This window comes from Arachis hypogaea, chromosome 6 (assembly GCF_003086295.3).
Source record: "Arachis hypogaea cultivar Tifrunner chromosome 6, arahy.Tifrunner.gnm2.J5K5, whole genome shotgun sequence".
In the NCBI taxonomy this organism is placed as follows: domain Eukaryota; kingdom Viridiplantae; phylum Streptophyta; class Magnoliopsida; order Fabales; family Fabaceae; genus Arachis; species Arachis hypogaea.
Genome location: NC_092041.1, coordinates 93,425,579 through 93,497,667, shown reverse-complemented (window position 1 = coordinate 93,497,667; position 72,089 = coordinate 93,425,579). Strand labels below are relative to the sequence as shown.

General features: G+C 34.1%; 6 protein-coding genes across 11 annotated transcripts; 4 read left to right on the top strand and 2 right to left on the bottom strand.

The window, feature by feature from the left end:
* Positions 1-16,831: 16,831 nt before the first annotated feature.
* On the bottom strand, positions 16,832-17,287 carry LOC112805747 (protein FAR1-RELATED SEQUENCE 2-like). The gene has a single exon (XM_025848082.1). The coding sequence runs from the start codon at positions 17,285-17,287 to the stop codon at positions 16,832-16,834; it is 456 nt and encodes a 151-aa protein (XP_025703867.1).
* A 1,705-nt stretch (positions 17,288-18,992) lies between these two features.
* On the top strand, positions 18,993-25,037 carry LOC140173715 (uncharacterized). Its single transcript, XM_072198247.1, has 8 exons — positions 18,993-19,003; positions 19,302-19,374; positions 19,470-19,587; positions 19,666-19,745; positions 19,924-20,207; positions 21,172-22,885; positions 23,250-23,387; positions 23,568-25,037. Exons 1-8 carry the CDS (start codon positions 18,993-18,995, stop codon positions 25,035-25,037), a joined length of 3,888 nt encoding a protein of 1,295 aa, XP_072054348.1.
* A 3,460-nt stretch (positions 25,038-28,497) lies between these two features.
* Positions 28,498-31,517, top strand: LOC112696974 (uncharacterized). The gene is made up of 10 exons (XM_072197320.1): positions 28,498-28,529; positions 28,912-28,983; positions 29,817-29,900; positions 30,013-30,081; positions 30,185-30,250; positions 30,364-30,454; positions 30,545-30,749; positions 30,838-30,931; positions 31,011-31,070; positions 31,185-31,517. The coding sequence occupies exons 2-10, from the start codon at positions 28,952-28,954 to the stop codon at positions 31,315-31,317; spliced, it is 834 nt and encodes a 277-aa protein (XP_072053421.1). The 5' UTR covers positions 28,498-28,529; positions 28,912-28,951; the 3' UTR covers positions 31,318-31,517.
* Positions 31,518-31,715: 198 nt separating this feature from the next.
* On the top strand, positions 31,716-35,741 carry LOC112696975 (uncharacterized). 5 transcript variants are annotated; one of them, XR_011862495.1, is made up of 6 exons: positions 31,716-32,404; positions 33,298-33,385; positions 33,496-33,617; positions 33,819-33,935; positions 34,088-34,306; positions 34,412-34,759. XR_011862495.1 is itself a non-coding variant. In XM_025749940.3 (5 exons), the coding sequence occupies exons 1-4, from the start codon at positions 32,396-32,398 to the stop codon at positions 33,888-33,890; spliced, it is 291 nt and encodes a 96-aa protein (XP_025605725.1). In that variant the 5' UTR covers positions 31,746-32,395; the 3' UTR covers positions 33,891-33,935; positions 34,935-35,741. The 5 variants fall into 5 exon arrangements, 1 of the variants encoding a protein (XP_025605725.1); XR_003151015.3 differs by having other exon boundaries at positions 31,746-32,404; positions 33,814-34,306; XM_025749940.3 differs by lacking the exons at positions 34,088-34,306; positions 34,412-34,759 and adding an exon at positions 34,935-35,741 and having other exon boundaries at positions 31,746-32,404.
* A 9,096-nt stretch (positions 35,742-44,837) lies between these two features.
* LOC112696973 (uncharacterized) lies at positions 44,838-47,203 on the top strand. The gene is made up of 2 exons (XM_025749936.3): positions 44,838-45,154; positions 45,940-47,203. The coding sequence occupies exon 2, from the start codon at positions 45,957-45,959 to the stop codon at positions 46,860-46,862; it is 906 nt and encodes a 301-aa protein (XP_025605721.1). The 5' UTR covers positions 44,838-45,154; positions 45,940-45,956; the 3' UTR covers positions 46,863-47,203.
* An 877-nt stretch (positions 47,204-48,080) lies between these two features.
* Positions 48,081-57,913, bottom strand: LOC112696971 (purine permease 21). Of its 2 annotated transcripts, XM_029287619.2 has the most exons (5): positions 57,687-57,913; positions 54,758-55,476; positions 54,593-54,683; positions 53,853-54,471; positions 48,081-49,348 (listed from the first exon to the last, which is right to left on the bottom strand). In XM_029287619.2, the coding sequence occupies exons 2-5, from the start codon at positions 55,465-55,467 to the stop codon at positions 48,171-48,173; spliced, it is 2,598 nt and encodes an 865-aa protein (XP_029143452.1). In that variant the 5' UTR covers positions 55,468-55,476; positions 57,687-57,913; the 3' UTR covers positions 48,081-48,170. The 2 variants fall into 2 exon arrangements, with proteins under 2 accessions (XP_029143452.1, XP_025605719.1); XM_025749934.3 differs by lacking the exons at positions 53,853-54,471; positions 54,593-54,683; positions 54,758-55,476 and having other exon boundaries at positions 57,687-57,831.
* Between the last annotated feature and the right edge of the window lie 14,176 nt (positions 57,914-72,089).

The window sequence follows — 72,089 nt, the reverse complement described above, 5'->3', positions numbered from 1 at the left end:
TAATAGTCCCTATAATTGATTGTCGTGACCCATACAAATCCCTAACGTTTATCTAACGTGCACATAATGATCCAGTAAGTATATAACATGCTTAATAGGACATCCAGATTAATCAGACAACCAATAATTACAAGTTCTCCATATAATGCATACAAGCATAATGAAAGCACAATTCTTCAAGTAAGCATAACAGCACAATGGTTTTCCTAATAACTAACCATCAATATCCAATCATCTCACAATTAATGCAGATAAGCATAATAGTAAAATTCTTTCCATAATAAATAACCATCAATTTCAAATAAAAGCACAATTCTTCAAGTAAGCATAATAGCAGAATTCTTTCCCTAATAACTAACCATCAATATCCAATGATCTCACAATTAATTCAGATAAGCATAACATCAAAATTCTTTTCCTAAAAAGTAACCATCAAAATCCAATGAAAGCACAATTGTTCACAGTAAGCATAACAACACAATTCTTAATATAAGATCAAATAAAATCAAAGCAAGACAATAAAAAAAATCACACCTTTTGCATATTTGATATGAAGCACCAGTCATAATCTTTATAATACCCCAAGTCCTGATGAAGTAGCTCAAGAAACCATGTCCATGAGTGCATGAGTCTGTGTTAGTGGTGGATCTCCACCATTATCATCCAAGTACACAATTGTGTTATCTCCCTCTAACACCTCCGGCACTGACATTATATGCTCGAAATATATATCAATCAATCCCTCATTTGTCCTAGCACAATTCACCATCTCTTTTATCTCTTTATCACTGTTTACATTTCTCAACCCATTATCCAACCTTTTCCAGGAACATGCCACCAGCACTGTTTTATGTCATCGTACCCAAGCTCCCTATGGTAGTTCCGTATGTAGAAGACATCTAGAGTATTAGTGTCTAGATAACCTAAACATGCCTTGTTGTCCGGAGAATATATCATAATCACTTCTGTATTTTTTTTGAAGTCACCCCATGATGAAACATGATGTCCAACTTCTCCTCCATCTGCAAGAAATTTAAAATTTTTACAATATACAGGGAGAATTTGAAAGCCTACTCATACATTAAAAAGGAAAGACAATCACCACAAGAAAACATATTTTTTCAAACCTCCATACATCTCCCTGTTTCATCCCTGTTTCATTCGGGTATTACAACAACCCCACAAACCCCAGCCAAGATTCAAATCCTAGACACTACAATGACACCAAAACTCTAGAACCTCAACTACATTGACCAATGCTATGATCAACCAACACTGTATTCAAAATGCAAAGTAAAAAAAATGAAGGTTACCTTGAGCTTGATCACAATGTCAGAACCTCGTGTTCGTGGTGAAGGAAGGGAAGGGAAGAGCGATAGCAACTTCTGATCAGATGACTTCTTCTCTCAAATTTTTGTAAACCCAGCAAATACAACTCTACGGCTACGCTATTGATGGGGAGATGAAGAAAAAGTCAGAGGGTGGAAGAAAAAGAGACGAAGTGTTTGTGTTGGGGGGGAGAAAACTATTTTTCATACTAAGTAACAACTATACGGCGTTGTTTTTGGCTTTTAAGGGCGCCAAATCCAAAACGACGTCGTTTTGGACACGTCCCACGTGGCAATTTGAGGCCACGTCAGCGTTCCGGTGATGAGTCATCACCTGAAATATGGCCAGGGACTAGTTTGAGTGCTCGGAGCTCTATCTGGAGGACTACAATAGGGAAATCGGGATCTTAGGGATTACTATGAGTAATTGCGTGAATCTCAGGGACTACTATGGGTATTTACTCGTTAGACATGAGCTAGTCTTTTTTTCTTTCTTTATTTTCTGTTTTTTTTTCCTTTCTTATGTTCACAAAAAATACTATAAGCTCAGTTTTTTTATTTTAATTTTAAAAATTTTGTCATATCTACAATAGAATGTAATTTAACACATTATTAGTGTAAAATAATTTTAACTTGTATCTAATCACGTACTACTACATTAACAAACATAATTATTTTGTACAGTGATCACATGAATGTTCAACCAAAATAATATATGTGATTATCTAACTGTAAAAAATATTTTACACTACATCAAAAATTCAAAATTAAACTCATTGGCATATAATTTAGTTTTGATGCATTGTCATTGTAAAACAGTTTTAGAAATGCATTCAATAATACAATACTACGTCAGTAAAAATAACTACTTTTATATGGAGACCACTTTAATAAAGACATTAAAATGTCTTTTTTTAAAGACGATTGCACTTGTCGTATTATGATTGGATGTCTTAAATAAACTGGTTAATAATGTATTTTTTGATAAACCATAACAAAATTGATTTATTATAATAACAATAACATAATTATTAGACTCGGTTTGATCCAATCAATTTACACAATTTGAATCGAATCATATTTAAAAATTTTTATAGAAAGACAAATATATCCCTAATTTTTTATTTTGCAGACATTTAAATTCTTAAAAGTTTTAAAATAGGTCCTTTTTTTGGGTTAGATCTAGGCCCAGAACCAAGGAAACACGGGTCAAACCCGGGTCCGGACCCAGATTTCAAACTTCTTCCTCCTTCTCTAGGCTGCTGCATGTGTGCTTCGCGCCGCTCGAACACCTCCAAACTTCCAGGAAGACCTTTATCCACCGCGAACATGCCACTGTCACCCGCTTCACCGGCTAGGCCGGTTCCTTCTCGTGCTCGCATGGCCGTCACGACCATCGTTGGTTCCGCAATTCTTCATATTTGTTTGGTGCTTTTCTCAAAAAATAATTCTTCCTTGTCTTATGAGCTTTGGTGCAATGTTAGTTTAAAACTGTTTTATATAGAAGGTGTATCAAAATTAAATTATTTTTGTTTTATATAAAGAAAGATCAACATTGTTGTTTTGAGAAATCTATCCATGCTTATATTATTATTTCACCATTGGCAATCAAAGATATAGCATACAGTATTTTCTCAGGCTCCTTTGACTATCATGGTTACCTTAGATCAAACTAATTTAGTATTTTCGATTTGCTTTTTCATGTGAAGTTGTCTTACCTCTTCCCTTAACTTACAAGTTTTACTATATTCACAAGAGTAAGTAGCTAATAAGTATCTCTGCAACTAAGTACTATCAAGACCATTATTAGTCCTTTTTATTGCAACTGTTTTTACAGACGAATCACAACGTAGTGATGTGACACTAGAGTATATTACTGATCCCTATGATTTAGAAGTATTTGCAAATCTGTCTTCAGTCGCAGCCAATTCAAGTATAGGGTATACGATTTGGATCACTAATATGTATTTTATATTTAAGAATTGTGCTAATCGGTGCTATTTAACCCCGTTTCATGGCTGCATTGCTAATATATGTTTTTTCCATTTAAGAATTATGATGAGTGGATATATTTGCTCATTGACTTATTATTAACTATTTGGCTTATTCTTGCTAGAGGGTTATCAAACTTAGATGTTGGTATTTACTATTTACTTAGAAGATGTATGGTTCTCTGACATTAATCTGTTGGGAAATTGATAAATTGCAGGTTTTTTTTGTACCTTCACAAATAAGTTATACGAAAACCAAGCTAACTCTTGGAGGCACTTCTGATTAACCAGCTATGCCATGCTACTTCTATTTCTCTCTTCTCAATGTTATACATTTCGTTTCTTGAGCACTTAAGTTGTTAGTTTTTCATCATTTTACAGTCATAGCGAGAGCGATCTTGAAATTTTAGAATATGATAAATGCTTGACTCAGCTCAAGCAAGAGTTGGAAATTTAAGGAATAAGTTTGCCAGAAAGGTATTTGATGATTACTATGATGTGCGTAGTTCCAACAATATGTCAAGATGTTTCTATAATTCCATTTCAAACCTGGTTATTGGATGTTCATGCAGTTACAGTCATTCTGTGATTTATTGTGACAGAGTAGATTTGCCCCTTTCTCCTGTCTTGGGGAAAAAAAGTAGGACAAAGTATTAATTTCTCAGTAGTTGTATTTTGTCTCTTTTCAAAGTGTTATGTTAAAAAAATATAGAGAAAATTAAGTCTGGTGTACTCAGTTTTGATATTCATCACTGACTTTTGAAGTTCATACTTATAAAATAGTGAAGTATTAGATATTCCATTTATATAGTTGGTAGCTTTAAGGCAATTGTGAGTTGTCATTTTGGTTTTAAATTGATTTTCTTTACACAAGTTCTGAAATCCTGGGCGGAGTTGCCTTAATAGCAATAGCATACTTACTTGCATATTTCTTGGTGTCTCATGTTGCAGCAGACCATGATTTAGTAGTGTTTATGCATAATTAATGACGATGAGCTCCACAGATTTTATTCAGCTTGTAGCAATGACGTTTCAAGCTTCTTTATAGCAATCAAGAAGACAATTCAACAGTAGGAGAGTTACAAAATTTTGTTAGAAGAAGAGCTAAAGAGTTGGTCAAGTTTGGTGTTCTGGCATGGGTTTGATGTGATGCAAAGACCTTGCCTTATTGTAAGGCTTGGCCTAACTTGTAGATCATTAGTGTCTCGTGATAGACCTCATTTGATTTTTTAATTTAAAAACAAATAATTTGTATAATTATAATATAATTTGTATAATCTAAAGAAGGTATAATTAGTAATAAATAAAAATATTATCTTTCTCCTAATAATATAATCATATCAAATGTTACCATTAATTAATTTGAAATTCACGCTCTTTCCATAAGTATAATATTGTTTAAGATTAAAAAAATTATTGATTAATGCTATAATAAAGAATATCAAAATAAAATATTTCCCAACACATTAAGAAACAAAATATTAACATAGCCTAATATAACTATCTAAAACTAACCAGTTACAAGATTTAAATTCTTTAAATTAATTTTAAAATGTTCTATTCTCAAAATTCAAAAAAAATTCACTTTATTATATTAATTTTTGTAATTAGAGTATATTTATTTAACCATAACACTTTTAAAATTAGAGAATATATTATTATTTAATGATATCATAATTTGATTCTTTAAGCTAAGAACAAATAATTAAGTATAATTGTAGTATAACTAGTATAATTTATGTGTAGTATAACTAGTATTAAATTAGAACAATTTTTTGGAGATTAAACTAATCAAATCCTAATATTAGCATTCAGTTATTTGAATAATATTTATGGTATTGAATTCTAGACCTTAGATATTTATACATTAGCATTGTTTTCGCAAATACAACCAATGAAAATACCCTGACCAAATTGAATGTACAAAAATCACGCAAATTCAGACCATCTTCTTGATTACGATAGAAAATTAACAATTGTAATATGTTTATAGAAAAAAATAAATAAAAAAGAATCTAAGGATATATTTGTGTACTTACACAAAAATATTACTAGTTATAAAAAGATAAAGATAAAAAATCTAAGATATTATAAATTGTTATAATATTATATTATTTTACAAAATATTAATAGAATATTATAAAATACTTTCATTTAAGTAAAAAGGTTTTTGGAAGAAAAAAATATTAATAGTATATTAATTGTAAGACCCAAAACTTTCGAAAAAAATTACTATGAGTTAATTCTAATTTATATATTTATTAAAAAATTTATTTTTAGAAATTATTTTATTAAAAGTAATTAAATAAAGTTTTGATAATTAAATTAGAAATTTTACTTAATCTTATAATTATTGAATAATTTTACATATTTAAATTATACAACTTAACAGTTGTAAAAGAATAAGAATTTCATACGATTTAGTTAAATAATTGAGATTTTGGAATTTAATACTCTAATTTTTATAAATTAAAAATTAATTATATTATTTCTAATTTTAAAATTAGAATATTTGATTAAAAGCTAATTAGTAAATTGATAATTAAGTAGTATTTTTAAAGTAGTTTTAAGAGAGCAAATTAGATTTCAATTTTTTATAATATACTTTAATTTTATTAAAATTGACCAAACCCCAATTTACCCAAAATTCTTAATTTTACTTTTGTCCCAAATTAAACCCTAATTTCCAAATTAATCCCCAAAGCTAAAAACCCTAACCCCTTCTAATATAACCCTAACCACCGCCAATGTTTCCCTTCTCTGACCAAACCCAACAGTAGTAAAAAAAGAAAGAAAGAAATAGTGAGGGTAGAGAGGGGAGAACAGGAAAGTTGAGAAGAAGAGGGGGAAGGAAAGGGGACGGCACCGGCAGGGCTGGGAGCCACTGTCGCCATCGAGTCACTGAGAGAGAGAGAGAGAGAGAGAGAGAGAGAGAGAGAGAGAGAGAGAGAGAGAGAGAGAGAGAGAGAGAGAGAGAGAGAGAGAGAGAGAGAGAGAGAGAGAGAGAGAGAGAAGCCGCCTCGCATCTTGCTGTCGCCACCACCGTCGCCCTCATCCCGAATCGCCATCGTTGCCGTTGCGGGGGAAGACCGGAGCTTCTGGTAGCCACCGTCGAGGCAGAGTCGCGGAGAGAAAGAGCTCGCGGGTGAGAGAGCGAGCGTCGCACTAGCCACCCTCATCAACGTCCATGCATCGCCACTGCTGCTCCTGTCCGCGACGCCAGCTTCCACCACCGTCGCATATCTCTTCACTGCCACCAACGAGAATCCGTGCGAGGAGCAAACGCGCCGAAGGAGGAAGACGGAGGGAGAAGAAGGCAGCGCTGCTCGCGTTGTTATGCCCAATCATCGTTTGTGGAGCCGCCGCTGTCGTTTAGACTATCGGAGATTGTTACTGAGTTCCTCGCCACTGGAAGTTACCGTCAGAGATGCCGCTGCTCTGTCCTAGCATTCTTTATGAGTGCGGGCTGAGTTCTGGTGTTTGTACGTCGAAATTAAGGTTGCTATTGAACTACCGGGGCTTCTGGCCGCTATTGAATCTGCTACCGAGTCAGTTCGAGATTGCGGCTGCTTCGTTTTGCTATTACCGATTGAGTTGTTGGGATTTTCTGTCGCAATTAAAGTCGTTTCTGCTATTGCAGAAGTGAGCGAACCTGTGGTTGAAGCTGTAATTGATTTTGGGCCGAGAGAAAGGGTTCTTGTGACGCATTTAGCTTATTGGTTCAACTTTTCGAGGTAAGGGTTTTTCTTAAAATCTATTTTATATTATAGAGTTGTTATAAATAGATATTGATGCAAAAAGATATGTTTTTGTGATTATATCTGTCTTGTGGATGTGATGGTTTGTTAGACTAAATTATTGATTGCTTGATTGCGTGAGTGGGGTATGGTTGTTGATAAGAAATCAGTTTGAAATGTTATTTTACTTGATTATTATGAAAAGTGGATTTCTTGGTTTTGGAATTTATTTGGTAATGTAAATGAGTCGATTTTTTGGAAATAGTTGAGAAAAGGTTTGAGAAATATTTGGATGGGACCCGAAAAGGGTGGCAGTGTCCAAGTTTTAGAGGAGATGCTGCCAAAATTTTATAAAATTGGAAGTTTTGCTTAAAGTATTATCTAAAAAGATTTGTTTTTAAACATTATATGTTTTAAGATTGAATTATTTATCAAAGAAAGAATTATGTTTTGAATTGGGATTGTTAATGAACGGAATGGAAAGAAGGATGATGAGGATTTTCTTTGAAATATGGTTTTTGAATGAATTTGAAAACGAGATATGGATTGATGAATGGTGATGATGTTGAGAATGCTGAGAATGTTGATATATAGATTGAGAATGTTGAGATATAATCTTTGAATTATTCATGTGGCTTATGAATTTGAATTATCTAAGACACGAATTTTTCTGGGTAGATGCTCTGGCTTGCCACCACTTGCTCCAGGTTGATATTCGATACTTTGTTGACCCTACGTCGTAAGGGTGACCGGGCACGTATAAATTTCCGGGAATGGTACTCCCATTGAGCAATTGATATTTGAATATGAGAAAAAGCTATGCATAGACTCATGGGGATACATGACGGAGGACAGTCTAAGGTTTTCGGACTTGTTGGGTTGGCTAGATAACCGACAGATGAGCTCATTAGCCATAGGACAGGCATGCATCATATGTATTTGTATGCTTTGCTTGTGTTTGAATTCTGTTTTGGTTTGCCTAATTGTTAAAACTGTTCTAAACTGCTACCTAAACATGTGCTTTCTTTGTCTGTCTTGCCTGTGTTTGTCCTGGTGTGCTACATTTGAGAATGAACTTTGGTGCTGAATTGATAATTGTGTTGATTGATTGCGTGGTTGGTTTCTGATTGAGATTTTCTTATAAAAAAAGAAACGTTTTGGATTTCTGAAAGGTTAAACATTGTTTCATTAAAAAGGTTTTGAACGATTAGCTATTGATTTTTAAAATGATTCATAAGGCAATGATAATCACTGAGCTTGAAAACAGTTTTCTTATTAAATATCTTCTTATGACAATTCTGAAACTCCGTAGTGAGACCGTGTGGTTAGGTTCTCATCCCCTACAGCTTTACCTTTTTAGGAACCGGATGAAGAAGCATTATGAAGAATTATAATGTGTTTGGTTTAAATGTTGTTGTATTAATTAGATTATTTTCTTCCCTCGTCTTTGTTATTACAATTTCGTAAGAGGGATAGGAGTTATATGTTTTATATGTATATTATACTATAAGATATTATGTAAGAAGTCTTGTACATGAATCTATGCCTGCTTGTTTTTTTTTTCTTAAGATAAAGTATTTATTTTCAGTTTTCTAAGAAATCAACGATACGGTGTCGAGTCACAGGCTTTTATTTTAATATTAAGTATATAAAGTCGTCATAATATTTGTTGCTATCAGAGTGGCGCATCCGGAAGCGTGACATTCTGGTAGTAAATTTGTTACATTAATACTTACAAAAAATTTGTTACACCAACTATTAATCCAAGTAGCAGAAGAAAATTAATTTCTTTAATTTATTATTTTTTTGCTTAATGTTATTAGTTAGGATACTTATGATACAATATTATATTGTTAAATAAATTTAGATAATATTTTTAATCAGGAACAAGTCTAAAATAAAATACTAACGATTTAATGCAACTTTAATTTAGTATTAATATAGTAGTGACAACTTGAATTTGATTCGTTTACAGATTTGTAACTGAGTCAAGATAAAACGTTATTGTAACTTGGTCCGTTAACAGTTTAATAAGTTAAGGTTATGATCTTTGGGATAGATTTTGAACTATAATTTGAACTCATTTATTAATGTGAACTTAATATGGTACTAAAAGAAAATAAAGATCTTTTTTATGACATAAAATAAAGTTAAAGTAAGAAAAGAATAAATTAAAAAATAATATGAGCTAACTAAAAAATAAAAATTAAATATAACATGGTATATAACAATTTGTATTGAAAATTCAATATTAAATATAATAAAAATAAAAGAATAAAAAAATGCCCATAAATATGATTAAATCTAACAAAAAAATAAAAGGATAAATTGGAAACAAAAAATAACGTTCTTCAAAATAACAAAAAATATGAGTATAATCTAGCGTATATGTATTCTATCGAATTTTGTTCGGTTTCACTTTTATTTTATTTTATTCTATACTTTTGTGTGGATTAAAAAATAATGTTCCTAATATATGAATAATGTTAAAACATATTAAACTAATTTTGTAAAGAAAAAAATTTCAGTTGCTTTAAAAGACGGGTGTATAAATAAATACTAATGTACCTGTATATTAATCCAATTTTCAAAAATATGTATAATAATAAATGAGATGTTAACTATTATGATGATTATTTCATATTTTGATCAATAGGTTTTGGAATTGAGTCTTAGAAACAAAAAATTGTACCTTTTCATAAGTTATATAATTAAGGTTATTTAAAAAAAAATTATTTTGGAATAGTAAAAATATTTGGGATAAATCATAGACTAATTTAATATATATACAATAGTTGTATACTAAATATTAAAATTTTTCAATAAGCATTTGAAATTTGTTTGAAAACTGATGCACTTTCAAACGGAATTTACAAATAATGTTATTTTTGTATCAAATCTGCAGGCAAAAATTTTAGCTACTTCGAAAGATTAGCTATAGTAAAAGAATTTTAGACTAATTATAGATAAATTTGGGATACAATTAACATTTTTCAAAATACGTCCCAAATTCGTCTGAAGTTATTGTGCATATTCAGATGGAATACGGATGAATTATAGTTTTTTAGGACAGAACATATTATTTCAATGCCTCCACTAAAAGTTGTTCGACATTTGTCTTAAATTTGTCCAAAATTAAAAAGTCATTCAGACGGAATGAATTTCGTCTGAAATTTGGCGAAAATCATTGTAGCTCTTTTACATTTATTTAAGTGACATTAATTTCTCTATACCAAAGATAGTGGTATTTTGAGAGATTTTATTTTTTTAATATACATAATAGTTAAAGAAGTGTAGATAAATACTTTTGGAATTGGACCATCTTCATAAATATTTTTTTGATGTATCTTCCAATTTGGTATAAAAAGTCATTGGCTCTTCCTCAAAGTATTTTTGACTTAGAGTCAATGTATAATCGTAGGCTCCAATAATTTTATTATGCAAAATTTGCAAAGTTGCTAAGTTTTCTATAGAGATATTTTCGGTAAAAAATTTTTAACTAACTTTCATAAAATAATTGCATAATATTTATATTAATAGGAAAAAACTATTCATTAATAATACAATAATATGAATTTATAATTTAAAAATAAATAATTTATAAAATTATAGTATGATTTGTATAATTTAAAAAAGTATAATAGTAATAAATGAGAATATTTACTTTCTCCTAATAATATAATCATATACTCCAACAACAATGCTAAGAAAAACTTTTTATTTTTTAATCTTTTACTAAGAAAATAACAAGAAGTGAATGTCCATACGTTTTTTATTCCAATGATAAACAATTTAGAAAAATAAAATTGATGTGAAATACGCTTTCATGTCATGAAATAGACATGCATAAGTCCATTTGTATTTATATTAATAAAAAATTCGTTTGTTTTGTATTATTTTGAAGTTATAGAGAATTTGGAGGATTTGACCCAAAAAAAAAAGAAAATATAATAAATGAATAAAAAAAAGAAAGGAAATAAGAAACCACAATAGCAAATATAAAAACTACTGACCATCATGACATAATCTTTACATCTAAAAGTTTCCAAGTTTGAATTATTTTAAAATCAAAGACCAACAACAATTTATTCCAAGTTTGGATTAACGTAATTATAAAGTAAAATATCTTGATAAAAAAATACTAGTTTGAACTTAAATTTAAATTTGAATATCAAATGAAAAAAAAATAAAATATCCTAGTTATTTGTTACGATATCTTTACAAAAAATTGGATTTAATTTGAATATTAATAGATTTTTTGTTATCTTTGTTAGTTATCTCTATAAATAACTGTGTTTATCATAAATTTTTGTCTGACAAGAATTTTGGTCTGACAAGAATTTTGGTGAAACACCTTCCTTTAGAAACATTCAATTTTCAAAGTATAAATTTAATGAACCAGCCGTCCCGCAATAATCTGCCAAATCGTAAGTTTATATTTACCATTTTTCAAAGTATACATTCAATTTTCTGTCTGTTTGTTATTTTGTTATATTCCTTTGTTAATATGTGTATTGAATTGTGGCAAAGGAATGACTGTGGTATTTGGGTCGCTCAATGGATGCAGCTCAATCGCTATTGGAGCCTCAGTAATAAGACATGGGTAAGAAAAATAACATTGTTAATGAAGTTATGTTTATTCCATTATGTGATATCGTTGTTACTGTCTGTAGGTTGTTACTGATTACACAAGGATGCGCCTGGTTGTGGATTTGGTGAATGACGAAAATAACTCAAAGCGGGATATCATAGTGGAGCTTGCTGTCACTGACTGGAATAAAAAAAATGCAGTAGTCTATCATGCAAACTTAGGACTTTATTACCTTTTTTATTAGGAGTTATGGATTGAATTAGACTATTTTATTTTTCTTTAAAATACAAACTATCTTTATATCTTGCAATTATTTCTTTTAGACTATTTAAATATATATGGATCTTTTTATTATTTATAATGATTTATATCTTGCACTTAGGATTTTTGTTTTATTATCTTAAAAATTTGGGGCGTGAGATGATATTTATAGACAATAATTTAGGATTCATGGAACAGTTCACTTTGGTATGTTAGTAACATTTACCTGAACACAGAGCAACCCAAGGTGTATACACCTCATTATTGGCGGATTCACTGATAAAAGTAGAAAAATATATGTGAAAGTAATATGATATAATTTGGTTAATATAAGGTGATATTTTAGTTAAAAAATATTAAAATACACACAAAAAAACATTGGTTAATGACAAAGCAATAGCTGTAATATGGTTTGAACTCAACTCCGCTGCTTGAGTTTGATCCTACTGAGATCCATGCTCAATGTATCTATCAGACAGAGTCATGACTCGCCACATCATCAACACAAACATGTAGGTTAGTACTGAATATATATATAATTAAGTAAAGGTGTGGTGCTAAATATACATGGTGTGGTGCTGCAACTATAAAATGCTAAACTGGATTATAGTACAGTGATTCTGCTGACCAAAACATCCTTGTGTAGGTATCAAGAAATATAAAAAGTAACTACGCTCCCATTTCGATCAAAATGAACTTTATAATAAAGCGGCCAATAACGACCATGACGAGAGAGAAGGCCACCAACCAATTAAAATGCCTTTGGTTATAATCCTTTACTATTTCATCCAGTGGTGTATGAACAATTCTTGGTAATATATGCTACACAAAGCTCATATAATTAAAGCTTTCAAGTATGATAGTGGTGGCACATATTACAATAGTGATTTATCACCACTGTTTTCTGACTTGATAAAATTAGTCACTACCTATTTGTGTGTCTTATATATATCTTCACGTACTCCACTTAGGAACTACTTCCTTTTGGTATTGTAATCAATCTTGTAGTTGAATCATACACTAATGCGGTACCACAGCTGAGCATAATGTTAATTTCGATTGTCAGACTAATTATCTATCATGAACAAATATTATTATATAAAATGAGTAAGTGAAGTAGTGTTATACTTACTTTTCACATTTGACTTTATTGGTGGAATCGCCACTTGAAATAGAAAGTATAGTCCCAAAGAATTAAGTATTTTCAGTACCACAGTTAGGATAGGGACCCTTCAAAAAACAAATTACTTTAGTTTATGGTATGGTATGGTATGGTATAACCTCAAAATATAAATAGTGTTACAGAAATTCTTGTCTCTCTAAAATCAAGGACTCCTTTATAATAGCACTTGTAAGTAACTGAGCCAACCACACAAGGAGGGGAATAGTGGCAAACCATGTGAAAATGAAACTAAACGGCTTTGGAAGCTGCATTCAACAATTAACAGTGTATTCATATAAAAGGAATCACTCTCAAAGTCTCAATTGTCTTAGCTTTGTTTATATTTTACTACAAAACCAATTCAGATGCTATTACAACCAACAATAAAAATCTAACAGAAACAAATTAGTAGTTGTTATTAGTCGATTGGAATATCGAATTTCTAGAATTCGATTATTTAATCTATTTAGAATTCTATCTAATTTTGAAATTTTTCATTATTCTATCTAATATTAACATAACCTATTCTATGAGAGATTCTTTTATATTTCAAAATCCAAGGTATAATATTATTATGTATAGTATTCTAAATCTAGAATACTAATAAATGCGATATATTAGAGGTATGTGATCATAAAATTCTTGCTACTTACTGACTTTTGAACCAGAATGCCTCAAAACAAAAATCTTAAAAGAGGAATAGTTCTACTATCTTTGGCTATGATTTTTACCTGCTAGTTAAGTCACACAATTTTTATTCAAAGCACATGATATTTTAGAGAGAATTTCACCCTCAACCAAGACGAGAAATTGGAAAGTTTTGCTCTTTAATGTCTTCTTTCATTGGTTTCCTTTTACATGAGGATCTCTTGTCCTCCATTCTCTTTTCTTGTTCAGAAAATTAATCTTTTATCTAAAAATAATTCCAATAAGTCAATTTCATTTTTCAAATATACTATAAATATTCAAGAAATACCTTCTGTATTTCTTCTTCCAGTTGTATCACTAATTTCTTAGCATGGTGACGACGCAAATATTGCTGATCAAAGGATTGCATGGCTTCACCTCTGGAGATATCATGGGACTGTTGCAGAGATCCCTCTGGAAGAGGTAGTTGCAATACCCTCTTTTTATAAGGAAGAGAACACAGGTTCCAAATCGTCTTTTTCTTTAGCACACAGATTGATACTTGTCGAGACATCAACCATGGAAGGTATATTATAGTTTTAATAATTTTTCCATGCATTTCGTAAATCAAACAGAATTTTAGCATGCATTTTAGCATGAATAAGAAACAACAAGAGACCCTTTTGAATTTTAGCATGAATAAGAATCAATAAGATTTTAACTATATAAATCAAAACTATTGAATCCTTCTGCACATTTCAGCCGAGTGTAACGAAGACAAGTTATGATAAATATCTAAAAATTTAATTATTATAAATTTATATCAACCTCAAAGCACTATTATTTAAAATCCAAGAATTTAACTAACATCTTAAACTATACTCTCATGAGTATATACAAGTACATGCTACTGCATCCCATTGAACTTCGAATAATGTGCTTGTTGTACAACCTTTTCTCCACATCACAAACAAATTTGAGAGAAATAAAAAGGACTTCAATGAATCATAATGTGATTTCAAATAGTTTAAAACTTACCAAAACACTAAGTTTCAATAATGCAATTATTCATCTCTTAAAATTTATACCTGTAATAGCCACTAATGACTTTCATACGGTGGGATGGGAGTCTCATGGCCATTAATCAATCCTGAATCACCTAGCCCAAACTATTGCTGCACAGGTGCATTTACTTTTGTATTTGGCACTGCTAATATCTACTGAGAAGCTATAGGGTCCTTGGAAAGCTCCTATGAAAAAATAATACATGGAGTCAAAAATTCTATCAAGTATAACTACAACATAGAGGTCACCGGTTTATTTTAATTCAAGTAACAACTAATGCAATATTGTATCTCATTGACCTCCTCGGTACCAAAGCTAGCTTACGCACCACTACCAGTCTTATCCCCCAAATCGTCACCGTCATTCCTCACATGACATTTATTCTTTACATGACCAGCACTGTTGCATTTAGTGCACCTCTGTTTACCCCCTCTCCTTTTTTCTCTTGGGTGCTCCTTTTGTCTTGACCACCGAAAGGTCACCAACAAAGTTTGGCGTGGTAGAATCTCTTGTTTGTCTTTTCAAGCCAGACTTTTTTTCTAGTGTTTGGGTCCAATGATAGACTTCATTCATAGTGTCATGGAAAGAAGGACCATCTTGAGCTCCTAAGAATACTATCCACGTAGCTGCCACTGACAATGCGCCATAGCGCATTAAAAATTCTCTTTCTCTGTCTTGCGTAATGCCTCCAGCAGAACTTTCATCCAGATACTTCTTGGCATCCTTCGACCATCTTCTCAAAAGAAGACTATCTGGCAACTTCTGTAAACCTACACTTTTCATTGCACAAAACATGTGGCTGCAAGGAATGCCTTCACTACTCCACTGACTACATTCACACTCCATATGCTCAGTATGCGATCATAAAGTACGTTATAAATATGTTACCTCCTGTCACACTCCTTAACTTTTGACACAACAGTGGTTGATATCTTTTTCTCATTTATTACATCTAATGCGACTACTCCTTAAATCTCATTTTTTACTTCTCCAAGAATCTCCCTTGTGTAAAAATTGGCAGCAGAAAGCTCCAATGCTTCTAGCCCAGTAGTTAGAACGGGCTCCCCATACAACGTCTTAAATTGAGAAACTAATTCATTGTTTCTATAGTCACTAAGAGCATGTTCAAGATTTTGGACCAACTCTAGAAGACTTTGGTGAATGCAAATAAACATCTTGATGAAGTTGTTTATCGCCTCACACCTTGATGTTGTTCTAAATTTAGCACAGAATTTATTCCTCAAGTAAGCGCTTGCCCAACTTTTCCTCTTCTCTAATATTCATTTAGAACCCATTCATTTTCCTCCAACCCATATTTTTTTTATCATATTCTCCCAATATTCTTCAAATTCATCCGGATGCCATGGAGCATACAAACATCTTCTGAAGTCGTTGGAAAAATTTTTGTTTTTTATGTTCGTCGTTACATTCTTCTGAATGTGCCAACCACATAATCAGTGAGTTACATCTGGGAAGATTTCTCGAATTGCTGCCTTCATTGCTTTGTCACCGTCTGTGACCACAACACTGGGAGACTTGTTCAGCATGACTTCTAGAAAGTTTTGCAACAACCACGTATATGTTGCCATTTGTTCGTCCTTTACCAAGGAAAAACCAAATATATATGTTTGGCAGTGATGGTTACAACCTGAGAAGATTACCAATGGCCTTCTGTACTTATTCTTCCGATAGGTTGTATTGAATGCAAGCACATCTCCAAAGCACTGATAATCGGACCTACAAATGCCATCTGCTCAAACTAAATTTGCCAGCCGACCTTCATCAGTAGCACTGTACCTTGCCATGGCCATCGAGTCGACATCTGCTTTCCCAAGAAGATAGCTAATCGTCGCATTGGAATCCCCACCAATGAGCTTTACACGACGAGTTCTTTGAAAGTGATTATCTAGGTCCTTCTTTGTGAACCCAACATTGGCATAGCCACTGGCTTGGCCTACTATTAGTCCCATTATTATAGAGATTGGAAGACCATGATCATGCATGGTATTCGCCTGAGCTTTTTGTGGCTCAATCAACCCTCGGTAGTTTGGAATTAGGTGTACCAAGCATTATGGGCCAAGATCATGGTTGTGCTTCTCAACTAATTTTTTAACCCTCCAAGTTGAAGTTTTAGTGTCAAGATACACAGCAAGCATGACTTCACAACCAGTGCGAGTCAGCGCTCTATGCTCCCTCTTCCTACTCAAACTAGATATGTATTTTTCGGCTCTCTTTCCTTCCTTGCTACAAAAAAACATCCTTCTACACTGTGTTCCATCTTTTCCACGTGTTGTATCACCCTTGTGAACTCCAAACCCGAGACACCTCACATAACGTACATACAACTTATAAGCTGCATCCGATGTTTCAAAGGTCTGGTTTATAATATCATCGGCTGTTACAGACGCACACTTACTACTGGTGCCACCGCAATCACAAGTGCAGTTAACATTTTCTTTCACACCAGTCATCATGCAATCTTCGACATTGTCTTGTGAATTGAGTGGTTCCGAGTCAACATCCATTGCACCCTAATGAGATGAATTAATCAAAAGGCAATAAATAACAGTTTTCCGAGTAAATGCTATTAGTATTAATTAATTAAAACCTTTGAAAGTGACTCACTAATGTTCGTTGTTATAATTATAAGTAATCCCTGATCACACTAAACCTGAAATCAATAAAGCTAAACAAAAATTTCAATAATGATTTATAAAATTTCAATTATGGTCTATTAGATACATGAGCAATATAGATTTATAAAATTTACTAAAATTAGCTTTAAATGAAAGATTATAAATCTAGTAAAGCTAATTTTATGAAAAAGAGAAAAAAAAAGAAAACTAAACAATGAAAAGAGAAAAATACATTTTAGTAATAGCCATCAAATTTTGATGGCGGAAGAAGAGAAAGATTAGTAACCTCATGTTACGGATGGTTTACCTAACATAAGTTCGCCTGTAAATTAAGCTTTCTCATTTTATTTTTCATCAATTCAATTCAACAAGAACAACAGAAACATTTTAGTTTCTTTGAGATTTTTCCTTTTGAGAGGTATTCCATTGTGTATTTAGAAAGAAGTGTATTCTCTCTTTGTCAAGAGAAAATGTTATTATATCTTTTTGTGATAGAAAAGAAATTATAATTCTCAATATAACTATTCAATTCTTTTCATATTTTATACAAATTTTTTTATTTTTCATATCTATATTTTAGTTGTGTCATTTATCATACCTAGCATAGACTGCCTTTTGCCATGTCAAATTCCAAGAGGTTGGGCCAAATGCATTAATATTTTATCCGTCTTAAATAAATAAATGTTAAAAAAGTTTAACCATTTAACATATTAACTCATTAAAACTCACCATGGCTTATTCTATGGTCATATATGCTATGACAAAATAGCCCTTTGTGGAAATCAAGCTCATATAAGGACTAAATGATTATTTGAAAAAGAAAAAAAAAAGTTCTCATCCCAAAATATGTATAGCTTTCAGCGCCATATCTAATTGATATGTCAAGACTCAGGATTTGGTTATTTTCGATGCTTATTTTCAAATTTCATGACAAGTTTTGGTAGGAAGTTCTATGACATCACAAGTTAATATAATTGGAAGGAACAAATCTAGAAACAACCTTGCCACTAGAACTAACCATCTATGTGCTAATTTATTCAGCACAAGACCGAAAATTTATTCCCTGTTCATGACCTACAAACCTAAGATTTTCAATTCAACATAATGTCATAAATTTCAATGTTACTAGTTCACTTCAATCTCAACGAATACCATTTCACTAAGCTACTTGACTATTTAAAAGTTAAAACTAACTTCTTTTTTTCTTCTTTCTTCTTTCTTCTTTCTTCTTTTTGGGGAGTTGTTGGATACTTAACTACATTTATATTGCTAAAATTTTTAAAGGGGAGAAATGAAATCCACAGCTAAAAACTACTCACTAATCTTTGGCTATATTGTATGTAGATGTAGTAATTCTCAGTCAAAATAACAGAACTTAAAATATGACCTTCCACGACTTTCTCCTATTGATCATTTTGTGAGATACAAATCTTGATTAACAACCAAAACAACTAACATCCTATTTTCTAGGACTGATTCCAAACTTCTTCCTCTCAACTTCATAATTGCTTAAAACAATATACATAAATAAGGAAAAACTTGAACAAAAACTATTAGAAACTAGAAGTATAACATAGGAAGATACAACAATAGCATGGCAATTAGGCAACAAAAAAACTCAGCTAAATTAATAACAGCAACAAAATTAATACTACCAACAGTATTCAACATTAAGCAAGAAAAATTATCCTTCAGCAACAAGTATTTTTTTCATTCTAAGCTCCTCTTTCCTTTTTTATTTTGCAAATTGAAGGTATAAACAACAAGGTTTCCTCTGGAGGAGCACTGCAAATTGCATTGTTTCATTATGCATATAACTAGTATATTTTATCACTAATTAATCTCTTTGACTGTTTTAATTACCAATTCATATGTAAACTACTCTTGACTCTAACAACAGCAGGTTGAGAAATCTAGAGAAGGGTCTTCCACAACACAAAGCAGCACGTTTGTTTGATAAGCTTGTGTTTGATAAGGTATGTTTTAAACTTAATCAATACTTTACTAGCAAGAAAACTCATGATAGATTGAATTAAAAATCTAATACATTATTGGTTTGAATAATTGGTAGACAAAACAAGCATTAGGTGGACGAGTTCGAATCTTGTTATCAGGAGCTACTCCTTTGCCTAGACATGTTGAGGAGTTTATGAGGGTCACTAGTGGATCTACATTATCACAAGGATATGGTATGAACTTTGATCTTTCAGTGTCTTTGAGTAGAGATGAAATTGTTGATTGATTGTGTATTCATTTTCATATGACAGGTCTTACTGAAAGCTGTGCTGGGTGTTTCACAGCAATAGATGATGTGTATTCAATGACAGTAAACAATCGTTACAAAACAGTAACAAATAATCGCTAATCACACTAAACCTTAAATCAATAAAGCTAAACAAAAATTTTAATAATGATTTGATTTCTATTTTTAGCAGCAGCAAGAAAATTTCAACAAAAATTTCAGGAATTAAAAAAGAGCAACAACACAAAATCAATTATTTGATTTTCCATTAATCCATTCACAGTTTCACATTCAAAAATCAACAACAGGGCATAAAAGGAAGAGAAGAACCGAAGAAGTGAAGGCAGTGCTGCTAACCTTCGACGGAGACATGGACGGCGCCCGACGAGACGACAGCGAGTGGCGACACAGCAACGCGCTGCTCCAAGTTCAAGAGAAGTCAGGGAGAATGAGGACAGGGGAAAGGAGGACGCCGAACTACAAGAGAGGAAGTAGAGGTGCCGATAGCACGGATAGCGGCGGCACCGCAGTAGAACTGTTGCAGGGAGAACTTAGGGTTTTGGTAGGGTGAGTTTGACCTTGAGTTTAGAGTGGATAGTGATATGAATTCACGAATTGGGGGGTGGGGTGGGTGCTAGGGGGAATGGGTGGGTGTTAGGGGAAAGGGGTGGGTTTAAAAAGTGGACCGAACTATTTTTCACGCCGGTTCATGGTTGAACTGGTTAGACCGGTCAATTTGATCGATTTTTAGAATATTGATTTATTATTATAAAAGATCGGTTTTATTTTGGTTAGTTAAAAAATTTTAAAAAAATCAGTTCACTTAAAACGTCCAATAATATAACAACACGTATACATCTTTACAAAAAGACATTTTCTGTAACTTTATGAGAGTATCCTCCTTTTATTTTATATTGATCATATGAATGTTCATTAAAAGAAAATAAATATAATTATATAATTGTATAAAATATTTATAATATCAATATATCAAAATTAAACTTATCCCCGATCTGATATGAAAATGGTCGAATAGAACTTATTTTTTGGGCAAAAATTAATGACTGAAAAGTTGGGCACTCTCTCTTTGACACTGCAAATATTTTATTGATTAATGAATCAGCCCATTTTTTGTTTTATCAGTGAATCAGCCTTTCCTTTTGGTCAAGACTCAAGAGTGAATTAGCCTTGAGAATTGGTATTTGGGACCTTGGAATGAGCTCTTTGTTTGCTTTCCTAGTCTTCTAGAATTTGGGCTTAGACCCATACCGAGAGTGAGAGTCCATTCTGATAGATTCCTGTACTTTTAATACAAGGAAAAAAAAACAGTTGCTGCCATCACCAGCTTCAGAAGGAAGCTCTTCTTCTCTCAATAGGAGAGTCAACCGAGAACTTCAGGTTCTTCTCCAAAAGGGAGTCCTTCTCAATCGCTATCTATAACCAAAAATATTCTCTTCTACTATCCACTATCAAACCTCTGAAAAACCTGCAAAACACAACAAATACTTTGAGTTAGCTACATTATGAGCAGCATTGAAGGAAAAGTAATCAAGCTCAACAAGCCTGGAGAGTTGGGGTACAAGAAAGAGTGCTTAAATGTGGTGGGTAAGATATTAAGTGACAAGGAGATAAGCTTTAAAACATGTAAAAACGCACTTTTGGCAATGTGGGGAAATCCACAAGATGTAGCAGTCACTGATATTGGTGCAAAGAAAATGCTATTCAGCTTTAAAGATAGAAGAAGAGGGCTGCAGATCATGCAGAATGGGCCTTGGAATGTCAGAGGAAATATGATCAACCTAAGACTATGGAGGGAGGGTGAATCAGTGTTCGAAGTGGATCATGACTTCATGGAGTTTTGGATTCAAATCCACGGCATCCCACTCGACTTCATGGAGAAAGAAACAGGTAAAATCATTGGAGAAATGTTGGGAGTGTTAGCTGAAGCTGAAGATCCAAAAAGGGACGGAGTACTGAGGAAACCTTATCTAAGAATCAGGGTTAGCATCAACATCACCAAGGCTCTACCTACAGGGTTTTGGTTAGACAGAGAGGAGTTGCCACCGGTGTGGGTCTTCTTCAGGTACGAGAGGTTGCCGGACAGTTATTGCTTCAATTGTGGAATACTAGGTCATGAGAAGAAGACATGTAAGAACCCAACAGCCATGGCATGCTGGGACCCCACCAAAAAGAAATATTCACCAGGTCTGGGAGTGGGTCAAGGTAAACCAGCTTCAACTGTGGGAGGAGGAAGCTCAAGACAACAAGGATGGAGCGAGGAAGATGAAGAGAGGGCGCGTGAGCAACGTAACCTGGATAGGGAGAGTGATGAGAAGCAAAATTCTGAGGAGAGCAGGATAAGGGATGTCCGGGCACAGCAGCAGAAAATCAGGGAAGAGAGTGTTTGGGAAAACCAAACTGGGAGAGAGGAGAAGATGGCTGAACCAGAGGAGCAGGTAGAGAAAGTACCAGAAATCCCCGAATTTCAGGAATGTTGGGATACGCAGCCTGACCTAGAAGTTGCCTATAAATTGAAAAATATCATTGGGGAGATAAGAGAAAGGAAGATGGAATGGGCTAACAAATATAAGGCCCAAAAGGAAGGAAGAATTACACAGGTACAAGGGTCAAAGGAGATGGGCCCAACAAAGAAGATTGGGGCCAACAAAGGGGTAAATCCTGTACAAGTAAAGGAGGGGGTTGAAAGTGGGCTGAAACATCACACAACAGATGAAGGGGAGGTGAATAGCTATAGAAAGGCTGAGGGGACGTTGGGCCTAGAAAAGAGAGTAGGAAAGGAGACCATAGGACAAGAATTAAAAAGGCTCATGCTGGCAAAAAACAAGGATGTGCTAGTGCGGGAAGACAAAGTAGAGGGGAAGAAAATACAAATCTGGCCAGAGTATGATGTGGAGGGAGACCAACTAAAGAAGCAAATTGAAGAAACACATAATGAAAAACATCAACCCAGGGGTCAGCATGCTTTCCAGGGTGAGAATTTTTACTATCTGGAATTAGTAAGTGATGAAGAGGAAGGAATCGAAGCACAGGTAGATTGGGAAACACAGCTAGCGAAGAAGCTGGAAATGAAGCTAAATTTAAAAAGGAAACGGGAACTTATACAGGTGCCACTACTAACACATAAGGAGTGGAAGGAAGAGCGAGAGGACAAGGAGACCAAGAAATTAAAGAACAGCAGTGCTTTGCTGAACTTGGGAGAGCAGAAGCCAGCAATGCATGTCTTGGTATCTTTAAGGGAGGACAAATGGCTGAGGAGGCGGGCCTTAACATGCCCCAACCCCAACCATGAGTATAATAAGTTGGAATTGTCGGGGAATAGCGGCTGCCCCGACAATCTCTGAGTTATATAACCTATGTAAAAAAGTCAAGCCGCTCATAGTGTTTTTAATGGAAACTAGAGCTAGGAAAGAAAGAATGAATAGGATAAGAAGGAAGCTGCATTTTGACAATATGTTTTGCGTAGAACCCCGGGGCTTGTCCGGTGGTCTATGTCTGTTTTGGGTTTCTAATATAAGTATTAACGTTTATGAGTGGTGTGACAACTATATTAAAACCAATATTAACATAAATAATGATTGGAATTGGCAGGGTATATTTGTGTACGGGAATCCAGTTTTTCAAAGGCGAAGGAAACTATGGCAAGAGCTCACGGTAAGTAACATGAGCAAGGAGGAACCTCAAGCTTTTATAGGTGACTTCAATGATATTTTAAGTCAAGATGAAAAGGTAGGTCTCCATCCTCAACCAAAAATCTATTTAGATACTTTTAGAAAATTTGTACAGGATAATAGCTTAATAGATATAGATCTTAAAGGAAGTAGATACACTTGGTTTAGTAATCCTAGGAACAATTTTATCACTAGGGAAAGACTAGATAGGGTGTTAGTGAATTGGAAATGGCTGCAGATATACCAGAATGTTATTCTTAAGGCTGCTCCAGCTATAAGCTCAGACCACTGTGCGCTAATTTTGGAAACCCAGCCGCGAGGACGGATAAAAAAAGAGTTCAAGTTTGAGGCATTTTGGGCAGATCATGAGAAATGCATAGAGGTAATTAAGAAATGTTGGCAACAGGATGTAGGAAATAGAAATTGTTGGAGTCAATTCACAAGGAAAAGAAATAGATGCAAAAAGGAATTAATGGAATGGAGTAGAAGGAAATTTAAGAGAGCAGACAAAGAAATAGAAAGAAAGAAAACAGAGCTACATCAAATCCAGGAAGCAGATTGGAGTGAAAGAGACCAAAGAAGAGTAAGAGAATTGAAGACCCAAATATCAGAACTTTGGAAGCAGGAGGAAAAATATTGGTGTCTTAGGTCAAGGCTGAAATGGCTAAAATGGGGTGATAAAAACACGGCATTCTTTCATGCGTCAACCATCCAGAGAAGAATTAGGAACAGAATCGATAGAGTGAAAGATGGAACAGGACAGTGGATAGAAGGGGAAGCAAAGATAATGAGATTAGTAGAAAGGCATTATACGGATTTGTTTGCATCGGAGGGGGATAGGAACATGGAGGAGTGTGTAAAGGATATACCAAGGAGAGTCACTAGAGAGATAAACGAGGAACTCATGGCAAATATTAAGGAAGAGGAAATAAAGGAAGCAGCTTTTAGTATGGGAGGGTTAAAAGCTCCGGGGCCAGATGGTCTAAACGGGTTATTTTTTCAAAAACACTGGCATATTTTGAGTAACGACATTTGTGGATTAGTGAAGCAAATTTTTGAAGACGGTGTTGTACCTGAGGACTTAGGGGATACTACCGTTGTTTTGATACCAAAAGTAAGTCGTCCGGAAAACCTCAACCAACTCAGACCTATTAGTTGTTGTAACTTTGTATATAAGATAGTAACAAGAGTCTTAGTGGGGAGATTAAGAAAAGTGCTTGACCACATTATTTCCCCAGTTCAGAGTGCTTTTGTTAAAGGAAGACTCATACAAGATAATATAATTATAGTGCAGGAAGCTTTTCATAAATTGAACAGAAAAGGAAACTTAGGAAGTCAAGACCTAGCCATAAAACTGGACATGAATAAGGCCTATGATAGATTGGAATGGAGCTTCTTGCAAAGGGTCATGGAAGAGTTTGGTTTCAGCAGTGAATGGGTGAGGTTGGTGATGAGCTGCGTGAAGAGTGCCAGTTATAGATTTAAAATAAATGGAAGACTATCATCTAAGATTTTCCCTCAAAGAGGTCTCAGGCAGGGAGACCCTCTATCTCCCTACTTATTTATATTGGCAGCCGAAAGTTTCACTGTTCTCATGGAAAAAGCGAGGAGGGATAAGCTCATTTCTGGAATTAGGTTAGCTCCATCAGCTCCGGTTATCACTCATTTGTTATTCGCTGATGATTGTATAATTTTTGCAGGTGCGTAGGAAGAAGAGATTTATCAACTCATTCAAATCTTAAATAAATACACCGAGGCATCAGGCCAACGAATCAACACTGAGAAGTCTGGGCTTATTTTTGGCAGTCAAGTATCCATTCAAAGGAGAGTCAATATAGAGGAGATCACCGGAATGGCATCGTGGGAGGATCCTGGAAGATATTTAGGATTACCAGCGAGATGGGGCAGATCCAAAAATAAAGCTTTGGAGTGGTTAAAGGAGAAGATACTAGATAAGATGCAAGGATGGAAAGAGAAACTATTAAATCAAGCCGGAAAGGAGGTTTTAATAAAGGCAGTAATTCAAGCGATACCAACTTATGCTATGAACGTCATCAAATTCCCAAGATCATTTTGCAAAAGCATAGAAGCAGCAACTGCGAAGTTCTGGTGGACAAACAATGGAAAGGAAAGGAGTATTCATTGGAAAAGCTGGAAAAACTTGACAAAGGGTAAATTAAATGGTGGCCTGGGGTTTAAGGATGTAGAATGCCAAAACGTTGCGCACCTGGCAAAACAAGCATGGAGATTACTAAGGGAAGAGGATGCTATATGGGCTAGGACTCTCAAAGCTATTTATTACCCAAATTGCAGCTTGTGGGAGGCTGGAGAAGGAAGGAACGCGTCATGGATATGGAAGAGCTTGTTGGAAGGGAGAGACTTCCTTAGAAGGAGAGGTAGATGGAGCGTAGGGAGTGGTACGGAGATAGACATTTGGAAAGACAAGTGGGTGGTAGGAATAGACAATCTGGGGAGACATGGTGAAGGACAAACAAAAAGAGTAAGCGAGTTGATAAAAGAGGGCGAGGGATGGGATATGAACAAAGTTAAGGAGTTATTTCCGGGGAATATAGCTGAATTGATTAACAGAACTCCTATCAGTCTAATTAACAAGAAGGATCATTTTGTATGGCCACACAGTTTGGATGGACAATATTCAGTAAAATCTGGATACCACTCTGCGAAGGAAGAGAAAGATACAAAGGAGGAGATAAAATTCAACAAGGCCTCAACTAGTAAGAACTTTAGGGAGGTTTGGGAAACTATTTGGACATTACCAGTGCCACAAAAGGTCAAAATGTTCTTGTGGAAAGCAGTACACAGTATCTTGCCAGTGAACTTCAACTTGTATCAGCGAAGATGCGCAATTAAACCATCGTGAAGCATTTGCCATGGTGAAAATGAAACAGTCGAACATGCATTACTATTGTGTTCGTGGACTAGAGTGGTTTGGTTCGGCTCAAGCCTTCAGATAGCGCCTACGGCCAATAATGTCTCATCTTTCGATAATTGGATGATGGATACAGTTAGGAAGATAAAGAGTGGGACAGCGAAGGAACAAGACAGAATTTTATGTCAATTGGGATGTCTTTGTTGGTGTATTTGGAAGGCAAGGAATCAGCAAATTTTCCAGCAAACAAAAATTAATCCAAAACAGGTAATCATCAATGCAGAGCAACTAGCAACAGAATACCACAATACAACCAAGGGGCATAGCATAGACAACATATCGAGAGCAGAAAGGTATGGAGAGAGGGGGAGAATTACCTGGAGACCCCCGCCACAAAACAGGTTGAAGGTAAACACTGATGCAGCATACCACAGGATGACCGGCGCCGCAGCTTCAGCAGTAGTCGTCAGAAACTGGCAGGGTAAGATCATCACTGGAACAACATCAAGATTCAACACAACATCAGCAATAGCAGCAGAGGCTCAAGCATACAGAGAGGCACTCATCCTAATTAAGAATTTACAAATTCTGAATTGCATAATAGAAACTGATTGCTTACCTTTGGTTCAAGCCATCAAGGCTAGAATGCCCATAGCAGAAGCGGATGCTATAATCAGAGACATTCTCCAACTGCTAGACGAGGCTCCAGACGTGGGAGCTACCTGGACTCCAAGGGAAGGTAATAGAGTAGCTCACCAACTGGCAGCGATGGCAGCAAGGAATGATCTAAGGAGGCAGTGGATTTTCAATCCTCCTGATCAAGTCAGAAGCACAATCAGAACAGAAGCAGGATTCGCAATTCTTCAGCATAAATATCAAATGCAAAATCAAATTAAAGGGGTCTCAGGTCATACCAATCAACAAGGACAGCAACGAAATGAAGGATTACCTGAGAGGGAGGAAGGGTTTCCTGAGAGAGCGGATACGGAGGTACAGGACATGCAGCTTGCTGAAGGGGGAGTGCAACTGCGATCCACCGAGGGACATCAGCCCACCTCACACACAAGCAAGAATCAGCTTGATCTTCGAAGAGATAATCGAAGGGGGAATGATGACGGACCCACACATCTGCAAGCAAATCTGAGGCGGAGGATAATCGGAGCTGAGAACATGGAATATACTGCAGGAGCTTCTTCGAGGATCCAGCACCATAGGCGGAAACAATGGGGGCCAAGGAGAAATGCGCTAACAGATATCCCAAGGCGATTCAAAGACGACTCCAGGCAGATTTAGGGTGACGATAAAATTGAAGATGGAATGCTTCAAGTTTCAGATCCATGCATCCAGTATGTAATCCGCGACGAAGCTTCAGGCGATATTGGCTATCTCTAACAAAGAGCTTTGCGAAGAAGATGACCTCTGTTCTCTGGGTCGGGCAGCAGAAGGGGGTTCGGGCACCAAGAAGTCGGGTCTTGAGGGAAGGGTGGTTTCTGTTCTGGTTGTCGGGTAGGGTCAGGCCTCTGGCCCATTGTCATGACCAAAAAAAAAAAAAATACAAGGAAAAAAAAAAACTCTTGTACTTTTCTTTTGTTTCGTTACTTTGGCCAATCTTTTCTTTCTCGTTCTGGGTTTAAATGCCAATTTTAGATTAGTCCAAAAAAAAAAAGCCAAATTTTAGAAGAGAATTTTTTTTCAATAAATCTTAACTCACATGGTATATTTTTTTTTCTCATTTTAAAGTCTAAGATTCAAATCTTAAAGCTTATAATTAAAAAAAAAAATGTTAAAAATATAAAAAGTGTGTGTATAGTATACCTAAAATTAGGAGTTATCCAATTCATTCGGATACTTAGAATTGAAATTGGTCTAATTCACTAATAAATTTTTTTTAATAATATTTTTTATAAAATTTATAAAAATAAAAATAATTTTATATTTAAATATTTCATATAAACTTTTTTATTTATTAATTATATTTAAATAAAATAAAATAAAAATATTATTTATTTATTTATTATATAAAAAATAATTATTTAAAAAAATATTTAAAAAAATTATAAATTATAACTGTTTAAAAAAATATTTTTTTATTCTTTTAATATTTTTATTTTTATTATTAAAAAATTATTAAAAGCAATAAAAATTTTTAATTTTTTAAAAAAATATTTTTTGTTTTTTTAATACTTTTACTTTTATTATTACAAATTTACGAAACGCACTAAATTTTTTTTTCTATCGATTTAATAACATCTAAATAACGAGTCTACTTCTTTCTTCTTCTTCATCTCAATTTCCTTCTGCCGCAACCAGGTAATACTTTTTTTTCCTACTTTGTTTCTCCTTTTTCTTGGTTCTTTCTCACGCTGTTCTATGTTTCCCTAGGTTTATTCGATTCTTGTTGTTTTCTGCATTTTCTTTTTTAATTATTTATTCGAGCGTATGATGATTGTGGTTGATTAATGATTGAGAATTCGAGATACTGCTTTAGGGCTTTTGGAATGAATTTAAATCTTTTAAATTTTGAATTTTTATTTTAAAGGATAAAATATGAACTCATATTATTAAATTTTTTGTCTTTCATAATTTTTTTTATTTTTATTTATGAAATAAATAGTAAGAGATTATATTTTATATTCTAAAATAAAATTCAAAATTTAGAGAATTTATATTATACGAGTCATTGCTTTGTCAGGTTTAAAGAGGCTTTCAACTTGCTTAGCTTCTGCAGTTCCATGGCTGCCTCCTCTAAAATCCGAGTTCACTCGTAATTATTCATTTATTTGCTACCTCCTCTCTGATGTTAAGTTGTTTGGTAAACAAATGTTATATTGATATGATGTCTGAGAGGAGGAGTGAGTTTTAGGATTTCTGGAAGTTAATGAACAAGAACTCCAAAGATCAAAGCCAATTCCTACATTATATAAAAGAATTTTCCTTTTGAGAATGGATCATACAACAATTCTAATAAACCTTGTTAATATGAACTCGTTAAACCATCCTTTAAAGAAGAGAAGGGGTTTATCTTGCTTAGGTTCTTCTTGTTCCTTCTCTTCTGCTATGATAGTAGCTAACCTCATTGGCCAACGATTTAGAGCCTAAATACAGTGGTTGTTACGAACTTGCCTTCTTAATAAATTGCTAAGACCGACTGTATGAATACTCTATTGAGGTTAGCCATAGTCTAATCGTCTTAGTTGACTCACTTTGACATGAACATGTTAGAGGCAGCATTGCATGGTAAAGCTATTATATGGATTACAAATTGGGAGGTTGGTTGAGTCAACAAAGATTTTCTGCTTTGTATGCAAACATGGCAGAAACATGGTCTGCTCTGGACAACTATATGAATTTATGACATGCATATCAGAAATTCTTTTTGCTGTTGGGCAATTGTAAATGAGCATAACATGCACTCCTCCTGTCTAATTTTGTCTTGTAGGTGCGCTTTGAAGCTTCCTTGTACTTTCTTTTCATTTTTTCAAAATCATTCTTTTGGTGTTTGTATGTTGTCTCTGATTCCTCATCTCTTGTTGTATACAAATCAGTAAGCCCTTTTTTCCCCTCCACCTTTTTGTGTGTGTTTTTATTGAAATCCAGAGACAGCATGGAACCATTGCGAGTGCCGTACAATCTTAGATCTCATCATCGTGTAGCTAACTACAGTGATTCGACATCTCGCAGGTCAGGGTTGTTACTATTTATGAGCTTCGTGCTTTCTCTTTTTGTTGTCTATATATCTGGAAACTTTTTAATTTATTGTGAGATCTCATACAATTTGTATATGAAAATGCAGACCAAAGCGTGGTAAGGTCTCCACTGGAAGCATTGTACTGGAAGATCCTCATGGTAAACAAGAAAGAATGTGAGTACAAAAAAGCTTTGTTATTGTTTACTTAATAATCATTTATAGAAATATATTAGTTTTGTAAGTTTCTTTATCTCATAAATTTTGTTTGTAATCAAAGACCAAACTCTGAGCGCTCCGCCAGAAGGAATGCGCCTGAGCATCCTCGTAGTAAAGGGAAAAAAGTGTGAGTACACAATTATGTTTCTTTTTTCTTAATTATGATTGATAGTAACATAGATCATTATATCAGTTTCTTATCAGTGCCTCAAATACCGTGATTTGTCTCCACTGCTACAGATTTAAGTGTTCACACCAAAGCAAGAAGCTTGAGGATGTGTTTCCTTATCCATTAGTGGCAATGCAACATTACAACAAAAATCGAAAGGAGGTTATTTTTTTTCCCAATCTTAATCTGTTGATTTCGTTTTGCTTTATTGCTTTCATGTAGAAAAATAATTATTTGTTAATTGTTTTCCAGAAAGAACAATACAAGGTTTCTCAACGCTGTGAGGACATGTGTTTTTATATAAGGAAGATTGGTTTTATTCGATTATTGCACTTTAAGGCTCAGCCGATACTTGGAAATTCTCCTACTAGGCATTTTTATGCCCTAGTTCATCAAAAGCCTAATCGGGATACTCACGTGTCTTACTGTGAACCTCATCCAGATCCTCCAAAATCTGGTATCTTTACTAAATTTTTTCTTTGTTTACTTCTTTTTACTATCAGATACTGTTAGAGACAGTGACATTTTTCATTTTTGTGTCATAGGTGGTCCTTCGGTTGCCAAAATCGTTCCCTTGTGCTGCAATATTTGTAATCTTGGCAGTGCTGAAGAAATAAAGGCAAAATCAAGGGAATTGAGGTTTCATTCAACTACCTCCCTCAATATATCCATGTATAGTTGAATTTATTGCTACTTAAAATGACTTTGTTGTTTGTAGGAAAAAATCAGAAGCTCGAAAACTTGCAGGTGGAGAAGACTCAGATTCAGACTACTACGAGTGAGAATTACTTCAAATGCAGTTTCTGTTCCATTATCTCCTACATGTTATACATGATGGTGTTTAATTAAACTATTATTTTGTTGCTTCTTTTTGTTTTGATGTTTTCTGCAGTGGTTACTCAGACCCAAATTCTGGTTCTAAAAATGCTTTCTGCAGTGGTTACTCAAACCGAAATTCTACTTCTGAACCCTCTCTACTCTATGCCCCAGGGCGTACCTTTGGTGGAAAATGGTTTAAGGACTAGCACCTTTTTGGCATCAGTTGGTCATAAGGAACTAAAGTGGTGTTAGTTGCACAATACTTGATGTGTTTCTCTTTTAGGGATTAGAGTTCGGATATACTTCCTACAAACAATGTTTTTTGTGTTTTTGTAATATCCTAGTATTTACATACATTGCATAAGCGCATCTATCTATTATCTATCTATTAATTAATTAATCAAAATATATATATATATATATTTATATTATTATTATTATATTATTTTATTATTATTATTATATATTATATTATATTATTATTATTATTATATTATTATATATATTATAGGAAAGTAGTAGTAGGTTCAATGCTCGACAAGTGTATAGGCTAATTGATCAACAAGTATTCAGTTCAAATGTATGACAAGTGTCCAGTTTTGATATTAAAGTGTTTAAATAACATTTATTGAGCGGGGAAGTTTCAACCAAAAAATTTTTGAAATTCAAATCTGTAGTTTTTTTTGGTAGAGTCAAATATATGGTTTAAATATTTCTTTTGCCCATATTTTGTTTCTTGGTTCAATTCTTAGCTCACAGGTCACAGTAGATTCGCTCAATTTTGACTCGGTCCTTCTTACCCTCACTCGTTCGCGATGTCTTTGAACTCCAATTTTGTGCATACAATCGAGTCAGTGCTGGGTGTGTCGCTTGGATTCCATCTTGGGTTTGGTGGTCCTGATTACGACGACCTTGGCAGCACTGATATTTGGGATGCTAATCTTCTGGAAGAAATCGTCGAACCGAAGAAGGGAGATGAGACCGGTCATAGTGCCGAAGCCGTTGGCAAATTGAAGACTCTGCATGCCGCCAAGGGAATGCTAAGTGAGATTCGACAAGATTTAGTGGATCTTCATAACTAGCTGCAACAACATCAAATAGAATCTTCTTCTTCTTCGCCGCTGATTTGTTAGACAAAAATGCTATGACCATTAACCAAGCGGCATTCGCTTTCATCTTCGTTGAACAGTAAGTCGGGTTCATTTTCCACCAGAGCAGAAAGATTGGTAGCCTTGAGCGGCAAAGGAGCAATAATGACGGATAGATCTCTAACATCTTCAAGGGATGTCACAGGTAAGCACATCGGAATTTCCTCTTTTTTCATTGTACTCTTAACTGATGTGCTACAATCTGGTCTGAGGATTTTCCTTCCAAACAACACGTTGATCTGTTTGTAGATGCTTTCGGATACAGTACATTGACACAAACTATTACAACCAAGTTTAAAGATTGTGGTGGTTTTGCCTTTTTAGTGAGTAGTGCAATGTATTGAAATACATTGCTTATTGAGTTGGCCATTTATTTTTCTAACTGGTATTTTGCTTCAGGAGTTCATTATGTTATTTGAGCTGCTGTATATATATATATATATAGATGAAAATTAGAAGCAAAGTTAAAGATTGCAATACTTTGTCAACAGCCTGGAAAAATACCAAAAGAGAACATAATGATAATTTTATGCTAAGAATTCTCTTTTAAATACATTAGATTATTATGCATGGAAAAATGAACGAAGAAGAAAGCATTTAACAAATGTCAAAGACGTTTGACTTTATTTTATATATAGTTCTTCTTTAGAAGATCAATCAGCATGGTAAGTTTGCTCTTTGTCACAATCTTATAATGGTAGGTATTTCCTTACTTCTTTTATTATTGTATTTAAGTTTTTAGTAAATTTCAAAACTAACTCATTCCAATAGTATTTATCTGTTTATGTATGTGATGGAAAAGCATTGATCTAGTGTATATATATACATATGTACTTATGCAGTATGTTTTTGTTTGTGTGAAGAAGAATCAGTATATGAGTTCACAATAACTGTGCTGCTTCAAAAGAAAATCATCCTTTCTAAACTAAAATTTTTATTTGGCTTCTTTATTATTATGCTGTTGATTTGTGGTTTTATGGGGTCTATTAACAATTTGTTACTTTATTGGTTCTCTCATTTGGTAACTTTTTGATGCAGGTGATAGCTCTTTTCCTAAGATCAAATCTCAAGATATCTGGAGCAAATAATGCAGGTTTTGGAGAAATTGATTTGGAAAGGCAATATGGTGAGCTAAACAATTTTTAGAGCAATGTTTTCATTGATTTATTAACATATAGGAAGGAGAATTTTTCACTATATGGCTATACTGATAAACTTCTTTTGATGCATTAAAAGTGAAAGGAGTTGTATTTCTTGGACCTCCAGCTGTATCTATGGCAGCACTGGGAGATAAAATTGGTTCACCATTGATTGCTCAAGCAGCTGAAGTGCCAACTCTTTCATGGAATGGTTCTCATGTAAGTTTCATTCCCCAGTAATTGTGCCTTTCTTCTGTCTCGGGTGCCTAATTATGAGCTTAAATTTTCTTCTTATAGGTGAAAATTCCACCAGGAGTATATGAAATATTTACATAAAGAAAATTGGATAAATACCATTATGAGAAACTTTGTCCTAACCTTACTTTTGTGTTCTTTTTTTTTTTTTTTGGCAAAGTTTAGAAAGTAATAATCACATGGATGTTTGAGGTTCATAATAATGATGAGCTAAGGAGATTGTTAAAGCAAGTCTAAGGAGAATTTCTGATGCACATCCTCATTTATCTATGAACCTATCAGGTACATGCTCTACTGCTGTCTTCTTTATCATTATTTCTATTTTTCAAATCTTAATTATTTTGGGTATAATCCTTACATGGAATGGTCTGTCATGGAATTATTTGTTTATTTCATTATCATGTGAGTTGTCACTCATAATTTTAACATTTAAGAGCACCATCTGCCGTGATGTTTTATATGGTTGCCCCACTCAATCACTGAGCTTCACCAAGGATAACCAATCTAATTGAGCTGGATGAATTTGACTATCACGGGACATCAAAATGACGTGAGCTACTAGAGCTATTTGCGAACCTATAGTTGTTGTACAAAGTACCAGCTAAGTAGACATCCTTGATGATGGTTATCAGTGGAGGAAATCACAACCCGAGGTAGCCATTCTCCTCTTAACTGTTTTTGTTGCTCTCTTATTCCCCTTCATCTTCATGCAACTTGCAAAGCTGAACTTGGACTGGCCTGTTTCTGTTTTGCTGCAGGAGTTACTTCAGGTGCACCAATGTAGGCTGCACTGTGAGGAAACACGTTGAGAGAGCATCACATGACCTTAAATTTGTGATCATTACATACGAGGGAAAGCAGAAGCATCATGTTCCTGCTACATGCTCTAGCAGTCATGTTTGGATTAAAACTGAATTAGGTTGCATATGATAAGAGCTTCTGCATATGTTTCTCATCATTTTATATATTCCAGAATATGCTTCTTCATGTTTTTGAACAAATAATTAGCATACAATTAAGGTGCGAATTATTAGTATATAATTTTGTCTTTGAATGAATAATCAGTATATAATGTCTTCTAGAGGATTGATATTAGAACATTGCATACTTCCTAGATCTTATTACCACTAAGCTATTTGTTCAATTGTGTACATTTGCCAAGGCATTATCAGCAATAAACAGCTCATGACCGATGAATCCAAACTTGGATGTCATGAAAAAACTTAGAAAGTTACATAATTCAAGAGTTAATTACCAACCCAGTTCTTATCCATTTTTCAGAATGACAACGCGACTTCTCAAGATAAAAATGATCTATTTTGGTCCTTGTTCTCTACTTCTGTGACACAAAGCGGTTCTTTTGGGTGTTTCTTCGTCATCTCTGAAGTCCGCTTGCTTCCTCTCTGCAACGATGTAGCTGCCATTTGCTCATCTCGGTTTTTGGAGCACTGCACCATTGGTGTCGCAGATCAGATCTAGTGGAGTCGCGTTCATCATCTCCATCACCGCAACCGCCTTCCCTTTCCCTTTTGCAGAGGCATCGACGGTAATGTTGCTACTAGCATCGTTAGCGACATCACCACTGAAGATTGGAGATGGTGGTGGAGCACCCTCAATCTCCTCCTTCCTCTGCCTCTTTTCGCCAGGCGCCATCGCAGCTGCGTGTTCCTCACCATAATCGCCATATCCTTTTGCTTGCATGTTGTTGTGTTAACTTTGCGAGTTGGTATCGCAATTGGATATGCGATTAGATTAAATTCTTCTTCCTCTGTTTCTTCATCATCTAACAAAATTGAGCTCTGATCTCTTATTTCTTCTTGTTGCTGAGGTTTTATTGATATGTGGAAGTACTAAATTCGAGTTTCTGTATTTATTTATCTTTTAATTCTTATTGCCTCTCTTGATTAAAAGAAACGACAATTGTGATAATATTTGACACGGTTCTACTGGAGACAGGGACATCCTCTGTTTAATTGTTCCCCCTCCTTATGATTGCTGCATGTGGAAGCTGTAATAATCAATTGCCATGGCAATGTATTGTTTAATGAATCTAAGATTAAGATGGTCTTATGAAAGGAACAAATGTTTGGTTAACAAATCTTTTGCTATTAAGAAAACTCAGTTTATTGTTATTATATATTGAATTTTTTTATAATTTTATTGTATATTTTAACTAAACCGGTTCAACCCCGGTTGAATTCCAGTTGGACCATTAAACCATTAAACCAGTCACTTGACCGGTTCAATGATCGGTCCAGTTCTCACAACCTTGGTCGTGATACCTCACCACCGTTGATTTACAACCAAGGCGTAAAGTTCTGTATGGTAAGGTGTTACAACATGTGCTTGTACAAAATTGTTAGGTCTCTTATACTTGTCTAACAACTCTTCGTGCGCCATTAACAAAGTTTCTAACTCTCTTATAAATCCACATTTCATGGTATTTATTTGCTCTAATTGGGTGGATTTTATCAACTTTTTCTATATTTATTCAATGAAATAGCATGGTTTTGTAAACTCTCCATAAATTGTGCTTAAAAGTGAAAACATACTTTTTAGTCCCTTATTTGCTAAATTTTATTCACTTTAATTCCATTTGATGCCTTAATGTATTTATTGAGTGATTTTAGGCTTACAAGGCTAATATGGATTGAAGAATTGAGAAAAAAGCATGCAAAAGTGGAGAAATCATGAAGAAATGGAGTTTGGAGCTTTTCAGCAAGTGTGCGTACGCACAATGATGCGTGCGTACGCATAGGTGGAAGCGTTCACAAGTGATAATCAGCAGGTGTGTGTACGCACAAGTCCCAGCATGTGACCTCATTAAATACAAAACGCTGGCAATGAATTTTGGACCTCTAGAACCCAACCCAACTTATTTCTGAAACTATTTCAACCCTAATTTAAGAGGAAACAAGGGAAGAGCAATTAGGTTTAGGTTTTAACATGTAGGCTAGTTTTCCTAGAGAGAGAAGCTCCCCATTCCTTCTAAAAATTAGGGTTATTAGATTAATTTTTCTTTTTAATTCTTGTCTTCATCTAGTTTTTTTACCTTTATTTGTTCTATTGCCTTAATTTTCTTAGTTTATCTTGTTAATTTCTCATTTTGGTTACTTTTTTATGTTGATGAACTCTTGTTAATTTTCATTATATTTAATGCAATTTTATATTTTTATGTTTATTGATGTTTAATTGAGTTGTTATTATTATTTTCTTGCATTTGGTAGTTTTAGATTTTATTTTTATTGCAATTTAATATGCTTTTATTTTCATGCACACCAAGTGTTTGATAAAATGCTTGGCTTAGTTTTAGTGTAGTTTTTCACACTCTTAGCTTGCAATTGAGGAATTTGGTAACCTTGAGTCATTGATGTCCATTCTTGATTGATATATTAGGGTAGTTAGTTGGTTTGGTTTCCACTAACGCTAGTCTTTCACTAAGCTAATTAGTGAGTTGGTTAGGACTTGTGGATTGAGATCAATTATGCCTATTTGACTTATCCTTGATGTTAGGGTTGACTAAGTAGGATTAACTCTTCATAATCATCATATGTTTGTGGTCAATGGCTAGGATAGGTAACCTTAACTTTCAACTTTTGCCAAGAGTTCCCCTTTGTCATTTAATTTCCATTTTCATTGCTTTAATTGCTTTCCATTTAATTCTTTGCATGCTTGTTTGATTTCTTGCATTTTAAATTCTTGCTAATTGCCATACAAATCCCTCTTCCTCATAGCCAATAATTGAGCACTTCATTGTAATTCCTAGGGAGAACGACCCGGGATTTAAAACTCTCAGTTATTTGATTTGAATTGTGACAAATTCTATATTTAAACTTTGATGTTGGGGTTTAATTGCCGGTTGGGAATATGCTATCAACAAAGAAGTTCTCTTTTCTTATTTTGAGAAATTCTAAATCGGTACAAATTCTTTTCATCAAGTTTTTGGTGCCGTTGCCGGGGAGTTGCAATGGTGTTACATTATTGGCTATAGTAAATATATTAATATGTGAATAACTTGCTTTTTGGTTATCTTTTATTTTTGTTAATGGTTAGAATTGGGATCCCGGAGGACATTTGAAATTCAAGCATTGGTGGGGAAGTCAAGCACAAGCCACCATAGCAAGGGCTCTCCTAATTGTCTAACTTAAAGACAATAAATAAAAGTGCTAGGTAGGAGACACCCCACCATGGTAACATCGTTCTAACTTTTCTCTTCTTTTAGCTTTTGTTTAGTGCATTTTGTTTTTCGTAGTTAGCTTAGTTTAATTAATTCTAGGCTTAGTTTAGTTGCATCTTAGTTTTGATCAAGGTTGTGAGAACCGGACCGGTCATTGAACCGGTCAGATGACAGGTTTAATGGTTCAATGGTCCAACCGAGGTCCAACCGGAGTTGAACCGATTTCATTAAATATATAATAAAATTATTAAAAAAACTCCAACTCTCCCATATGTGAATTTCTGCAAGTCAATCAAGTCACTTTGTAAAACATCCAAAACATGTATCCAACCTAAGAACCATAAACATAATTCAACCAAATCATATAAAGCCATATAGCAAATGCAGAATTGTGGCAATATTTTTATTTTGAATCAATAACAGCAAAACAAGAATTCACCAAAACAAATACAATAGGTTGGATTTAAAAATCAATCTCAGTCGAATTAATAAATTAAACAATTGAATTTGTGACTCAATCTCAGCAGAATTAATTCAATATGAACATACTGAATTCAAATAAAAATTCAAAACATTAATATCTCAAAATTCCTCATAATCATCAATAATATGTCATATGCATGTTCAAAACAAATTTCAAATTTCAGAGGAATAGAGTCAGGAAAATAGAATCAGGGAGTGTTAAAGACTGAGACTTGAGACTTGAGAGGGTTGAAGGCTTGAATCAGAGAAGAAAAGAGTTGAGACCTGAGATCTGAGACCTGAGAGGGTTGAAGCAGAGACTAGAGACATGAGACACGACGAAAGGTAGTCGCTTCGACTTCGAGACTCCACGCAAAGAAGAGAAGAAATGACGGAGAAGCAATGACGGTGAGACACAGTGCAGAGCATAGAAGCAGAAACGACGCCAGCAAGGAGGGGAGAAGCGGCGACGACCCACGGCGAGGAGTAGCAAAGCGGCGCGACCCACGACGACAAAGCGAGCTCGGACAGAGAGGGCGACAGGTAGAGAAGGGAGAGAAGGGTTCTGCGATGAGTGAGTGATGCAGAAGTCATGGTCAAAATAATCTGTAGCTCTGATATCATAAAGATATCAGGAGAGAGAGAGAGAGAGAGAGAGAGAGAGAGAGAGAGAGAGAGAGAGAGAGAGAGAGAAATGTATGGTTGATGTCCAATGATGTGTGTGTGCTAATTTATATACCAACTAGTATGACTAACTCTTCTAACAAACTTTGCCTAGCACACACGCTCACGTGTCTAACAAATAGCTAATCACATTACAAAAAGGTTTAACTATTACTATACACACTACTCAATAACCTCCTTCAATTTTCAAGCATTAATAATTTAGTATATTTAAGGAGTATACAAATTTTATTGGCCTAGCAAACTAAATTTTCATAGTGGTCCACTAGATTTGGCTCGTGCACCAATTTAGCTCCTGAGATTCCAATTGCACTATTCTTGTTCTCAAGATTGCGCTCCAAGCTACATACTGGCCTTTCACTCGAATTTCGGCGTGAGTTAACTTGTTGATGTGGCACAATCATTGCCACCTAGGATCTCATTGTGGATAGATGACGTGGATAGTGTTTTGTAATTCTTCAATTTAGTCCCTGTCCCCTTTATAAACCCTAAAGCTTCATTTGCTTTCTCTCATTCTGGTTCTCTCCATCAACGTCTCATTCTTCATCTCTTGTGTACATCAATAGTCATCCTCCATGAGAGAAACTAGGAGCCTCATTGCAGGAAGCTTGAACTGGTCATCATCGACGGAGAACTGGACAAGAAGCACAACGCGAAGCAGGCTTGGGCGGGTTCCAGAGTGGTGCGGTTGTGGTTGTCACCTTGTGTTTAAGTGGTCAGCGATGGAGATACATCCTAACAAGCCCTTCTTTAGTTGTCCCAATTATAATGTGAGTGAAGGTAACTTCTTTGTAATTTAATTTTTTTTTGTGGTTGTCACATTAACTTGTAGAGGGTTGTTTGTAGACAAGTAAAAAAAAATGGTGTGGCTTATTCGTTTGGCCAGATTGTGTGCAAGAAGAGCTGACTGAAAAAGTTATTCCAGGAGATGATAATGGTGAAATGAAAATAAACTTTGCATGGCAGTTGGACAAAATGGAAGTAGACTTTAGAAATCTTAAATTCATGATTCAAGTTCTTGGTTTTGGGTTGTTGGTAGTTGTTGTCTTTATAGGAATGATGCTGTTAAAAAGTTGAGAACATGAAAATGTAACGTTATGTAATATAATGAATGAAAGTTTCTTGGGGTAACATCACAATGGTTCTATTATTGACGTTATTTTTCTATAATTTAATATCATGTAAAATGAACAGACAATTCAAGTTAATAATTAATAGTAAGGTTGATTCAAACCATCCATAGTATTACTTAATCTACATCAAAATACCACAGAGCATTTATAGTTTTTACACAATGCAGTTATAAGTATTTGACAAAAGCAAGTAATATGACATACTTAAAAAAATGAACAAAGTATCTTATAATGAGCATAGTCACAATTTTTTAAACAAAAGATGAACAGTTTGCAAAACTAATATCCTAATCTTAAGTTTCACTTCTTTCGTGGGTGCTTGAATCCAGGAGTGGATACAAACTTCATAAAATTTGTGAAGTGTGGGGCAGTGGTTGAACTTGCTTCTTTCATTGGATCCACTGCTGTAGAGGATGTTGGAGGTGGTGATATTCTTCTAGGGGTTAATTTTTCAAGTGTTTCGACTAATTTAGCAGTTGCTTCAGTTAACTACACAAAAGACACACAAGAAAGGAAAACCCAAACTCATCAGCCACTACCAAAGACCCTAAACCTTTTTCAGAGTTATTAGTGAAGACTTAATAAAAAAAAGTTTAGTAAAAAATTATTATTAAACCTTTTGAGAGTCTTCTAGTTCAGAACAACTTGACTGTGACAGATCAATCTCTAAAGCATGACCAGTTGAAACAGCAGTACTTGTTGCAGGGATATTATTTGTAGTAGTAGCAGTAGCAGTATCAGTAGCAGTAGTTGTAGATGTAGTAGCAGTAGCAGTGCCATCTAAGGTTGCAACAGTAGTAGCGATTGCAGTGGCTTGAGCAGTGGTATTCTTAGGATCTTTAGTAGCTTCGGTAGCCTTTGCAGCTACAGCAGCATCAAAAGCCCTCTTCTTTTCACACCCTCGCTTGGTATGACCCTTTTGTAGACAGTACTTGCAAGTGAATTGTCTTAGATGTCTTTTCATGGTTGAACTTGGCTTAGATTTCTTGCTAGAACTGGTGCCTTCATCGGCATCCTTCCTCCTCTTTGTTTGAAGGTTCCTTGGCTTTCTCTTGATTGGTGGTGCCAATGGCCTGTTATATTAACTTTGTTCCCAAAAAAATTGGTCAGGTAGAGGATTAATGTGGTACTTGTATGTTTTTTTGTAAGACTCCATAGTTATCAAGTTGTAGCAAAAGTCCTCCGGGTGCTTCTTCACTCTGGCAAATGCAGCACAAGTATGAACACATAGAATTTCTACAAATTATCATTTCAAGACATTAAAAAATACAACATTGTATAAGACAACGTTAATATAAAACAAAACATGAAACATTTGATGAATTAGGTTGGAAAATATAACTTGTCAACATCCAAAACTGGCAGGTACACAGTCTTTTTTCCAAGTCAACCACATGGTTGGTAGGACGTCCATTAACCTCAAACTTCTTATAACCAGTATTTCCAGCCCAGATAGCATGCTAGTTCCTGGACATCTTCCTTACCTTCTCAAGCTTACTTTTAATTATTGGTGGTAACAATCCTAAATGGCTATCCAATTTGACCTTGTCCTTAGCCATAATCATCATGACAAACACCCTTACCTCTTCTAGAAGAGTAATTATTGGCTTGTTCCTTGATTCCTTATTTTTGATTTGAATATCTCACATGCATTGTTGTAAATGGAGTCTAGTTTCGAGTTGTGTCTGAACTGTGACCTCGTCCATATCTCTCTAGGCCACTTGTCAAGATATGCCTATACATTCTCATTCAGCCCCTTGATCCTATCCATGTATTCCTTGTGAAGAGAAAATGTTGAATTTAGTTCTCTTGAATTACAAGAACTTAGAGATATTAACAATATGTAGAATTGAATTTTGCATAACCATAAAATAAGGACTAAGCACAACACAGATAATAAAACTAACTAAATAAGAGACACTTTGAATTTTGACACACTTTGAACCATAGTATCTATACCTTAAACTCTTGAAAGGTAGTTGCTGGTGCGCACTCTCATAGTAAACCCCTTTACTCTAAGTCCTTCCACTACTTGTTAAAATTTTGCCATGAATGTCACACACAAAAACGATGACCCGCATCAGGCATTACCTTTTTCATGGCAGGTAGTAATCCCTAACGACAACACAGATCCTGTTAATCGTTCACCATAATCATTCACCTCTTTTTCGGTAGTAGTTTTGGGGAAAAGATTTAGCACAATCGTGGCATTTGACTTTTTTTGCTCTCCAAAATCCTTCACTTAGTTATCAAGGTGCACAATAACATCTTGCCCTTGTAGTATCTCAGGTTTTAAAATTTTATGTTCAATGTACACAACAATAACACCGTCCCTCAACTCATTATCAGAGTTTAAATGCCTCAACCCCACTTTTAGGCTCCTTCTTGGCACTTGCCACCAAACTTCCTTTATTTTCTCATACCCTAACTCTTTGAAGTAGTTTCTTAGGTAGAATACATCCAATCTGTCCACATCAATCTCACCCAAACAGTACTTATTGTCAGGATAATATGTCTACCTCCTATCCTTACCCTTCTCAAAATTTCTCCCATGATGAAACATTATTTCTAACACTTCGCTGTTCATCTGCAACATAACAAAAGAAGAAGAAAAAATTTAAAACGCATGCAACCCAAAAACAATAAATAACAAACACACACTGCATGATTAGAGATAGCTCCTGTTCTATTCAAAAGAAACAGAGCATCCAGTAGCAGTTCAAACATATCAACAACAAAAATTCTAACAACATATCATTTCCAACAAAATCTTAATGCAAACGATAAGAGTAACTTAAACAATCTCCTTGTCAGAAGAATGAAAAATGAGCCAAAAAAATTTTTTGGAAAAAAAAAAAACTTTCAAGATAGCTTAAACGGTTTCTCACCCTTTGCTTCAATGGCTTCCCACGAAACTTCCTCAAACTTTAGCGCAACGACTAGAAAAAATCAGTGAGCAAGCAGTAGTGTCCTAAGCTATTGCCATTGTCTCTGACTATGGAGGAGGAGACTAAGCATTGATGTCACTGAAAAATTATAAAAAAGATGTAACGAATGACTAACTCTTCACTAAAACCACTATTTCATTCTAGTGGGAGCAAAATGACAATATTTTAGTTTCAAAATGTTTCACCTATGAAACAACGTTTTTTTTATAGATCTTAAATGACAGTAATTATGCCACATCAATAAATTTGTTGTTGACTCACTGAAATTTGAGAGAAGAATAATATGTAACTCAAAACACAATCTTAAAAACAAAAATAATACAATTAAAATCTCAAAAATTAAATTAATACCTAAGCCGAATCTAAAGAACCAATATAAAAATTTAGTTGGCCTAACAAAAGCATCAACTCCTAAAGCCATTTTGTTTTCGCACCATGGATGGAATACAGCCAACAAAGACTTTGATTAGTCCATGGCCGAAAAAAAAAAAGACTTTGATTAGTAATGTAGAAAAGACACTTATAAATCTCGTTGGAAAGTTAAAAACGTCCAATTACGTTAAAACAAATTCTAGATTGTTTAACCAGAAGTCTCCCGTTCTTATTTAAAAAAAAATTGTGAAAACAACCAATATATATTAATATACTATGATGTCCAATACGTTCATTAATTTTTAGTTGATCTATAAGTACTTCAAAATTAAATAATTAGTTCGAAGTTAAAAATAATAATATTATATAATTATATTATTTTACTAATTAAATTCAATTAAGTTGGTATGATAATTTATTGATATAATAAAAATTAATTAAAAAAAAAGAGTCACATAAAAAAAATTTAGTTAAATTTCATTATAACAATAATTTGTTAATCCGATATTTTTCTTAAAAAAATTTATTTATTGGCTAAGCGGAGGCATTTATTTAAAGTTTTAACCATTATTAAACTAAGGGTGTTGTATTCTTACTATATAACATATTTTAATTATTATATTTACTACATGTGACATAAATGATTTAGATTTATAAAGACAATTTATTATTATAATTGGTTAACTTTTTTATAATTTAATATTTAAGATAATTAAAAATTTAAAACCTAAAACTTGAACATTTAATTTACATATAAATAAATTATTTAGGTTGTTTTAGTAGTTATTTTATTAGTCTCCTTAAATAAATATCAAAATTTAAATTTTATTTTATGTATATAATAATTTATTAGTCAAACAATAAATTTTTAAATAAAAATTAATTTATAGCAAATTAACTATTAATTTGTCGGACTAAGAATACAATTAGAAAAAAAATAAGTATATAAATATAATGAAATATTGATAATGTTTTCTTTAATTTTATCAAATATTTAAACTAATACTAATAAACATTTTCTATTAAAAATATTAACCTTACATTATGCATAAATATATATGAAAAATTTTTCATGAAGCCGACTAATGATAGCATGTGGAACGTAATCAACTAAAAAATTAGGTGAATTTTATGGTGTTTATATTGTGGTGTTTAAATTGTTTAATTTATTTTTAAAAATAAAAAATAAAATATTTAAAATTTATTAAATATTATTTTTTTAGATTAAAGACAGCATAGTATTACTAGATTGAAAAAAGATTTTTTAAAAAGACAATATTAAAAAAGTGATAAAATGATGTTTGAATCACTTTTAATAAAGTGATGTTTGAATATTTTTAAATTTATAATATTTATTATCTATGAATCTATTATCTTAATTTAATAATAATTAATAATATATTTTTTTATTCTAGAATGAAGAGTCGAATGGACAGACCTGTCTTGAAATGGCGGTGAATGAAATAAATTCCACGCAGACAACACGCAAAGCAAAGAAAAGAGAAGAAAGGCGAACCGTCAGAGTTGTTGGATGATTCCACGCTTTAGACACCGACTAATCAGCAAACTTGGATTATATTTTTCTTCTGATTAGCGAACATGAAAAATCTTCCTTTCTTACGCGTAAGGGCCATTGGAACCAACACCATTCACTGAAATCTTATAAATACCTCAACGCCCTCTTTATACAAACCATTTTCGAGTTATTCCAAGCATTCGTCTAAGGTATGTTTCTTTTTTTTCATTCATTTAATTCCATTCTTCATCATTCAATTATGCTGTACCTGAACTTGAAATCGTTCGTGATTGGTGATCATCGGAATTGAATTATGACGTTGTATTTTGTTAATTTGAAACTTGTGTAATACTATACACGATCGTTAATCATTTGATATGTGTGTAAGATCTAGCGCTGATTCACTTCATTTTGTGCTATTCATTGAAACTGCTGTAGTAAACTAGGAGTTTGTTGTTGATTGGAATTTGGATCTAGGTCATTACGCCTCTTCATGTATCTTTTTTGCAATAAGGTCATTTATGTTTAGATCTAACGTGAGATGTTCACAAAAGCAACGGCAATTCAGCTACTTCAATTCAGATTAGGATGCTAGATTATACTATGAAATCTTGGATTTCGTAGTTTCTGTGACAATTGTTTGAAGATTATAATTGTAATGCACATGATCTGTTTGACATGTTCAAACAAATCAAGGCGTGCAAATTTGATGTATCCCCTGTTCTGTTTGGCATCTTTTGCCTAAATTTCAATCTAGCAGATGTCATAACTAAATTAAATGCTTGAATCAGTTGTTATTAGCTTTTGATTACTGATATGTGGCTGATCATGATGTATATTTTGGCAGATAATTTTAAGACATGGTTTTAATATTTCAGCTTTAGTTTGTTGATCAACTCAGTATGTTGGTATTTAGCTAATGTATCGTTATAATCATACCAAGCAAATTATTTACTCAATGGTTTGCATTTACCGTCACACTTATCTGTTTCAGGTACATAAATTAAAGGTATGGAAGATTCCGTCGAAGTAAGTCTAAATGAAGCAAAAGAAGAGAAGAATATGATTGAATTGGACGTGAAGAATGAATCAAAGGAAAAAGAGAAAGAAAAGGATTTAGAAGATAAATGTGGGGAAGGCGAGGAGAAGAAGAAAAAGAAGGAGAAGGATAAAAAGAAAAAGAAAAAGGATGATGAAAATGGTGCAGATGATGATGGTGATGAGGAGAAAAAGGAGAAGAAGAAAAAGGAAAAGAAGGACAAGGTAAAAGATGATGAAGGTGAGGATGATAATGAGAAGAAAAAGGAAAAGAAGGACAAGGATAAGAAAAAGGAAAAGAAAAAGGACGATGGCAATGAAGAAGCAGATAATGATGATAAAAAGAAGAAAAAGGACAAGAAGGAGAAAGAGAAGGATAAGAAGAAAGAAAAGAAGGAAGATAATGAAGAAGAAGAAGTGGATAATGATAAAAAGAAGAAAAAAGACAAGGAGAAAGAGAAGGATAAGAAGAAAGAAAAGAAGGAAGATGATGAAGAAGAAGTGGATAATGATGATGAAGAGAATAAGAAAAAGAAGAAAAAAGATAAGAAGGAGAAAGAGAAGAAGGATAAGGAGGTCAAAGTTGAAGTTGCTTCAAAGGAGATTGATATAACAGAGAATGAGAAGGAATGCAAGGAAGAGAAGGGTGATGGGAAGGGTGATGAGAAAGATGCTAAAGAGAAGAAGAAGAAGAAAGAGGACAAGGAGAAGAAGAAAAAGGAAAAAACCAATGATCTAAGCACCTTGAAGCAGAAGCTTGAAAAAGTTAATGGCAAAATACAAGCACTCCTTGAAAAGAAGGCAGATATAGAAAGGCAGATAAAAGAATCTGAAGCTGAGGGCAATGTTATCACCCAGAAAGACAAGGATGTGGTATAATGGTAAATTTCAACCTTTGTTTGTAATCCTGTATGTACATATATGTTGTCGATTCACACTTCAGAAATTACTGAATGAGATGTGTATCTAAGTTAAATGAGGTTCACATCCTATTCAATAGTTGTATAATGTAATAATACTATATGTGCATATATGTTGTCGACTCATACTCCATTCACTATTAAACGAGATATGTATCTAATTCAAATGAGATTCACATCCTATTCAATAGTGGATGAAATGTGAGTTGATACAGTTTTTTCACACATAAGATCATTTACACATAATGCTTTTTCCATAATGTAATAAAATTGTCTTATGAATTGACTGAAAATTTGTCATATATGGTATAGATGGGGATTTCCTTCCCCAATTAACCCTTTCCCACTTTCCCAGCCTGTGGTGGTTCTGTGCTCTTTTTGCTGCGTCTTCTGTGTCTACTCTCATTAAGTGATGATGTTGATCAATGTGAAATCTAATAACATACTCTATTTAAGCTTAAGAATTCGAAGAATAATCAAGAGAAATTAGTGACCAACTCAGAGCAGACAAGAACAAGAACAAAATTTTTTGTAGGAAGGACCTTTGGCTCAATCTCTTAAGTCTTCACACTTTGGAATCAAATCTTCTCCATGGAGTGTTGAAAGCCACTCCTAAAGAACAACTCATACCAAAGATTGGATAGAGTCAAAAATGCCACAATGTTCCACAACCTCTACAATGCTTAGGATAGTGCTTGTTTAGGGAAAGCTTTGGTGCTATTACAACTAAAAAAACGAGAGATAACCTTAACTCTCTGCTTCTCTCTTCATCAAAGCTTTGCATCTTTACTCTTTCTCTTCTCAGCAAGTTTCTGGAGTGCATGACCTTTTCTGCTTTCAATTTCAATAAACTTAGGTTTCCCGCTTTTTTTTTTTTTTTTTTTTCTTTTGGTGTTGAAAAGGTTTGTGAAAGCCTCAAGTAAAGGACATATGTGCTTGTCTGCTTGTTAGAAAAATCAGTATTATTTTGAGACTGTTTCAATTAATTTGTAGACTGTTTCAATTAATTTGTAGTTATGACTGCACATCAGCTCTTGATAAAAGGATTTGTTAATTAGTGAAAATCTCTCGGAATAAAATTCCAGGACACCTATTAAAAAAACATTTAAATTAAGTGCTAACAAGATATTGATAGGATGCTACTGTAAATATAAACAATAATGTACCACTACAGAAATGTGAAAGTTTTGGAATTTTGTATTATAATCCATACAAGTGTGCACTCTGAAACTGATGATAAAAAAGCCCACACTAATTAATTATTCACCTATCTATTGGCTTTCTCTTCTAAAGGTGAAGAACTAGCTTTTGCATCATGACCATTGCTACTGTTTTGAGAATTGTGGTTTCTTTCATCCACATAGTGTTGATAGACATAAGATATAAAGCCCCACAAAGCCAGCACCATAGAAATAGCCTTAATCCCATGCATTTTGTCCTTAAACACTATCACAGCCAAAAGTGGAACAATGGGCACACCCAAAACACTTATAGAATTAGAAAAGAGTGAAGACACCTCAAATATCAACCCTACACAACCAATACTAAAAAGTTGCCAAATTATAGCTGTGAAGGTCAAATTCAACACATAGGATACTTCTCCCATTTCATACCCTCTCATCTCTTCATTCAAACCTTTCCATTCTCCACTAGCAAAAAGTCCAATTAGAGTAGCAATTGTAGCTACAATTGATTGGTATATTATCACGTCCATCACCACTTTGAAAGTTTCACCTTTTAGAACCTTCTTGAAAGCCAATTGTTGAAGGGAAAGGACTAGTCCATAACCTGCAGAAGAAGCAATTGTGCAGATGAACCCAATAATGTACTTTTTCTTTGAGGCTTTTGTTGATGAGTCTGATGTGCCATCATCACTTGGTTCAAATACAAGAACTACTGATGAAATTGTGAGAAGTACTAAGGAATTGATAATATAAGGTGTGAATTTGAGTGAATTGAGAAAGTAAGAGAAGAAAGCATTGAAGGCCAATTGGGATGAACAAATTAGGGAGAGTGTGGAGACAGGGAGGTACCATAACCCAATTGAGTATAAGTAACAATTCAAAGCAACAATTAGACCCAAAGAGACATACACAAATGACAACATTGAAAGTGATGGTTTATTTGGATCAATAATTGTGAGATCTTTATTTTTGGGTGGTGATGATTGATTGAAAAAATAATAATAAGGTAAGAGGATTGGGAATCCAGCAATTTGGACAAGTGTTCCCATCCATTTGCTCTTACCACCTTTTTCATAGTACAATCTTCCTAGGAGTGTTGCTGCTGATTGGCCTAACAACACAAATGCTGCATACAGTGCTATTTTTAACCAACGATGGTATATTTTCCTCTTGATCATCATAGCCGATGATTGGTTCATTTGAGTTGGAACATTATTGTCATCATCCAATGTATTTGTTTCCTTATTAGCTCCATTAGATACTGTAAAAACAAAACAAAAACAAAACAAATCATTTATGGGTAACCATGTCATGAAATCACACCACTACTTTGCAAAACTTAATTTGTAATCCATACCGTTATCTGTACCTCATTTATACTACCTTCAATAATTATCATCATATCATTATATCATATAATAATGAGAATATAGTCAATATACTATTCTAATTATTTTTGGGTATCTCAAAATTGAGTTTATTTTTTGTTTTACCTTCGCTTTACATATGTACCTTTTTGTTTGGATGCCCTAATACGGGTTTTCATTTATTTTATGTAATAATAATAATAATAATAATAATAATAATAATTTTATACCTATTATAATGTAAATACGCTTTTGTAATTACCTCTTTTTGCTATTTCTAATTTTTCTTCCAATTAAGTCTTTTATTTTGTGTGATCTCAAATTTAGGATTTTTCTATTAAATATGGTTAAAATAGTAAAATAAAAATGCTTCGATCCATTTTTCTACCTTAGTGAACTCACGATGAGATAACTATTATTAGTACACCCAATTTTTCCTTAATTACTTTGGTCCATCTTTCATCTGGTATTTTCTTTCATTTTCTTTTCTTTCCTTTCATTTCATTATTTTCCTAAACACATATACTTTTAAAAAGGTTATTCTATTTCTATGTCTAATTCTAATTACCACTCAATTTCATTTCTATTTCTATGTTTAATAAATATATACATCCAATTGAAAAGTATTTTTTAAATTATATATAATAATTAAATTTTAAAAAATATAGTAAGTGTAAGAAGTGCCTCTCGAGCTAATAATAATAATAATAATAATAATAATAATAATAATACATTTTACTTGCTTTTAATTTATTATCGCAACATCATTGAATTTTAATTTTTGGTTCACATTTTCTATATATTTACCTCTTTGTTTTGATGCCATAAAGACCGGATTTCATCTATTCTATGCCATTATATAATGAGTATACACTTGTTTTTATATATCTGAAATTTGAATTTAATTTTGGTTTCACATTATTTAATATGCACCTCTTTGTTTAGATGCCATAAAGACCTAATTTCATTATCACTTCAAGCCACTATATGCAACTTTGTTAAATAAAACCAAAAAAGAAACAAACCACCATATATATGTTCAATCATCCACGTTCTTAATATAAGCAATTAAGCAGTTTAGTGGAACTTCATCCTGCATGTGCTTGTTTGTTTGGTTTATAGTATAAATTAAAAGACCAATTGAAATGCAACTTGACATACAGGTATGATAGAGATAGAGAGTAGTTCAATTTCTTTTAATATGAAAAGTGAAAACCCTTCCTTTAAAATAAATTAAATAAAAATTTGTACTAATTTTCTTGTCCTCTTAGCAGGAAAAACAAAAAAAGTGATTACAAGCTTGACCCGTTCACATGGAAAACGAGAGCTTTGCATTAATTTCCCCATCATATCACATATTCATTGAAGTCTGATCTCACCTAATATTAGATACAGGTGGTTTCTACCGCCTAAATTTTGTTCATAAAATTTAAAAATAAAAAAAACCTCACCTTATTTTGTTTTATTTTTATTTTTAGACAAATTAAATATAATTTTCATAAAAACCAATCAATTTTCCTTAGATATATACATATCCTTCTTAATTTTACTTGCGATTATACTATCTTAAAACTACTTGTTAAAGATATAAAAAAGTAAAATATTTAAAAATAGAAAATATTATATTTAATCAAATAGAAAACGTTTCTGTTTTTTCAATAATAATATTTTATTCTCTGTATCTTTAAAGAATATCCTAACAGCGATGATTATCAAAACTTTGTTGTTACTTCTAGAGAAAAAATATAGCAAAAAAATAAAACCGACCAATATCGGCTAATTTTTATCGATATGGAACCTACAGGGGAGCTTTTCACAGATATGGAAGTATGGGGGAATACACGCATATGTGGGATAGCTTTCTGACACTGTGAGGGTGGAGAAATCTCACCGTGAGATTTGTATGAGAAGGAGAAATGAAAATTTATGCTACATGAAATCGCACATTGCGATTTGTATGATAAGGAGAAATGAGATTTTCTGCAACTGAAATCGCACCCTCCGTTTAAAGTTGGGTGTGCTACAACGGTGCAACAAATCGCATGGTGCGAGTTGTAGGGGGTGGATGTTGGTAGGAACTCGCACCCTCCGTTTTGAGTGGGGATGAAGTTTATTCCAGGAAATTGAATAGGAAATCGCATGGTGCGATTTGAGTTGTAAATATTTAGCTGTGTCATGTTAACCTAGTCGATGGGTGCGAGTTCCTTAAAATGGTCCATATAAAAGCACGCAGTAAGGAAGTAGGTCACTCGCGTCTTCTTCTTCCCCAACTTGAACGGCCGCATACTCTTCTGTTTCTTCTTTCTTATTTCCTTATTATTATCTGGTGATTCAAAATTGAACTCTACTTGCCAAATCTATGTTCTTTTCTTTTTATATGTTTGAGAGAGATGAGTGACCGAGTATTATTAAAGGTGTATTATTTTGGTCAGATTTTACTACAAACTTCGGAAGGAGTAAAATTTATATGTGAAAAACCCTTAGATGTTGTTATTCCCTTTATCATCTCATTTGAAGAGCTGAAAGGGGTGATTTCTGAAGCCATTGATTCTGAGAGAGCAAGAAAGATATCATGTATTCTATACAGATATCCCATACAGGTATTTGGTGGATTCGTCCAGTTTCAAAGCAGATATGTGACGGACGAAGCGAGCATGCAAGAGATGTTTTCAATGTATATTGAAAACCGGGCTCAGATCTCCTTCATCGAGTTGTATATTGAGTTTGAACAATCTGAGGCCGACCGAAATATTCTACGAGAAGATTATAATACTGACAGCGAAGAAGAGTTCGAAAGTAACTACCAGTTTGTTGGTCCAGATGGAGATGGAGGTGAAGATCAAGGTGAAGGAGCTACGGCGCCAGATGTAACAGAGGTGGCAAATGCACTCGCAAACGATGAGCCGTTTGAGGAGCCATCATTCATGCGAGTTTTGGATTTGGAAGCCATGCATGTTCCGGAGTTTCCGGGATATATGACTGCAGGTAGGTAAAATTTACATGAGTTTGTAAATATCATTCGCAGTTAACGGTTAAAATCCAGTGAACCGGACCGGTTAGGTTCCGGTTCATGTCGTGCGACGGTCGAACCGGCCTTTATGGTCTAATTTTTACATGACTTGCTGGTGTTTTTGTTTTAATTAGAGTGACATAATAAGGTGTTGTCAGATTTGTAATATATGTCTCTTTATTTGATTTTTCCTATGCTGGTTGTCAAATGCAGAGATTCCTATTGTCGCAGATGGTGAGTTTGCCGTTGGTATGGAGTTCGGTTCGAGGGAAGCTGTTATTAAGGCGATAAAAGAGTATACCATACGACGAAGTGTAGACTACCGGGTGTATGAGTCTGAGCCGTTGACATTTTATGCCAAGTGTACGCAGTACGGATCAGGGTGTGATTGGCTTATCAGGGTTAGCATGATCAGCAGGAAGTACTGTTGGGTTATAAGGAGGTATAATGGTAGTCACACATGTACCCGAGCCATGATTTCACAGGACCATTCGAAGCTGGATTCTCTCACAATTGCAGAAGCGATAAAGCCATTGGTTGAGGCGGACCCGTCCTTAAAGGTAAAGTCGGTTATAGCAGAAGTGCAATCGAAGTTTAAGTACACCATTAGTTATCGGAAAGCATGGCTGGCTAAGCAAAGGGCAGTAGAAAAAATATTTGGAGGTTGGGAAGCATCGTATGAAGCGTTGCCTATATGGTTTGAGGCCATGTGTCATAGGGAGCCGTCAGCTGTTGTCCATTTTGAGACTATGCCTGCTTATCAAGGGGATGAATTGGTGGGTGATATTCGAGTACTGCACCGAGTATTCTGGAGTTATTACCCCTGTATTAGGGCATTCAGACACTGTAAACCAGTTGTCCAGGTGGATGGGACTCACTTGTATGGAAAGTATAAGGGTTGTCTGCTAGTGGTAGTTTCACAAGATGGGAACAACAATATTGTCCCAATTGCGTTTGCTGTTGTGGAGGGAGAGACTTCTGATGCATGGCACTTTTTCCTAAGTAACCTTCGTCAACATGTTGTCACTCGGGATGGTATTGGTCTAATATCCGACCGACACGAATCCATCAATGCAGCTGTGGAGCGCAGTAATGGAGCTTGGTCACCTCCTAGAGCTTTTCATATGTTTTGCATCAGGCATATTGAGTCAAACTTTCTGCGGAAATTCAAGGCACCGTACCTCCAAAAATTGGTCGTCAACATTGGTAACCATTTACTAAATTTAGTTATGTTATTAATAGATTCCACCATCACGCGATTTCTTTCGACAACTAATTTTTTTTTTGCATGACGTTTTTATTTTGCTTTTATGTTAAATTAGTAACTATTTTTAACTTATAATAATTTGGTAAGTAATTAATATGTATTATATTAAACTGTGACATACCCCAATGTTGTTGATGATGCGTAAATGATGGGTTGAAGTGTGACTGCGGTACATACTGGCCTGAGAACTGAGGTTGTTCTTGTGGAAGCGGATTCGTAGGTGGTACCTCAGGCGAATGTGGCTCCTGTTCATCATTGTCATCATCCATATCCTGACTACCCTCATCCATATCATGATTACCACCATCCAAATCCTGATTACCTTCATCATCCTCTTCACCCACAAGATTTGACAAACACAAGCGGTTCCCATATTCTCCTCGGTACCAATGCATATAAGTTTCCAACTGAGGCTGTGAAGGAATGGGAAGCTCGGAAAGAACGTGATGATACCTGTTGGTCCAATGCATCACCCACATGTAATGAGTAGGTGCCGTGGCCCAGTTAAAATTCTTAGGACCAGTGAGGACTTCTCCATGCGCCTTATCTAGATTCCGCACCTCCTCAGGCACTCCCTGAACGAGTCTGAATTGTCGCCTATACCTATCGGTAGCATGCCACTCAATACATTCAAATGATACCAAAGGCACTGTAGCGCTCCACACAACCGAGTGCATATAGATTTCAGCAGGAATTATGTTAGGATCCACGCGATCCACAGCATACGCAACCCAGACAAACTGAAAAAAAAATAAAGGAAATTCATGACTACGCCCGACATAACAGTCATCATCATCTTTGGTTCATAAGATTTACACAGGCCCTAAATAGGAAAGTAATACTACTTTAATAAATACTCACCTCGCCTTCCTGAAGTTCATCAAAGGCCTTCCTAAAGTCAGCTAGCTTCATATATCTATATCGTCGGTCACCCCGCTCCCAGTTCCGCCACCTTATACGATACATTTAATGTTGATAATTGAGTTATAAATATAAATAAAGTGGTACATTTAAAAATTATATTACCTGTTTGCTAGCGGGAAACTGCGGGGCTCCCTAGGAACCGGCGATAGATATGGGAGCCGCATCCAAGCCCAACCGAGAAGAAGTGTTAGTGGGCCATCTATGCCTTTACAGTCAACTCGAGATGCCCGGCATAATGCCCTATAGAGGTGTGCTAGGCATGCAGATCCCCAACTGTATTGTATAATACTACCAAATTCACGTAGCAATGGAAGAAACTTCCAGTGCACACCTGCTGCACCTGATTTATCCCCAAACAAGATCGTCCCGATAAGCAACATAATGTGGCATTTGACATACCTCTGTATACCAACTTCATCAGTCAAGGGTAAATTTTCTTTAAGGTCCCGAAGCCAACTCAATTTAATGCAACTGCCTCTACACTCCGACTTACGCGGTGCAACTCCGAATTGATGCAAACACTCAGCCTCCAACGCTTCGAAACTACTCAATGTCATCCCTGTAACTGGAAGTCCGTCCGTTGGAAGACCAAGTATTAGAGCAACGTCTTCAAGAGTGACGGCACATTCACCAATGGGAAGGTGAAACGTATGTGTGTCGGGGTGCCACCTCTCGATTAAAGCATTCACCAATGCCTTTTGACATTGGACTACCCCAATCTGTGATGCATGGTAAAAGCCAGTAAGTCGTAGCTGCTCCTCTACCCTATCATTGTACCGATCCGGAGGAACAGGATGCTCACATGTCAACATTCTTAACTTCTGCAAAGTTCATAACAAAGTATTACTCAACTTCTTAACACTTACTAGGTTACTACTAAAATAAAAATATTTTATACCACAACAACTATTGATAATAATGATAACTAATACATAAATACCTAATCAAATCTCTCCACAGTAACACATTTATCTTGAATAATATGTAATAATACCCACTAACCACCTACTACTGCATATACCATTAGTTAACTAAAGATATTTCACTGAATTATAAAAAACATTTATAACAATTACTTTATGCCTAAATTCTTTTTGGAACATCATTCATACTAATTAATTAATAGTTTCCCAAACTAAGACTAACTCACAACAACAAGAACATTTACCTTCATTCATTACAATATACCTACTTAATAATTTAAATAGAATTATAAAAATTAAATTAAACCTATTTTCAAAATTAAATTAAACCGTTGGGGCTCCAATTTTTTTTTAATTTCCTTATATTTATATTTAAACATAAACATAACTATAAAAATTAAATTAAACCTATTCTCAATATTAGTTACAATTATAACCGTTGGGGGTCCAATTTTTTTAATTTCCTTATATTTATATTTAAACATAAACATAACTATAATAATAATACAAAACATTCAAAATTCACATTCTAAAATTTCCGTGCTCTCTATAAAAAACGTCCCAAACTTACTAAATAATAACAATAATTTCACTAACAATAATACTTATATTCTAAAAATTAATTCCAAAAATTCTATAAATCTTAAAAAATACATATAAATCCTAAAAAATAGTAATAATCATTCTATCCTATGGATATTTCTAATTTGCACTTCTAATAACAACAATCATAACAAATAAATATTTTACATTAATACTTTTAAATAAAAAAATTTAAAAACCTTAAAAAAAAACTTACATAATCAGAGTGACTGAGATAATGCATGATATGAAGCTCAGGTCGATCAACATCTCTAGTTTTATTTTTTTTGGGCATTCTTTCATGTATTGAAACATGCAGAAATGAGAGGAGGAAGATGAATAACAATGGGGGCTTCAGGTTTGAAAACGAAAGCTGGGAGAGTGATGTCTCGGAGGGTGAGAGAAGTTAATGCATGAGTGAGGGAGCTGTTATAAGGGCACCGAATTGGGGTGGCTCCTGCTACGCGACACGTGTCTTCGGTGGTGGCAATCGCACGGTCAGATTTGCTGGACGGAACTCGCACGGTGAGATTTGCTTAGTGGAACTCGCACGGTGCGAGTTGGGTGGTCACTGACACCACACTCTCGTCATTCCCCTCCCTCCCCCATAACGGCGTCTGTTAGAAGTTCCGGTACCATATTGAAATTAAAAAGCCACCAATATCTACTACCAAAAAACTATGTATGATCGCCTCCAAACTCTATCTCTATCACCAAATCTAAAACCCCAAATAGTCAAATACTATTAATTACTGTTGTCTCCCAGTTTATATTGATATATCATTTTTATGTATACTTTTTAATTTAGTTATGAATGATACGTTATATAAGTAGATTAATAAAAAGGGTCTTGTATAAACACTGTAAAAATAAAAATTATTTCAAAAGAATTATTTAAAAAAAAGTTTTCTTATATATTATTTTTAATATTTTGAATACATAAAGAATTTTAAAAAAATTATTATTATCTTTTTAATAAATTTCCTTAAAATACTTTTACCTAAATCTTAAAAAAAATAATTAAAAAACGGGAGAAAATAATATCAAAATATATAGTGTAGACACCAAAAAAAAAAAAAATCATATAGTGTGATGATGACATAATTAAAGACTGATTTTTACATTCCAGGATAGTGTCTTTTCTTGCTAGCTATATTATATGGACTCTGCTGGCTTCTTGTTTACATCTAGCACAACAACGTCCAAATTTTAATTACTTCCTCGTAAGCTTCGAATAATTTAATTCATGAACATGCAACACGATTAGATTATTAATTGGTTTATGCATATAAGGGTAGAATTATAGATGATGAGATTATAACTGGCCTATGCTATAATCTTGATATTGATAAAATTGAATATGCTCAAACTTGAATGAAAATGATCACAAAAGAACAAACCGTATAGGAAGCTGGCCTTATGCCTTAATATGCACTTGAAATTTTGTGAAGTTAAATATCATAATAATAGAAGTGGCTTTGATTAGTGATCCAAAAGAGAGAAAATGAGAGTTTAATTTGACTTACCCACAATTGGAAGCTGCTGCAGCTCTTGAGGTTGTTGCATGGTGAAATTATGGTAACAAAAGAAGCTTAAAAGGAAACACAGAAGAGAGAGAGAGAGAGAGGAAAGAGGAAAGAGGGGGCAGCGAGTAGATACAGATATATACTTTCTGATACGAAGATAGGCCAAAAAGAATATATAAAGATCATAGATGAAATTCTAATCACAAAATACTTGAAACCGACTTCTTACTCTCACATTAGTTTGAGAGTATCGTAATATATTTTAATGGAAAAGTTTAGGAACAACAATTTTATTAAATTTTGATTAGTATATAACCAGAAAAAAAATAAATTATTAGATGAAATTTTACACTAATTTTATATTATTAAAAATTTAAATTCATTATTAATGATTATTTGATGATTACAAATTACAAAAATTGTTAACCTCCTAACATTTCTCTATTTTAATATCTTTTTGCTTTAAAATAATATATTAATATATGTATTAACCAAATATTTAAACAAATAAAGATCGAATATAAATCTTTTAAAATGAATATTTATTTATAGAGTAAATAATTATGTGTGATTATAAACAATTTGGATATTCATAAATTTATTCAAACAAATAGGATAAAGTACTAAAATTAAAATATAATATTAATAAATTTAACTATAAAAGAATTAAAACTTATAATTATAAAAAATGAGATTTTATTAACAAAATTATTAAAATTTTAAAAATATATTAAAAAAATTTAAATTATTCTTCTGCTACTCTAACTCTCTCAAACTCTAATTCTACTTTATCTCTAAGGTTCACTTTACATTACTATTACAGCTTCATTCTCTTCAATCCAAAACCTAAGATCCTTCCTCTTTCACCCAAAATCCATCCTTAACTTTTCTCTCTCCATCACCACTTTCCCTTCTCTCTCCTCCTCAAACTTACCCGCCTCTGCCACTCTGCCAATGCCTTCTCCCTTAGCTTAGTGACCAGAATGATAGTGATGGGTTTACCAACACCATCGATGTACTCGCGTCAATGACACACTTAAAGCAGGTCTAGCTTCAGAAGAATCAGTTTACCAGTCTTATTCTGGATTTGTCAAACTGCATTGATTTATTCGATATGTAGCTTTGCGATAACTAGTTAATCGGTTTTATACTTGTTGTGCTGACCACAATGTCTAATTTGAAGAACGTTTCTTTATGTAGTACTTTGCTTTCGCTTGGTTGGATTGTAAGTATATCTATTATTACTGTGTTTTTTGCTGCAGTTATTTTGTTTGTGTTTCACAAGTGTTATGTTAAGAATAGACACAAGAAATTTGAAAGGATAAATAATCTTAAAACAGAAAAAAAAGAGATTAAGACTGAAATTGTATGTGTTTTTAGTTCCAATGAATTTATGAGAGCAAGGGGAACAACAAGAAGTGAGTTGCAAAGCCAGGGAAGCAAACAAAACGGACAGCTCCCTGTTTCTCGATTAGAGAATGGAGATGAGATAGGATTAGAGTTTGAGGGTGATTAGATTTAGAGTAGAAGGATAATTTAAAATTTTTTGATAGATTTTAGAATTTGGATAGTTTTATCTATGAAACTTTATCTTTCATAGTTACAAATTAATTAGTTTTATTTTTTTATGGTTAAATTGTCAGTATTACAATATTTCATAGTCAATTTTAATACTTTACTTAAAAATAAAACTAATGTATTTATGAAAATAAACTCAAGTCGACAAAACCACATAAATTCTAAGAAATTATTCAAAAATTTCAAATTATCTATCCTACCTGATTCAAATTTTAACTATCATCTAATTTTAATCTACCCCAATCTCTAATCCTTCACCGTCACCATTTGACAATTTCTCTTCTTTCTTTTCTACATCACACCCACCTTCTCTTTATACATATTTGTACATGTGTTCTAGCCTCCTCAAACAACAAATCAACTCAACACTCTCCCCAAACTTTGACTCTTCTTTTATTCTCATCTTAAATTTTATCACTGTAATAATATCTATTTCCACACCACTTGAATTTAATCATGTGGACCCAACCTCAATATCTGCCCTCAAACGTAACCTGCCATCAGAAATCTTAGAATAAATAAATAAATAAAAAAAATTGAAGACAAAACGGTCAAACAATACCCTTACCCAAATTGAAACTATTAGAACAATTAGTATCATTTATTTTTATATACCATATATGTATATTAATTGTAGGATTGTATATTTTTAATTTTTTATTACTCTAATTCTTCTAGCAACTATATATACTGTTTGTACATTGTACTTTTCCACAACCTGAATAATACACAAAAACACTTTCTTCATATCTTTTTCTTGTTTCTAATATGGTATCAAGAGCTTAAGTTATTTTTTTTCATGAAAATTCGTTCATAGTCCCCTTATTTTTCTCTTTCGACAGTGCTTCTTTTCTCTGTTTTTTGGTCTTTTCCTGACGCTTTGGTTCGTCACCGCTGTCACCATCGTGTTCGTCTCTTTGTCAAGATTCCAATGTTGCCAGACTTGCCGCCTGACGCTGCCTGACGCTGCCGGACGCACCCTCATGCGCCGCCGCAACCTTGCTGCCCGCCTCCGTTGTTTCATCTCCAAACGCTTCAGGATCCGTTGGATCTTGGTGTCGATCGAACAGTCCAGAAGCCTCCATGTGTTGTGGCGCCAAGCTTCCCAGTAACCCGCGCGTGACTCGGCCCAATCCGCTGGTTGACCCGCGCCCAAGCTGATGTGGGACCCTCACTAAGGTTTTTTGGTGAGCTCTTTCTAATTTTGCACTCTGATTTCTCATTTTCTACTCCAAAATTTTATTTTTCTCTCATCTCTTTGATCTTTGTGACTACTATCATGAAAAAGTCAGATATTTTTGCTGTCATAGACAGAAAGGGTAAATTCTGTCGAAACTGTAACCATTCCAGACTCCTCTTCTCCAACTGTTCTTCTGTTAAATGTCGCACATGCCACCAAAAAGGTCACATTAGCTACCAATGTTCACAGCTGTTCTGCCATAATTGCAAGCTTTCAGGACATTTGATTACTACCTGTCCTACTCGTCCACCACGTCCTGATCAACTCAAGTATCATTCTCGTCCCAACTTCTCCAAGATTGTGCATGCTTCTGCTGTTGTTGCTACTATTAAATCTACCACCTCTGCTCCTCTCAACCCGTCTCCTGTCTCTCTATCTAATATTGTGTCTCTTCTTCACCATCTTCTCTCCCTTTCTGGTAATACCCCTGTTGTTTTTTTACTCCTCTAGGTAATTCTAAATGGTATTTTGACTCATGTTACTTTAATCATATGTCTTCATTGCGTAATCTTTTCTCGTCTCTGTCTACCACTAAAAATGCACCTTCTGTAAATACTGCTAACGGTTCCCTCTTGCACGCAACACACAAAGATTCTATCTCCCAATTGACTCTTAATCTTCTTGATACTTATTATATTCCCAAATTAAACTTTAATCTTATTTCTGTTGGTCGACTTGTTGATCTGTGTTTTGATGTCACTTTTTTCATTTCTGGTTGTCGTGTACAGGATCACTGGACAGGACAAATCATCGGAACTGGAGGTAAGGTCGGAAGGTTGTTTGAAGTCGAGAATCTTCATATTCATCCTGTACCAAATCTCTATGCTGCTTCTTCTCCATCTATCCTTCACTTATGGCATCAACGTCTTGCCAACAACTCCTTAGGAAAATTGCGTCCTCTTGTGTCTCACGGTGTTTTGGGTCAGGTTCCTAATGAATCTTTTGATTGCATTTCTTGTCAAACTGCCAAACAATCTGCTTTATCTTTTCACAATAATTTCTCTCTTGCTTGCTCTCCTTTTGATTTCATTCACTCTGATGTTTGGGGCCCTGATCCCACCGCTTCTATGGGAGGAGCTCGATAATTGTCATTTTTATTGATGATTATTCACGCTTTACTTGAGTTTATTTGATAATTAATCACCATGAGTTACCTCAGATTTATATTAACTTCACTACTATGATTAAAACTCAGTTTTCTAAGGTCATTAAAGTTTTTCGATGCTATAATGCTCTGGAATACAGTGATTCCAAACTTTTAACCTTTCTTGCAGAACAGAGTACTTTGTCTGAGTTTTCTTGTCTTGTTACTTCTCAACAAAATGGACGAGATGAATGCAAACCCCGTCACATTCTTGACTCTGTTTGTGCAGTGCTTCTTTCTTCTTCGTGTCCTAAGCGTACTTGAGGTGAAGCTGTTCTTACTTCTGTTAATGTTATCAACAGACTTTCTTCTTCTGTTCTTGGTAACGTTACTCCCTTTGAGTGTCTTTATCATACCCCCTAGATTACAGTTCTCTTTGAGTTTTCGATTGTGTCTGTTTTGTTCTTCTTCAACTTCATGAACATAGTAAACTTGAACCTCGGGCTCATATGTGTTGTTTCCTTGGTTATGGCACTAAACACAAGGGTTATCGTTGTTGGGATCCTCTCTCTAAACGTATTCGTATATCTCATCATGTTGTCTTCTGGGAGCATCACATGTTTTCTCGGTTCTCCTGCCTCCTTTGAGTTTATTCCTCCTACTCAGTCACCTTTTTTCACTAACCCCAATGTTGATCTTTTTCCTAGTGATGATTCTACAGGTTTTATCTCGAGTCACCCTCTACAGCCTCCTGTTCTTCTGCCTTTTCCATCTCCCAATGATTCTAGATCAGATGACGATCCTGCTCCTACCGTCTTGCCTCTTCCTTCCACTCGTTCTTCTAGGGTAAGAAATTCACCTCCCCATATTTTTTATTATCATTATTTTTCTACTATTTTTTCATCAATATGAACCTAAGTCATTCAGAGAAGCTTTCAGAAATCCAAATTGGCAACAAGCAATGCAGGAAGAAACACATGCACTTGAAAAAGAACACACTTGGAATTTGGTTGATCCTCCTTCTAATTAGAAAGTTGTGGAAAGCAAATGGGTATACAAGATCAAGACTCACTCTGATGATTTTATTGACCGTTATAAGGCACGATTGGTTGCTCAAGGTTGTACGCAAGAGTATAGTATTGACTATGAAGAGACTTTTGCTCCTGTTGCTCGTCTCATATCTGTTTGAGCTCTTCTTGCCATTTTTGCGGTCAAAAAGTGGTCTCTCAGTTAGATGGACGTGAAGAATGCATTTCTTAATGGAGATTTGAAAAAGAAGGTCTATATAAAACCCCCTCTGGGTTATCCTTGTTCTTCTAGCAAAGTTTGTCTCATTCGCAAGGCACTTTATGGTGTTAAACAAGCTCCTCGCGAATGGTTTGACAAGTTCAGCACCACTATATGCAATCTTGGTTTCACTTACAGTCCTCATGAGAATGCTCTCTTTATTCGTAAAAGTAAACGTGGAGCTGTTCTTTTGCTTTTGTATGTTGATGACATGATCATTACTTGAGAAGATGTTGATGGTATCTCTGATCTCAAAGCCCCCCTTCACTGTATTTTTGAGATGAAAGATCTTGGTTCTCTCAGTTATTTTTTGGACCCGAGGTCATATCCACAGATGATGGTATCTATCTATCTCAAGTTAAGTATGCTTTAGATCTTCTTAGCTTGCTCGAGCCGGTATAACAGATAGTCGCATTGAGTTTACTCCTCTTGAGCCTAATATTCGTTTTACTCCTATGGATGGCACTGTTTTGGATAATCCTACTCTTTATTGACAGTTAGTTGGAGGACTAGTCTACTTAAGTATTACCCGACCAGACATTGCCTATCCGGTTCATGTTCTTAGCCAGTTCTTGTTAGCTCCTCGTACTACTCACTATGCGGCAGTTCTTCGCGTTCTTCGTTACATCAAAGGCACCCTATTTCATGGCCTTTATTTTTCTGCACATTCATCTTTATCTCTTCAGGCGTACTCAGATGCTGATTGGGATGGTGTTCCCACTGATCGTCATTCTACTACTGGTTATTGTTTGTTTCTTGGCGACTCTTTCATTTCCTGGCGAGTTAAGAAGCAAACATTCACTGCTCAATCAAGCACGGAAGATGAATACCGTGCTCTCGCTGACACCACTGCTGAAGTTGTCTCGATTCGTTGGCTTCTCGAAGACTTGGGTGCACCGCAATCGTCCCTAACTGATATTTTTTGTGACAACCGCAGTGCTATTCATATTGCCCATAATGATGTGTTTCATGAACGCACCAAACATATTGAGATTGATTGTCACTTTGTTCGGCAACGCATCCTTATTGATGTTGTTCGCCTCATCGTTGTTAGAATACTGGATCAGACTGCTGATATCCAAACTCAAGATGATATCCTTAGCTCCCACTAGAGTTTGAGGGGAGATGTTAGAGAATAAATTAGAATCAATATTAGATCAACTAGTATCATTTATATTTATATAATATATCTGTATATTAATTATATGATTTTATACTTTTATTACTCTGATTTTTTTAGCACATATATATATCCCTCATATATTAAATTTTTTTACAACCTGAATAATACAAAAAAAAACACTTTATATTTCTTTCTTGTTTCTAAAAGAAAAAAAAACATTATAGATAAATAAATAAACTTTAGAAATGACACTATTTTTGTCACCAAACTATTATGCGTGCAAACTAATAAAAATTCCATATTTTCTTGTAATTTCCACATTTAATCCGAGAGAGAGAGAGATATGTTTTTTATTATTATACGAACACATCAATTTATACTGTCTTGATAGAAAAAATCATTCTTAGTAAATAAAGAAATAAGTATTACAAGTTGAAAGAGATCATTAAATTAAATTAAAGTAGGGGTAAAGTGTGAAAGAATTCACAACTCTCTTATTCAAACTCTAAAATGACAGGTTTTGTTGGCTATAAAAAAAGTTTAACATTAAAAAGTAACTAACTATTCATGAATAGAATAACTAACAATAGGAATATTTACACTATTGATGAATTTATCTTATGTAAATTAATAAAAATTAGTTTTATTTCATAAAATCTTACAACAAATTTTCGTGGTGTAAAAATAAGAGAAAATTTATATCCTTAATCACTAAATGTCGCATCATATTTAATCACTTATAATAATTTAATAGTGTATATATCTTTACTATCTAATTTTAGAAATAGACTCTAACAAAATGTAAAAGCCTTTCTAAACTAAATAATACTGATATGCAACGACTAGATAAAGATTCGTAACGTATTTTTATAAATATTATACATTTAAGTTGTTCATAGTTATTTATGAAAAACAATTTGTCTATAGTTTTAGGAGGACTCTTTTAAGTTGTTCATAGTCATAATAATAAAAACAATTGCAAAATATATATTAAATCTACCAAGCTGAATTATAATGGATTGGCTAATTCGATTAAAGATTCAATTAAGTCCTTTAAATTTGATGTCTAGTCAATTTAATCTTTTAAATTTAAGTTTAACCAATTCGGTCTTCAAAATTAACTTCCATAAGTCATCAAGTGGCCTGGTTCCCTATAAATAATTTTTTTATCTACTCTCTGTTATTAACATGATAAAGTCATGTTATTAAAGGTTCTAAAAACTGAATTAATTATTGAATTGATAGAGTTAGATATTTAAAAATTAAAAAATTTAATAGATATTTAATAAAAGTTAAATCAGATATAATAAAATAATATATTTATATATAAATTATATATTTTTTAAAATTGAATATTTTGTATTTTATTATTTTAAATCAGATACTCATTAAAAATTAAACTGGTTTAATCGGTTAATCAGTTCTTGATAGATCCACTGCCAACCGATTTTTTTTAATCTAAATCGGATTGGTAACGTGGCCAATTTTCTGTTAATTTAATGGAATCAGTAAATTTTGTTAATTTCTCTGTATCATTTCAATTTCTCATCTCCCTAGCAACTTAAGATATTTTTTAAGTAAATAAAATAAATATAATATTTACACATATATACAAATCGAGAAATATTTACATTTTTATTGTATATATCTTATTTATATTGCAATATCTCATTTTGCAATCGTGATGTGTGTTAAAAAAAACTAATTATATGTATCTCGTTAGTAACTTATCTAGTTTGTAGTATAAAAATACATTCGAACCTAATATTTCGTTTCCTAGTCACAATGAGATAAATAAAATGTGGGCCTATATAGTGGAAATTTTTTTTGGAAAGAATTAAAAAAAACTTTATTTTTTAAAGAAATAAAGCTCTATTTACCAAAATCTTTTTTTTTTTTGTCTTGGAAGCAGATCGCCAGGGTTTAGGTGACTTGATTCAAGTCGCTTAGAATTTGAGTAATTTGGACCTGTTTATCTAGGGTATAGACGATTTGACCAGTTCGTCTAGGATATTGATTTGGACAATTTGTTTTTTTTTTTTTTTTTTTGCTAAAAATGGTAATCATAGTGCAAATGAACAAAAAGAAAGAATTAGAAGGCGTTACAGATTTGAAGGAAAAAAAAAGAAAAAGAAGAATAAAACAGGCAAAAAAACTTATACCAAGATTATCGCAGATCTGAAAGCACAAAAAATAAAGCGATACAGTAGACTGTTGCAAAAGGAGAAGAGACCGTTAGAGAGAACAACGACCCTACACAATGACGGATGTCTTGGAAGGAGGAGAGAGAGAGAGAGAGAGAGAGAGAGAGAGAGAGAGAGAGAGAGAGAGAGAGAGAGAGAGAGAGAGAGAGAGAGAGAGAGAGAGAGAGTAACAACCATTCCATGATGCATACCAAGACAATGGTTATGGTGGACCCCTTTGTGACAATCAACAACTACCACCATATACCTATGAACCCCCTCCTCAACATAGCCCTCAACCACCATACTCACAAGCCCCATTTTACCACATACCTTCCTATGATCCACCTCCATCATATTACAAACCTCCTCTACCACATCCTTGTGACCATTATGAGCGGAAACCCATAGAACTACCACAATTCCATCATAATTACTCCCAAGAACTACCTCAATACACACCATATCCATACCTTCACCAAGAAGAACCACCTTCCTATTATGAACTCTTATTCCCAAATAATGAACCCTCCTATCCACCCCAAGCCCCAATGGACGATTCTCTCACTTTTTTACTTCAAGGGCAAAGAGAAATGCAAAGGGAGACACTAGAATTCGTGGATACCTTGACCAAGGTAGTAAACACTTTAGCCTCCCGATACTCATGTACTCAAGGCACTCCCATTGCCAATTGTGGAGAATCAATAGAAGAGTATAGCATGAAGGAGAGATTAAAAACTCTGGTAGAGAACAAGGAGCGGGATTTTGCATTGGAGCAATTAGAGGAGGCCATGATTGCTGAAGAAGAGAAAGAAGTGGTTGAAGACTTAGGAAATGCAGAACCACCATGGGAATCTCAAGAACCTCCCTCTAAGAAGCTTGAAATTAATGTTGAGGAGGGTGTACAACCTCCAAGGCATATCATAGTTGGAGACTTTTAAGAGGTTGATCAAGAGATGGATTCAATCATTGATGAATTTTTATCTACAATTGAATCTTCTCCCATTGGATTTGAAATAGAGATCAAAGAAGAAGATGCACAACCTCTAAAACCCTTGGTAACTGATGAAGAAGAAGTTGAATTGGAAGGAAGCTACCAAGAAGAAAGTTTTAAAGAAGTTGTCAAGAAAGAGGAAGAGGTGAAAGTTGAAGAAACTTGCCTAGAGGTGGAAGTAATCAAGGAAGAACACAAGGGAGTGGATCTTGTAAGGCCATTGGAAACACCTCTCCCCAAGCCATCACCATCCATCCTTTCATTCAAGTGGGTAAACCTCTTATCTCTAAACTTTATAATCCCACTTGAATATGGTTTGTTTGAGACGGATGGGCAACTCAGAGCTCTTTATGGCTTTAAGAGCAAAAGGGAGATGGTTAATGGTTGGCATTGTAAATTAAGGGTCATTAAGGTTGAACCCTCAAAGCTTAGGCCCCATGGTTGGAGGGATGATAAATTGTATGAATCTAGAAAGAGAATTGGATGTTTACTTGAGAATTCGGATCACCTGCCACCCAAATGGAATTGTCTTGATCAACTTGAAGATGGGTGTAGAAACAAGATTTGGGATCCGAGAATATATTAGGATCAACTTTGGGAGCCCTTAGCTTGTGTGGAACTCCATCAAAGCTTGGTGCTATTGATTGTGAACTTTAGAGCTTATTGGAGATCCAAGCATTGGTAGAAGTTTCAAGATGAGTTCAAGCACAAGCCACCATGACAAGGATCTCACCAAATGTTCAACTTAAGGACTTAAACTAAAAGTGCTAGGTGGGAAACACCCCACCATGGTAAATTCTTTCCATTCTCTTGTGGATATAATCAATGAATGAATTGAGTTGCCATTGTTAGGTAGTTTTCTTTCCCTTTAAACTCTTGCATAGCTTGTTTTGATTGTTAGGTTACTTGTTAGATTCATGTTTCGGTTGGAATATTTGTTTTTGAATTGCATTTTTCTTGAAGTGTAAGTTTTGTTTGCATTGTCTTTGAAAAAAAAATTTAAATTAAAAGATTTTTAGTTAAATTTAAATTTTGGTAGTTTAGAGTGTTTATAGGTTAGGAGAGTATTTGATTATGTTTTTATCATTTCTTAAAAAAAATGACGGCCACGCGCACGCGCTGATGCTGCTGCTTCATGGGCCAAAAAGCAGAGAGTTGTGCTGGTTGGGTGCCAAAACTGTACGTCTAGCACAAATTTCACCCCACGCGTACGCGTGGTCACACGTATGCGTCATCTCCATTTTCCCTTGTCACGCGTACGCGTGACCCACGCATACGCGTGACCCCCTGCCTTGTTCACACACCTTTCTTTTCTTCTCCTCTTTCCATTTCTTTTCTTCTTCTCTCTTCTTTTCTTTTATTTCCCTCCTCCAACCATCACCCACCACTATCATTCACCCTCCACCATCTTCTCCTTTAGTTAGTTAATTAGTTAGTTAGTTAGTTTTTCTGTTTTGGTGCTAAGTGTTGGATTATTATTTTAATTTGCTGATTTTGATGTTAATTGCTGCTGATTACCCATGAGATGCTATCCTAGCATCATTGTTGTTAATATTCATTGTTGGAATCCTTTATCGAGGTTATAATTTGTTACTTGATTTTGAGTTCTTCATGCTTAATTTTGTGCATACTAAGTGCATAAGAATTTCTTTTCAAGCATTCTAAATCTATTGAATTGTATGTTGTAGCTAGCCAACATATGATTGGAACTCTTTACTTTGACTAGGCAATTTCTTGATGTTGGATGTTGTGGATTTATCTCAATGCATTGTGTTGCTTGATAATATGCATCTATATGTTATGCTTATGCTTTAAGGACATATTGACCCTCAATTGTTTTACTATGTGCTCTACACATATGTGAAACTAGTCATTTTGGCATAATGCCCCAATTGTGAATTTGGATTGTAAGATCACTTAGTGACATCTTTTCGAAATTGTCAAGCTATATGGATGTTGCTTGCTATGTGATTGATTTTACCTCTAGTCTCTTTTACTACTTTGCATAGCAACCATATGTCTTATTTTATATCCACTAGATGATGAAAACCAAAATTCAAAGTGTGTCATTGGTTGATGTATGATTTTCATTGTTCCTTTATCATTAAAGTCTCTTTGCACATCAACCAATGTCCCTTCATCTTCCATTTCACAATTGTTTGATTATCGCTTGAATGCTTTCATGCTTTTTTATGACTTGTTTGTTGGTCTTAACCTACAAGTTTCCTTTGAAGCATCTCAGGCACACTAGAATGAGTGAAGTGCAAGTTTCTTTTTGTGTAATTGTGACATAGCTTTTTATGTTAGTGTGTGTGTTCTAAATCACGCGTAACTTAGAATGCACACTTACTTTTATCCACGTCACACATTAGGTCACTCACTTCATTCTAGTGATTATTACCTCATCCCAACAATATATGCTTCCTTGATTTTGTATTTACTTGTTTTCTTATCTGGTTTTCTATTTTTCATGGAGGAGCACCATAAGCAACAAGGAAAGCGAAAGAAAGAACATGCAGCAACTTGTTGATCCACCAGCTGAAGGTGGCAATCCAGAAAGTCACCATATCCCCCTTGCTCATCTTTGAATACACCGAGGACGGTGCAAACTTTTAAGTGTGGGGAGGTCGTCCGACCGAAACGGTCGTTTTTGGGTGGCAAATTTCAAATTCTAACACTTCCACATTTTATTTTTCTTTTATTATTAGGTCTTTTAGAAATTTTTGATGCATTTTCTAGGTTTGCATATATGTATAATAAGCTTAGTTAAAATAATAAAATTTTTCAAGAAAAATATTCTTAATAGGGCATTGGCATCCCAATTGATGTGAGTAAAAATTTTTCATTGAACTTGCTTGAATTATACATTGTGGAATATGTTTTTGAGCTAATAACACATAACCTTGATGGGAAATGGGTACATACTCATGCATTAAATGTTAAACCATATGCATTAATGTTCTTGTATATATTTTTAGTTTGAAAAGAAAAAAAATATACATATATAAAAAAATGAATGAAAAAGAAAAGAAAAGAAAAGAAAAAGAAAGTAATAAAAATGGGACAAAAATGCCCCAAAGTAAAGTAATAATAATAATACATATGTGTTGTGATAAAAAAGAGAATGCATGAGTGTGTGAAAAAGTGAAGAATGGGTAGTTAGGTTTGTATTTGAATTGTATAGGTTGTAGGTTAGGTGAGAGCTTAAGTTAATCAAAGATTCAAATTTCAAGCTCATTTAGCCATATATAACCTTACCTTGACCCTAGCCCCATTACAACCTATGAAAAGACCTCATGATATATGTATGCATGCATTGAATAATTATTGATTGTTAGATGAAAAAAATCTTAGAAAGAATGATTAGAGGAGAATTGAGTGAATCAACCCTAAACACTTGAGTGACTAGAGTGGATACACATCCGGTAAGGGTTCGATTGTTCAATTCTATGTTTCCACGTATTATTATTTCTTTTCTTGCAAGTTTGTAAATTCCTTTCAATAACTCAGTTCAATTGTGGAGTTGATTTGATCATGATTGCCTTAGCCCTCATATTCGTATATGTATTCTTGGGAATTGATTTATTTTGACCAAGTAGTTGTATGTACTTAGATAGATTGCATGTAGATAAATTGCATATAGGTAGTTACTTTGAATAAATGTTCATACCGTTTCTTATCCTTCTTGGTTTAGCATGAGGACATGCTATTGTTTAAGTGTGGGGAGGTTGATAAACCCCATTTTTAGGGTTTATCTTGTGTTGAATTTAGAGGATTTTATCAACTTTTTTCACATTTATTCACTAAAATAGCATAGTTTTGTAAATTCTCCTTAAATTGTGCTTAAGAGTGAAAACATGCTTTTTAGCCCCAAAAATTGATAAATTTAATTCACTTTAATTCCATTCGATATCTTGATATATTTGTTAAGTGATTTCAGGTTTAGAAGGCAAAGATTGAATTGAGGGAATGAAGAAAAAGCATGTAAAAATGGAGAACTCATGAAGAAATGAAGGAATTGCTAAGTTGTCAATCTTGACCTCTTCGTACAAAATCGATCATAACTTGAGCTATAGAGGTTCGAATGAGGCAGTTTCAGTTGCGTTGGAAAGCTAACATCTGGGGCTTCAAAATGATAGGTAATTTGTCATAGTTGCCTTGCATTTAAATGATGCGTACGCGTCGCCTATGCGTGCGCATCCTAGGATCAGCGTGACTCACTTAAAGGCAACACGTGACCAGCAATTTTTGAAGCATTTTGGGCCCAATCCAACCCATTTCTGATGCTATTGAACCAGATATTGAAGGGAGAATGAACCAAGTAGTCATAGTTAAGTTTTCATCATGTTTTAGGTTAGAATTCTAGAGAGAAAATCTCTCTCTTCTCTCTAGAATTAGGTTAGGGTTCTTAGGTTAATTTCTCTTAGATCTAGCTTTTAATTCTTGCTTTGATTTAGTTTCCTTTACCATTTCTTGTTCCTACATCTTTGCGCTCTTAGCTTTATTTGTTATTTCCTTTATTTTGTTATTCTCATGTTCATGCACTTTTGTTCCTTTTGATTTCAATTAATACAATTTATGTTTGATGTTCTTATTGTTTAATTGCTTTGCTATTGTTGTTTCCTTGCTTTGGTAGTTGTAGATTTTAAATTTGGTATAATTTTACCTTGCTTTCCTTTTGTGCCTTTCAAGTGTTTGATAAAATGTTTGGTTGAATTTTAGAGTATATTTTCTATTCTTGGCTTGGGATGGTAACTTGGGTGACCTTGAGTTGCTAAAGTCTAAGTGATTAATAATTAGTATCCATTGACACTAGCTTTCACTAAGTCCATTAGTGAGTGGCTAGGACTTATGGATTGGAATTGATAAAGCTCATTTGACTTTCCTTCACTTGCTAGAGGATGACTTAGTGGG

Coding starts and splice junctions, on each gene's coding strand:
- LOC112805747 (XM_025848082.1), bottom strand. CDS start 17,287: ATGGATGTTGACTCGGAACCACTCAATTCACAAGACAATGTCGAAGAT.
- LOC140173715 (XM_072198247.1), top strand. Junction 20,208..21,171: donor GAACTTAGGGTTTTGGTAGG/GTGAGTTTGACC, acceptor CATTATGAGCAG/CATTGAAGGAAAAGTAATCA. Junction 23,388..23,567: donor TTTTAAGTCAAGATGAAAAG/GTAGGTCTCCAT, acceptor AAATGGCTGCAG/ATATACCAGAATGTTATTCT.
- LOC112696974 (XM_072197320.1), top strand. CDS start 28,952: ATGGCTGCCTCCTCTAAAATCCGAGTTCACTC. Junction 30,251..30,363: donor CGTAGTAAAGGGAAAAAAGT/GTGAGTACACAA, acceptor CCACTGCTACAG/ATTTAAGTGTTCACACCAAA. Junction 30,932..31,010: donor GCAAAATCAAGGGAATTGAG/GTTTCATTCAAC, acceptor TGTTGTTTGTAG/GAAAAAATCAGAAGCTCGAA.
- LOC112696975 (XM_025749940.3), top strand. Junction 33,386..33,495: donor TGATTTGGAAAGGCAATATG/GTGAGCTAAACA, acceptor ATGCATTAAAAG/TGAAAGGAGTTGTATTTCTT. Junction 33,618..33,818: donor TTTCATGGAATGGTTCTCAT/GTAAGTTTCATT, acceptor GGCAAAGTTTAG/AAAGTAATAATCACATGGAT.
- LOC112696973 (XM_025749936.3), top strand. CDS start 45,957: ATGGAAGATTCCGTCGAAGTAAGTCTAAATGAAGCAAAAGAAGAGAAG.
- LOC112696971 (XM_029287619.2), bottom strand. CDS start 55,467: ATGTTGACATGTGAGCATCCTGTTCCTCCGGATCGGTACAATGATAGG. Junction 54,684..54,757: donor AGTTTCCCGCTAGCAAACAG/GTAATATAATTT, acceptor GTATCGTATAAG/GTGGCGGAACTGGGAGCGGG. Junction 54,472..54,592: donor ATGAACTTCAGGAAGGCGAG/GTGAGTATTTAT, acceptor TTTTTTTTTCAG/TTTGTCTGGGTTGCGTATGC.